This window comes from Polypterus senegalus, chromosome 4 (assembly GCF_016835505.1).
Source record: "Polypterus senegalus isolate Bchr_013 chromosome 4, ASM1683550v1, whole genome shotgun sequence".
NCBI classification, from domain to species: domain Eukaryota; kingdom Metazoa; phylum Chordata; class Cladistia; order Polypteriformes; family Polypteridae; genus Polypterus; species Polypterus senegalus.
Window position 1 is genome coordinate 250,753,286 of NC_053157.1, and position 72,089 is coordinate 250,825,374.

A 72,089-nucleotide genomic window follows, 5' to 3' on the forward strand; every position below is an offset into this window, starting at 1 on the left:
GTTATTTGGAACACATGCATTTCATGTCTGTTCCATTTCTACAGTAATCTGTGTAAACACATTGTTAAAACAGAAACGTTTTTTATATTCTAGTAGTAGATGACAAAATGTAGGCATAAACTATATAATGTATGAAGCCTGAAGCCAGACATGAAATGCATGTGTTCCAAATAACGATCTATTATTTCCACTCTAAAATCCACTTCACTCCCAGATACTCAATCAAGGCATGAGCTGAGAGAATTCGTGCACGTTCTAAGTTGGTGAGGGGATGGAATAGCCGGCTGCTAACTTTCTTTATCAGCACATTTAGAGGACAAAGATGCTGGTGGAGAGGTGTGAAGGATTTATGAAGTGATTTAAGGTGGGACAGAATTACGAGTTTTTTCGTAGGCTCTGGTAATTCTAGTGTTAAAATACGCGCCTCCTAGCCTTTTTACAGTCAGTTCCCTTTACGTCACACCATGGTACCTTTAGCAAGAACCCACAGGCGTAGTTTGGTGTGAAGAAGGAGCTGTTCAAAGGCTGAGGTGACCAGCAAGCTTAGTCTAGCTCAGTCGCCTACTCTCACTCGGCCTCCAATAAGGGCAGCACTTAGAAAAGTCAACTTTATAATATGGACAGCAAGAACGCCAAAGACTTATTGTGACAGTAAATAACAGTGGAATTCGTAAGCCTGGACAACCAGCCACTTTCAGTTCTGGAAGATGTCACCTTCAAGATCATTTAGATCCACGATTTCATCTGCCAGTGAGTGTTTTTTCACTGATTTATTTGTATAATTACTTAACCAGGCATTAGATGTTTTAAATAAAATTCCATTTATTAGCCTATATCTGTGTAGGTAGATTGGAGGAAAGGGATGAAGAGTTTTACTGAGTTGGTACATAAATATAAATCATTATCAAGTGGACATCTATTAGTTAGAAATTGTAATCAGCCCGGTTACTGGCTTGTTGGTTAGAATGGTATGAGCCTACTTTTAAAAACCAAACTAAAATAATACTAATTATGCATAATAAGTATTGGGTGTGAATAGTCTCTATACAGTTATGAATTCTAACAGATATTATTATCATAATGATTTTTTTACGCAAATTAAACAATGGTACAAGGACACATTTCACAGATGATTGCAAATCTCAAACACATATACTGCTTAGTGCCGTTGTCTCGATTACACAGAAGCACTCGGAGTGAAAGACGACAGCCAAGAGATCCAAAGAAACTCCCCATCAACAGAACTGCAGAATGCATGAAGAAATTGTCAATAAAGATAAAAACGATATTTGAGTCAGCAGCATCAGAGGTGAATCTTTCTCTCTGTGAACTTTATACCACAAGAGATACTGGGCCACTTGCTTTCTGGGGGACCAATAAAAATCGTCGTCCTACCTGTGCCCTCCTTATGAGTGAGGACAGCGAGAGTCTGTTCAGTACGGCAGCACACGTCGTGGATTACAGGAGGACCAGACTGTCCTCAGAACATGCAGAGATGCTAATATTCTTAGATGAGAACCTGAAGTTTTCACCAAGACTGTCTCGTTTTCTTCTTGTCGTAGTAGATGACTACAAAAATCTAACGGAACATTTTATTTGATAACAAATGTGGAGTATGATTAAGACATGCCTTTTGTTTTTCTTGGCTTGTTTTTGTTCCATTATGTGTGCATTATGGGTAAATGATCTTTATGTATGCTGTATGAAGTAGCACTTTATTATGGAATGTGAAGTTTATGCATGGCTAAAAATGCACTTATTATTGAAAAGAAAAGAAAAAGAAAAATAGCATTATTATTATTGACATCATCAGATCCTAATGGAATGGAATGGGTGATCAATATCGACTCTAAAGACTCCGATTGGAGCCTTTCTTCTCAATAATGTGTCTGAATTTGGATTTTATCTTCTTAATTTAATGTATGTGATGATATTTACATCATCTAGAACCTAATCTGGACTAAAAATAAACAAACAAATATATCCACTTGTGTTGGGGGGCACAGTGTTTAGCACATCTGCTTTATTGTTCAGGTGTCCTGGGGTCAAATCCTGCCCACAATTGTTCTACTTAGGGGCTCTGAATGGCGTTTCTGGTTATTCTGGTTCTTCCCCTCAACCCCAGAAACATGCAGGTCAAGTGGAGTGGTGACTCCAAACTGACCCGATGTGACTGTGGGAGACCGAAGGGCCCAAGAGCCTGTCCAAGTGAAGAGCTCACACCACTGCCAACTTGTCCAGGCCATGCTCCCCAAGCAAGTTCAGGCTGAGAGCAGAACACAAGATGCTGAAAGGAGACCCTGAGACCCCCTGAATGTCATCATGGCTGGTACAGGTAGCTCTTGTCACTGTTAACGTCAAAGTGCTTGAGATTACCTTTAGAAAGATGAGGCACATATTAGGTGGGCACTGGCTTGAGCAAATTCACTATGATTTAGAGCACAGGGGTGAGGATTTTATTCTTACTTATTTCCTTTTGTGGATATTTCTACCTTAATTAACTGCAAAACAATTGAAGAAATATACATGTCTAACAAATTATGACTTTTGATATTTTCATTGACAATAAGGCACTGTTGGCTTAACATACATCACAGCTTCAGTCAAAGCTTCATGATGTTCAAGTCATGCGCTCAACACTTTAGATTTTTCCTTATTCACCCAAGTTTTTCTAATTTATCATTTATTAAGTAACTTATTGTTTGTTATCATGCACCTGAGCAGGTGGTCTTTACCCAAGTTCAATTAGCTGTGTTTTCAACTCTCATTTAAATCTTCTAAAAACATCAAAGCACCCACTGTTAGAATTTATAAACACTCTCTTTCTTTTATATTTAATCACATTACTCACTTATTCCAACACTCCCAGGTGACTCTTCTCCTTCTCTCCCATTTCCCTCGGTGATTTTCTCTTCAGACTCTGATAACTCTGATTTCAGCCCTGCAGAATTCTCCTGGGTAGCCAGTCGTCCCGTATTAGTGGGCCAGGGCTGTAAAATGGATGGAGATTCTTCAAAGGGATCTTGCTTGAAAATATCCTCAGTTTCATGCTTTTGAAGTTCAAGGCCAACGGAGAAATCATTCAAATCTTCAGCTTTAATGGCAGCAGTCACCCACTTGCACTCCTCCTCCTCTTTAAAAACTGAAATTCTTTCTTCGTGATCCTCCAGCTTCACACACACATCCTCTGGTGTGAGCCGCTCACAGTCCTCTTCTTTAATGTCCGCCGTTCTTTCATCCACCCCATCTTCTTTGGCAGAGGCCATGTTCTGTGGGAAACTCTTCTCTGTCTTTAAGTGTCTGACCTTCTCTTCTCAGATTCTCTTCTCACTTGGACAGCCCTGAGCTGGAGGCCATTAGACACCTCAGTGAATGGCTGTGTGAAATGGGAAAGCCCTGTGAAAATAAAAGTGTAGAATTAACTTCATAAAGTCTGTAAAAATAATGAGCACACTTCACGGTCACAGTGACCTCCATGAGGTTTGATTCATAGACACATTTTTCTTGATTTCCTCCTCTGCCTCACAGTTTAAATTTACAAATCCAACAATTCAGATGTGATCAAAGTGCACTGCAGACCTTCATTAAAGAGGATTTGCATACATTTCAGTGCCACCAGGTAGATATGACAACACTTTATCTACACGGCACCATCATGTGTGGACACAGCAATGGCAGGTCTATTAAAGACGTCATATTTAGGGCTTTGTTGGATATCCTCATTGGATTTGAACTGCGCATCGGGAGCTTCATTCTGTTAAGTTGTTATATTCTATATCTTATATATGAGCTCCTATTTGTGGGATTATGGGACTGCATCCCGACTAGGAGAAGGACATTAGGGGTTTGAGGAGAGTGGGTTTGTAGGAGGTTACTCATGATGGTGTGTTTTATGGGAGAGAAGAATAAAAAGTGTGTGGCTAACATCAAAGGTGTTGTGTTCTTATTAAAGTTTAAGATTCGTAGTAGAGGATGGCTGCTAATTATAGAATCCTGCCTGCATTTGACAAGAGAAAGTCATACGAGAGCTGGAAAAATGAAGATTTAATATGGACAAGGGTTACTGAGTTTAGAAATAAAAAACACGCACTTGGGGTTGGACTGTCGCTTACAGGGAGAGCATTGAGATGTCAATTTGAGCAGAGGACCTGAACAAAGACGAAGGTGTGACTGTTCTGATAGAAAGGCTTGATGTCGTACAGCTCATATCAGCCGGTGTTTGGCCGAAATCCAAATCTTCGTGTTCTCGTGGACAGACCACCCACCCTAGAAGGCACCACTAGGAGTGTGTCAGTGGAGCACATATTCCAGCGCTGGACACTTCAAGAAGAGCATTTACTGAAGCTGAGTGTTAAGAGCGAATATGGAGAGCACTCCAGAGACAGGTTAATTCTGAAAATGATAAATCTGAGACAAAGTGGAAGACAAAGAGTGGACTGTGCAGAATGGAAGGGACCTGCAGATGTCACTGGACAGGATAGAGTTGTGAAATGTGTCAGACGTGGAGGTGCTCTTGGAAGGGACCACCATTCTAGACTACATAAAGTCAATGGTAAAGGTGACAATCAACAGACCACCAGCAGTGAGAGAGATGAAGAGAGAGATTTATCTAACACTACATCAGTAAATGAAGACACTGGAGATGAGAAGGAGACTCTAAACTCTTCAGTCCCAGTAGAAGATGTCGATGTTGAAGTTGAGCAAACTCACAGGTTAAGACGGAGACGCAACGTTTGTCTAAAAAAGGGGCAAACTGTGAGATATGTGGACAGAGATGGTCGCATACAGATAAAGTATTAGATTGGACTGGCAAAGCAGAACTTGGTATAATTTAGAGTTTACTGATCCTGACAGCACTGCAGACACAGAAGGTCTGTTGACACATCAAGTGTGGATAATCTGCAAGATGAACCAGAAACTAATGAACTGCAACTATGGGACTTGTGTGTGGAAATCACGGAGATATCAGCCGAGTCAGCAAAGCAGGAAGAGATAAGCAGCTTGGAAAGAAATGGAGCATCTGAGGAGGTGGAAAACCACAAGATGGATATGCCCTTTAAAAAGAGACTTCAGCAGGAATCGCACCTAAAGACCACCTAGTGGCACGAGGGTCTGAGGGGCAAGATAGGAGTGGGCTCAACAGGGATTCACCAACATTGGCATCAGAACCTGCTCACCAAGGTCTCTGAGGTGGCACTGCCACCTTAAACAATGAGGACAGACAGTTGAGCTCCAGCCCATAATAGTCGAGTCGCGGCTCTGCAGCTTTCACATTTTGTATTTTTATGGCTTCATGTGGTCCGACACAAACAGCCCGATTGGCTTGAGTCCTGTTCTTCATTTAACACGGCCATCTCTAGTAAGCTAAAGAATAACAGTACATAGAAATACTGAAAGTAGTTGTAAAGGATAAAATATGTCAAATAAAATAATACCGTTTCATATATCACAAAAATGTACTCGTAATTCCATGCAAGCTGTAGATTTTACCTCCAGCAGCACTAGCTTTTGTAATGTTTGTATTTTTTATTTCGCATTAAACAAAAAAGTCTCCCTGTTACAGTGAAACCGCACGAGCAAATTTTCTAATAAGAAAATACCAAAAATTAAATCATTTAAATCAGGAATGTCAAACATGCAGCCCGATCCTAGTTAGCACTAAACTTGTACAAAATGTTTACTATCGTTTGTGATTGAATCATTCTGTATTTTCGGCGTTACTTATTGGCTTTTCTTACTTCTGCCTTTTGACAAAATTGCATGTTCCCATGGCATTATGGTACCAGAGACATCATCTGGCTGGGCTGGGGAGACTGGCCACTGGGCAGAACTGACCATCACGAGTAGTAATAGGTCACATGTTTCACGTTTTGTCGCTCTAGTTTTATGTAACTGTGTGCTAGTATTGTAACGATCAGTTAGTGTAGACTACAACTGAAGATCTGAAGTGGATGCGAGAAGTTGGTGAGTTTTATTAACAAATTTTTATGATATTGAGTTTGTAAAATTAGTGTAGGTCAGGGGGCTTTTGCATATCGGCTTATTTTACAATATAAACTTTGAAGTAAACTTAGTAAAGTAAAATTAGATTTTTGAAGGATTTATTTTCCAACTTGAATCACTAAGCAATGAATTCAAGGAGCGTTTCATGATTTGAGTTCACACGAGCAGGACTTGGCGCTGTTTACGTCCCCATACTCTTCAAACGTTAAAAATGTGAATATCCAAATGGAGTTGATTGAACTGCAGTCAGATTCTATTCTGATGGTAAAATACAACGACGTTGGTGTGCCAGGCTTGTATGCTTACCTGCCACCCTTGTATGTGCAGATCCAGAAGTTGGCATCGAGAGTACTGCCTATGTTCGGAAGCACTTACCTTTGTGAGCCATTGTTTTCGTTAATAGAAAGCTACCAAAACCCCACATCGCTCAAGACTTACTGTCGAGCACATTTCATCCCACATAAAAGTTGCAGCTGCACAAGATTTCAAGCCTGATATTGACGAACTGGTTACTAACAAGAGATGCCAAGTGTCGGGACAAAAGAAATAGATCTCACACTGTAAGACTTCTATATAAGGACCTAACTAAGAGGCTAAGACTCCATTTGTATGCTGTTGTACGGAGATTGGACGAAAATAAACTACTTTTCTTTAAACTTGAAGTGTTACATTTTTTAAAGTTTTCAGTATTGTTAAGAAACCTACCGTAACTCTGTATAATAGTATTTGTTACAGTGTGGCCCACTGACGCACGTATGGCAGTCGAAGTGGCCCACCAATGGTAGTCAGTTTAACATGCCCGATTTAAATTTACAGTATTTCTAATAGGTCTCAGTATGAAACAGACTGATGTAAATGAAACCTGAACGCGCCCTGTAAAGTTTAACGCTCGACGCCACTTTAATAAGGTTTGCCGATGACGGCTTTAGAAGAAAAAGGAAAAAACGCAAAGAACACGCAGAGCTCGAGAAAAATCAGAAATGAACGACGGGGCCGTGAGGGAGCGAGCGGCTGAACAAGCGCGTGCCCGACGGACAGCATAGGTCGGAGCATGCGCAAAATTAAAAGGCGAAACGGCGCGGAAAAGTGCACGAGTGCGAAGAGAACAGAAGCAATCCCGAGTTAACGCGCCTCCGCCAGGTGAGATCTAGCATTACATTTCACGGGACACCGACCGGAAAATAAAGTAATTTGGCACCTGCTAAAAAGTGCGCGACCCCCGTCATCCACAGTAAACTCGTCAAGGAGCGATTTGCTGTGCCGCCGCCTCCTCCTCCACGTAGCGCTCAATCCCCAACAGTTAAAAGCGAACCACGCGGCATCACGCACATCCTCAACGTTAAAGCCGCTCAGCATGTCGCGATCTTCCACACTACTGACATTCTCACCCGTACGCGATCGCCATGTTCGACTTTGTTTCACCTTCCGCACCTTTGCTTGATCTTGTGGTCGTAAAGAAGTCTTAGCACGAGGGTCACATAACAGCAAACTAGTGGTGTTCTGCTGGATACTAATGTGTCGAGCTTTCGAAGCGCTGCTATGATGCTTGTTTGAAACGCACCTGTCACGTGATTTTGAGGCACGCTAGCGTCATGACGTCATTGATATCTGCGCAGTCAGCAGCCGATTGGTCAGCCCCTCATAGGCTGAACGATTTAGACAGATAGATAGCTAGATTATTAATCCCAAGGGGGAATCCACATAATCCAGCAGCAGTATATTGATACAAAAAACAATATTAAATTAAAGAGTAATAAAAATGTATGTAAAAGCAGACAATAACTTTGTATAATGTTAACGTTTACCCCTTGTGAAAAACATCCGACTTTGTCAGCGACATCCTTTCTTTGTGAATTCATCCTGTCAAAGGGGGGTAAATAAGTAGTCTTCTGAAGTGCAGCACAACAAAATAAATCATTGATGGAAATAGAATTCTTGAAAGACGAAGCTTTTGTCGTTTCTGTTTTCTTAAACCATCTTCAGTCCCACAATTCCCCGCAGTCACTGACACGTTTAACGTTCTCTGCTCCTCACCTGTCGTGTTACCCAAAGCGTCAACACGGAGTTTCATTCAAGGCTTTACCATCCGTCCTGTCATACACATAAAATAAGACACACATATCCTCTACATACATGTTCAATAATAATAATAATAATAATAATAATAATAATAATAATAATAATAATAATAATAATAAACTGGCAGGAATAAGAAAAAGCTCAACGATATAATATTTATGAGAAGAGCCCTCATGGTATCAGGGTGAGGAGGTGTCTTGTCTCCCGTTAAGTGAGCTCGTCTTCCGCCCCTCACTTACACTGGCACGCGTTACACTGGGGGGCAAATGCAATGGAGAATACCGACAATGTACACCTTCAGAAGTGCAATAAATCGACTGTACACTGAAGTATTCCATTGTCAAACGTAAAAATACAAAGGAGACAATTCCAGATAAACGATGAGTTTTGGTAATTATAACAAATGCAACATAACTATTATATGTATTGTTACTCTTTTATTTATTCACACTAAACGTTACATATGTACATTGGAAATGAATATGGGTAATATATTTATAATAATTTTGATTAAAATGCACTGTCAAAATATATTAATGAACAAACTGAGACACTTTGGCCTTTTATCACAAAGCGTGTGCGCTGTCATTTAGGACACAATGCATTGTTAACGTCACGCACTCTCCACTGACGCGATGTCACGAAAACAAAGAAACAGCGCAGTCCATGCAAACTCACAGACTCCTTGATTTCTGACCTCGTGATTAGTTGTCAATATCATATAAAAAAGTAATTTTAAGAAGATGACAAGTCTGCTACAGTCAGTTCAATAAACGCTCCGTTTAAAATGTTTGCATATACAGAATATAAAACAGAATCTCAATGAAGCGGGACTTGTGAGTCGTAACGAATATGTGACACTGAGAATGTATAATTCCTAATAATGGGAACAAGTATAAACTACGACTTCCTAAAACGGACACTGTAAACGTAGGCATTTCAATAACTAAGTTAGGAGGCTTGTGATTTATTTCAATATCGATTTAAGAGCTCAGTAAGCCACCTGTTGTACTAAACGGCCGCTCAAACAGCACTTAACAGTAAATCGTCTAACAACTCAATATAAGACAATGAAACAAAGAGGCCGCGCCGCCGACAATGAAGGCTCACGCTGTCCTGCTGCGTGTTTGGAAGGCGCTGATTGGCTGAAACTGTTTATAGCGAATTGTCCCAAGATGGAAGTGCCGTATAGCGAATATAAAAGAAAAGACACATTTAGGCATTCTGGACAGTCGTTTATGTGATGTTTATCTACAAAACAAATTCAGTACGACACCAGGGTCTCCAAACACTCAAATCTGAAGCTTATTACGTTTTTCAGTGAAACTCTTTACATACACAATATGTTTATGGGCGCGTGCCCCCTGGCCGACTACGACGTCTCACCCTCCTTTGAGAGCTCAATTCGCTCGCTGTCGGTCCGCCGTGGAATTTTTTGTTAAATGGAGGAATAGAAAAAAAAAAAAAAAAACTTTTCACAAGAGGAGGATCAACGACGCGACCCTCTGGGATCTTTACTGTGAGACAGTTACAATATCATTAAGCCACCTAATGGGGTAATTAACGAGTTCCGTACAACTGAACTACTACTGTTCTTAGATGGAGACAATATATTATGTTTGACATATGAACGTTTAATTAGTTTAACTGACACGAGAGTATCATTGTTGTATTCTCCTACTGAAGACGAAAAATTAATATTTATAGATGATATGACGTACGGTTTTGAAATAAAATTAAGCGTTGCATAAAAAGGTTGCACGATTTATGTAATCTTTTTATATATAAAGTTGATGTATGACAATTTGACACAATGTATCAGACAAAGGATATGACAGCAATCCACAATAGCAATAATGAATTGTTAGCAACTGAATTGTCATTTCAGGCCGTCACTTAACTATATCAACTGAAGTGTGTAGTGTCAATACAAATGACAAAATACAGTTAAGTGTCAAAGAGACTCTCACAAATATCGAGCTCAATGCCTTCGAGTGTGTTGAGACTTCACAAAGCCTCCTTTACCAGATCAGGTCTGCTCAGCGCTTTGACCGTCTTGACGGCTCATTAGCCAGTGCGCATGTCTGCTCGGTGTTTTGACGTTTTATTCATTGACCTCCGTTTGAAGTAAGGCATCAGCAGAGTTCAAAAACTCAACAGAATTGACAGAGAAATGAATGTTTTGTGGATAATCAAATACATTTTAAATGATTGTGCCCGATAATACTTAGTGACAAGAAGCAAAACTATAAATTTTACATCAGACAAATACCGACTTGTATAGAATACATAATGCTGCAGAGAAGAGCTCTAGTAATCTGGGGGACGACACCTCTCTCACTATAATTCTCACTTCTCATTAATATTTCTTCATCGCCTCGTGCAAGGTTTCCATGCAATGCTCATTTTTGATCAGAACCGTACGTCATATTCTGTACATCTACATATATTTCGTCTTCATTGTCAGAATACATTGATACTCTCATGTCAGTAGCACCACTTACATAAAAAACACACATGATATACAGTATATCCACTCTGCTCAGTGGCGCAGCGGTAGCCTTGCCTCCCCATAATAAGGCATACGTGGTTTCGGGTCCCACGTCCATTGAGTTTGAATTGTTACCCCGAAGAGTCTGATTTTCTTTTCTTTTTTTTTTTTCATTTAACAGTAAAGTCCACCGTGGACCGACAGCGAGCAAGGCGACCTACAAAGTAGGGTTTGATCGCCATAAGCGGCCAAGGGGCACACACGCCTATAAGATATATCACACGTAAATGGGCATCTTGTGTCATGTTTATAACAAAACAAGTTATTTGAGTGAGGATTTCAACTGTTATTGTGGTTGTTGATTGAGGGTTTAGTGGTTTAATTTTTTAAATATTAATTAAATTAATTAGGTGGAATGTGTTCTTACTTTGAGTGTTTGGGGGGCTACACTGTAAATGTGTCAGTGATTGCGCCTCTGTAACTGAAAGATTGCTTAGGAATGATACAGACAGGACAACTATCATATTTGTTTAAGGAAATGTTTTATTACTTATTATTATGCTGTGACTAAGACCACTTGTTACTGATCGCCTCTCCGGACCTTGAAGATGTGTTCACGAGGGAGGGATATTGCTCTTAAAGTCAGAGGCTTTTCTCGACAGGTCCTGCCGCTGATTGTGGATGTTTAATGGCGACCTCCGTAAAAATCGCTGAGTTTGATGTTTCTGTTTGAATGACAATTGTAATTCGTTGTGCAGCACGTGGATCACTTGATCCATGCACTGCTCACCTTGGAGTGTCCCGTGTGTGTCTGTGTGCCGGTGGCTGATCTGCGCCGCGTCTCGCAGCCTCTCTGATGTGCTCCGGATTGACACCTTTGAATGTTTGGTGCAGCAGAGCGAATTCAACTTTATCTGCCACAGTCAGTCAGTCTCCAACCCGCTATATCCTAACAGGGTCACTGCTAGAGTCAATACCAACCAACGCAAGGCAGGAACAAATCTCCGGGCGGGGCGCCAGTCCACCACAAGGCACACACCAGGGACAATTCAAGATCGTCTATGGGCGGAAACCGGGGCACCCGGAGGAAACCCACGCAAACACGGGGAGAACATGCAAACTCCACGCAGGGAGTACCTGGGAAGCGAACCCAGGTCTCCTTACTGGGGGGCAGCAGCACCTATACAGTGGATTTGTTATCACGTTATTCAATGATGGGATTCATGGACGTCAAATGGCAATGGATGGAAGATGGATTCATGTAAATACGCGAGCTGCCATCCGCAATTAGTCATCACAATGGCGATTCTGAGTGGGGATGATTCCCGAACAGATCTCTTATGCGATCCTTCCACAGTATCTCTCAAAATCATTTAGTTCAAATTGGTTATAAAGATTTAACTCCTGATCGTTTTATTAGTATTATTAATTTTAATGAGTCTTTAATTCGATCGAACTCGGGTCTGCACTACGGGCAGAATTTGAAAAGCAACGTTACTCAGTTGAGCCACAAACAACTGTGACGGCGTCTTTACTTCGTAGAGAACTCGTTACTTTTGTGCTCCACAAAATATTGTAAAGTATTAATAAATGAAAAATCTCAGCACTGACAAAAATGGAAATGGCAGGTTGTTACATTTAAAAAATGTATTCACTTTATATTACATGTTTTGATTATGTTCCACGTAACTCAATTATGTATAATTTATTGAATCTTGAAGGATGTACAATCACTCACTGGAAATTAACACACGCAAGCGCAATCATCGTCAGCGGAGGGGATAACCTGGCGGTAAAGTCACGTGACTTTCAAAGAAGCAAGAGGCTGTGCGTTTGAGTTATTGTCACCAGTTAAGAGCAAAGGGTTAGTGAAATAAAAATAATAGTAAAAAAAAACACACACACAGGAGAAATATTCAGATATTCATTTAAAACACTTAATCACACAGACTAACGTTACTCCGTTTTGTGTTTTTCCTTGTGTCCCAAATCAGTAAATGTACCATTAAGTTGCCTCGATTTACTCGCTTGGTACTTAAAAAAAAAAATCAAAACTTCTGACGGGTAAACTGCTTTTAGAATTGCATATATATGTATATATAGTGAAAGAACGTGCCAAGCAGCAATTTTTCCACTTTATATTTTATATATTTTTATATATTTTACTAATACTTAACATTTATTCTATACAGTTATATAAATATAAATAAATGTATTTTATAATAAAACGCTCTAAAGGTGTACTTTGTGTTGATATTTAGTTATACATTGGCCATGGCATTCTGGCACAGCCAAAGAAAGCAGTGCTCTTGTACAACTGTTGTACATTTCACCTTCTAAATACTAATCTTTTGTATTTTTTTTTTTTTGGTTTGTATTGTTTTTACTAAATAAAACTAGTTTTGGTGTAAGCAAACCGTTTATTTCTTATTAATAAGTTTGAACATGAACTATAAAATGATATTGGAACAAATATAACTGAAAACCTAAAACGTTTATAGCTAAGTAACTCGGTCAGGTGCGTTTTTAAAAAACGTTTTTAAAACAATTGTTAAAATAGTATGCAATTTTGAGATGAATCATGTTCATTTAATATAACATAATTAATTTAACAGAAAATGAAAAAAGTTTCATTCATTTTATATACAAATATCATGTTGTTTCAGGATATATCACTGTAGTGCATTAAGCATAATTAAATTACTTTTGATTAAAACAATGTTATTATGTACAACCGATGTACCTATGTTTTTATTTTAATCTGCCATACCATTTTTTTTTTCAGTGTACTTGACTGAATAATAGAGTCTGTTGACTTAAGGATTTCATATTTTCTTTCTCAAACGTGCTTACCTATATTACAGGCAAAGTACAGGGATAAACCTTATTTTCCGTCTACTCTGTTTTAATTAAATCAGAAGAAAGAAAACATTTAAGGATAAATAACAACAATGAAAAAAATGACATGTCAGATTAAAATAAAAAATATATATATGTATATCGGTTGCACATATTATTTTTATCATCCATCATCTAATCCGCTATATCCTAACTACAGGGTCACGGGGGTCTGCTGGGGCCGATCCCAGCCAACACCGGGCGCAAGGCAGGAAAAAAACCCCAAGCAGGGCGCCAGCCCAAAGCAGGGCACACACACACCAAGCACAATTTAGAATCGCCAGTCCACCTAACCCGCATGTCGTCTTTGGACTGTGGGAGGAAACCGGAGGCGAACCCGGGTCTCCTAACTGCGAGGCAGCAGCGCCACCATGCCACCCTGTTTTTATCAAAAATAATTTAATTATGCTTAATTCAGTAAATTATTATATTCTTAACGTGATATTTTTATAAAAAATGAATGAAAGTTTTTCATTCTCTGTTAAATTAATTATCCATCTATATAAAAGCGGTCGGGATTGTCCTTCCGTCCCGTGAGTGGAAAGCGTAGCGGTATTCCGCTTATCACAGACTTACTACTTGCAGCTTGCGGTACGAAGCGACATGATGTGAGCAGAGTTCTGGCGCTCCCATCGTTCCCTTGCTTTTGTGCGTGATGCGCTGGAAAAATAGACAAAATGATGTCTCTGGAAATAATTAATGTTGATGGAGTACAAATGCCTCACCGCGTAGTAAATATCAGGGGGGTTCAAAAGGGCGACCTCAATATAGAAAAAAAGTTAAAATTTCATCACAAAAATAACAGAAACCACGAGTATTAAAGTAATACCGCTCAAATGCAATATAACCAAATTAATGAGTTTGTCTAAAATATCAAATTGATCGACATATTGAATTGCCTTAAGAAGTGGTCAACTTAAAAGTCGGGTAAGCCTAGTGTTAAATAAACATGGCTTATAGCCCCGAGCAGCCATGATTCGAGGTAATTCTTGGTAGCGAAAACCAATCAAATCGCTTTCTGCTACCAAGATTCTACCAAGAATTGAAAGCTCGGGCCAATCGCAGCCCCTATCGGCTACCAAGAATTGGCCAATGATGGCTCACTCGGCTACCAAAAATTGGCGAATCACGGCTCGTGTTGCCTCTCCCAAAACTCGAAAAGGGCGGGCGAAACTCTTGTTAATGTATTCTGCAAAAGCTTGTTCGAGTCTGCACACAGACGCTTGCCGATTTCTGTTTCACTTTGAACTTTCTAAAAATGATACTCACTACTGTCGGTTTGTGCAGATATATTTACATTCAAGTATACGTTTTTTAATGATTTTTAAACATTCTTGGTGCAGTTTATTACATGTATTAAATATGTGTGCAAAACGTTTAAAGACAGATATAATAATCCATCCAGCCATCCATTTTCCAACCCGCTGAATCCTAACACAGGATCACGGGGGTCTGCTGGAGCCCAGATATTATAATAATGTATAAATAAAATAAACTGAATTGTATAATCATAGTTTAATTTTACGAATGAGCTTTAGAAATAAAAATATGAAGTGCTGTATAATTATACAAATCCAAATCATAAAAAAATGAAAAGTTTTTTTTTTTTCATGACTTCATCTTTGCCAATTTAAAAACTTTTTTTTTTTAATTTATTGTTTGGGTGAGTTAATTTTTACTGAAAAGATAGATGAACTGTGTACATATTTCCTACAAAAGACCCTAGGAAAGTCTTTCTGGTGTATAAACACCAATAGTCGAACCTCGGACGTACGTCAGCGCTAGAGACGAAGCCTTTAACGTTGCCTGATGAGCCCAGAATTAGAGCGAAACACTTGTCGCGTACTCTTCGCATTACTTGACAGTAAAAACGATTTTCAACCATTCTATGATCTGCTTCTCGCTACTGAAAGAGGGCACCGTGGCGGTTGTTAGCCGACTTGCTGACCAACCACAAACTTTACCTGGTAGGTAACCACCCAGACAATCAGATTGTGATTCAGACTACGAATGCCACAGTTATATTTAAAAATCATTCACAAGAGCAGCAGACAAACTCCGTCCGCTGTGCTACTGCATGTCCAGCACGACGGGCTCACCGTGTCCTTCGTTATGGTGTGTGTGTCACCAAGGAAGAGCTCATCCTCCAGAGCCACCAGTCATGTCTTCATTTAGATAAATGGCTCTTAAAGCAAAGAAAGATGAGGTGCGTCATTTACTACAAAAAGGAGAGAAAAAGAAACGCGCTCTTTGTTTATCTGTAACGTCAATCAAGTACATTTTCTGTACATCCCAGTACAACCACAGTAACCATCGAGCTACCAGTAAGACCTCCATTTGTATGTGAGTTCAGTACTTGGACGGGGAGGAAAGAAGAGGATTTGGTTTTCTAGTTTTTCTTGGTTCAGAAGTTAAACTCTGTATTCTGTAACAAAGTTACCCCTCAGAATTAATGATTTAGCAAATACGCCACGAGCTGAAAAAGAACGAGAAATAAACAAATGATATCCACTGTGAAATAAAACACTAGGACTGTGTCGAATAATTACAACTGTGTAGAATAATAAATAGCCTTAGCTTTTACTTTGTCACTGAACTTGGCTTCAACGTGCAGGTCTGTCATTTTGAGCGCAGATATACTGCAGCGTCGGCGCCGAGCACCGCAATGGACGGAGTCTCTGCTCTTCACGGGGATCTCTGAAGGGCTGCTTGGCTTTTACTGCACTAAACACCTGCGTACGGAAGGGTATTAGGGCCACGGAGAAGATAAAAAGAAAAATAAAAACAATAAGGACACACACAGTAAAGAAAAGAAACAAGTATATGTCGCGATTAGAGTCAACATGTCCACTATTTTGAACAGCGATCGCCACGCAGAATCCATTCACTTTATGATATTCCTGCTCTCTGAATATTTAGAATGCTAAGATAAATACTTGATATCATTTAATGATGAGATGAATTAAAGCGTGTATTAAACATGGGCAGGGGTGCACGGTGGTGTGGCGGTAGTGCTGCTCCCTCCTGGATCTCCAGGTGTACGTTCAGTGTAGAGACCCTTAATGGCAGGTGTGACGAGGCTCCATTAATCTGGGTGTATGACTGGGTATCGCAATGGTTTAACTGGAATATCGTGTAAATGTTGGCTTCGTGAACTGGTGGTCGGATCACGAACGCAGAATTCAATGGATGTTATTCTCAGTGGGATTTCTTTTTTGCAGGAGTGCTGTCTCTTTGAAACGTACCAATCTCCCCAGTTCTTATCCTTCCTTTTTCTTTCTCCATATAACCAATCACCACACGATAAACGACTTTGTGAAAGTAAAACCAGCTATAAACTTAGGACATGGAGTGCTCGGAAATCCTCGTTATTCGTGTTTAATTATGCCATCCATTCAGGGTTGTGCCCATCCCAGCAAGCATCGCGCGCGAGGCAGGAACAACTCCTGAATGGGGTGTCACCTCATCGCAGGGTGAACACGAGCAAAACATTTACACCAGGGGGCAATTTAGCAGAACAAAACCTCACATCCTACATGACATTGAAAGGAAACTGAAGCACGCCGAGCAAACCCACCAGAAAAACTCAAAACTCAAGGCTGGGAACACCCGGGAACCACCTTGCTTTGAGACAGCAGCGCAATCTCCACGCCGCCGTGCCCCCACATATTTAATACACACTTTAATTCATTTCATCATATAAATGATATCAAGTATTCATCTTAGCACTCTAAATGTTCAGAGATCAGGAATATCATGAAGTGAATGTGTTGTGTGTGCTGATCGCTACTTGCGCCTCCTCTCAGTGCAGAGGAAATAGAAGCTCGTAGCGATTAACAACTGGCTCGGTGAACACTTCATACAAAGCATCTGTAGTGCCGTGCGAGGAAAGAAAACACACCAGACGACGTCTTCATAATGCAGGCGAAAACTACTGACTGTTAACTGAACGACCTTAAACTTTATAGAACGGTCACCTCTACACTCATTGTTAAGGGGTTATGCTGCCATCTAGTGGCAGACACTAAAAACAGACTCTTAGACCTGAGGGCAGTTGACTGTAATGCACAGTTAGAATAAAGCAGACTGAGTTTGCTTGTGGAAAACGGCTCTGCGTGGTTTGTACACACAAACAGTGTGCTGACGTCGGGCAGTCTGGCTGTGCAGTGCGGAAGCGGCCAAGACAGGGGTCGCCAGAAAGGAGTTTGTGCTGCAGAGTCTCACAAGTGATGGGTGAGCCGGAGAGACAGAAGGAGGTGGGTTGAAATCGCGTGAAGAGAGACCCTGCACTTGTAACCTCTGTTTTAACGGATTTATTTCTTATGGATTTTATACCCACCTTTCACTGGTTTTAAGGATTTTTTTTGAGAACACTGCACATGTGGACACTTTTGATTTTACTTTAGCACTCGAGCACTTTCCACCATCCCCTGACTTCAATGAGATTTGTCCGCTCATCTCGATCATAACTATCGACGGTGTTGGTTCAACAGACTCCTATGTGTGAAGAGGGAGTCTGGAGGGGACGGCATCGTCACATATTACATACTGAAGTCCACATCAGATTCCATGTTAGTTCTCTATATTAGTCAAATTGTCCCTCCCATAATAAGTTCTCGTTTCCTCGTTATCAGAGTTGTGTGAATGATGTTGGTGAGGAGAATCGACTGACTGATGTTAATCCACTCAAATAATGACTTTTTGTTTTTTCTTTGTCTATGCCAGTAATTTATCAGATTATTTAGTAAAGACCCCACCTGTTAGACTCTCTTAAGGTAACTGAAGACCACTCAGTCTAAGAAACAGAATCATAGGATTCATTAAAAAACACAAGGATTGAAGAAATATGAAAACTTCTTAAAAATTGATGAGACAGGACACAAAGCAGACAGACAGACAGACAGACAGGTGACACACAGCAGGTGCTTGCCACTCTCGGCTCCTTCACAGGTGTCTTAGATTTTCTTGATTATTCAAGTCGTATTATATCAGGATTTGTGACACTTAATCAAGTCTGTTGAACAGGCTCGTCTACTCCTACACCCTATGATTAACACACACAGATCCGAGTCACACAATTGGGTATAAGTGATGCCCTGATGCCAATCCCTCTGTAATAGCCCACCTCAGACTCATTCCACTTAAGTACATAAGAGTGACTCTCCAGCCTGTCACTTCTCAGTGTCCCGCACTGGGACTCGCTGTCACCAGCACTAACAAATGTACAGATACAACAACATTTATATACATAGCACATTTTCATACAAAAAATGTAGCTCAAAGATGTCTCTGAGACACATGAAGGCTCTTATAACATTTGGTTTTATGCCAGTTACCAACCAAGGAGGTCTTACTTCTGTCGCACTTGCTCTTCTGTAGCCAGCAGACGCACCACATGCACTTCAGATCAGGTCATCCACCACAACCTAAGCTTATTCAGGCCTGGCCAGTACTTGGATTGGTGACCATCTAGGAAAAGCTTGGGTGTCTGCTAGAAGAGATGTTGGCGAGGCCAATAGGGGGCTTACCCGGTGGTCTGAATGTGGATCCCAATGCCCATGTGCAGTGACGAGGACACTGTGCTGTATAAATGGTGCTGTCCTTCAGATGAGGTGTAAAACTGAAGTCCTGACTCTCTGTAGTTATTAAAGATCTCTGCATATCCTCCATGAAGATATCTTGGCCAAATTGCCCTGCAAGGCTTCGTCATTGTGTCCCCCTAATCGCCCCCTCTCTCTCAATAGCTGACTGTTTCTCTCTCCACTTCACCATCTAATAGCTCATGTGTGGTGAGCATACTGGCACAAAATGTCTGCTGTCTCATCATCAGGTGGATGCTGCACATTAGTGGTGGTTGAAGTGGCTCCCCACTCACTGTGCAGAAGAGCTTTGAGTAGTGAGAAAAGCAATATAAAAATATAAAGAATTATTATTATTATTTAAGTGGAACCGCTTGGAGTTGATAACACCCTGGGCAAGAAAGCAGCAAATTCCAACATCCGTTGCCCTAATATTTACTTCAGTCACTCAAGAAAAAAAGACAAAGTATAGAAATGTCAAAGGAATATGGCATTTAATAATCTGGGATGAAATATAAGTGATCAGCGTGGACCTCAGCGTTATCATCTGCAGTGCACCTTTTGCAATGTACTTCATGTATGAATAAAATGCTGATCTTTGTGATGACATTACACTTTCAGAACATGCTAACTGATAAATAACAGACTTATTCAGTGCATTGTGATAGATTTGAAATCAAAAACACATGAACTTTAAAGTCTGCATGCCATGGCTGTCCTTAACAGTCCACTCAGGAGTGACTGACGGTTCTTTCCACCAATCAGCTTTCTTCTTTTGTTTTTAGTTGGTTACCTGCCTTTTCTATTACTGTCCTTTCTGATTTTGTCCTTGTCACCTCTGCCACAGAGCGTATTTCATCAATGTCACCTCTTCATTTTGTGGTTTCCACTTTTTATATTTTTATGTTTTCTTGCATGTCATGGTCAAAGTACCTTTTTTAGATAAGTCCTTGTAAGAGTCAAGCTATACTCACACATTTGAGAACATCAATGAAATGAAATGTAAAAAGAGTGTGGCCAAAAAATGAAACTTAAACTTACAAAATACAGAAAGTCCAAGCAGAGTGAACCAACAATGAGTAGTAAGGGGTGAAATGTGACCTTCAGTGGGGGGTACAGAAGGGGCCACTTCTGCTTTTTGGAGTTTTCTGTCAATTAAATGAAGCTGAATCTTTGTGTAGCTGACACTCTCTCAAAGCAGAGCTTTCTAATCATCCATCCTGCTGTTGGAGTTTATTGAGCTCCTGTGGCCTCCAGTCTCGACGTGAAGAAACGTTGTGTTGGGTATCGATATGAAGAAGGTGCTGAACTCAAACTTCCCCTTGAGATTAATAAAGTATCTATCTATCTAACTGAAACCTGAACCAACACATTCAGAGTATAGAGATTATTTGTATTTAGATCTTCTTAAATTCCCACTTTTGGACTCACCCTTGACACACAGCTGATGAATGTATTTGGTTTGTAAAAACTCATCATTTATAAATGATAACCTAAATTATTGTAAAAGTCTTATAAAGCCCCTCTACATTGGTCTGTCATGTGACGGCTCTCTTTTTAGTCTCCTGTCCTCCTCGACTGTCCCACCCCAGTATCTGATTGGACAGCACTGGCTGTCAGCTGACATCACTAAATGGCTTTTTCATTATCAGGGTTAAGAACGGCTGTCTGCACTCAGCCCAAGCGTCAGTCATCCGAAGTCATCCCAGAGACAGTACAAGTTCATGGCTACTCAGATAAGGCCCCATTTCTAAAGCTCCAAAACAAAAATATTCCTCTGGTTGTCAGTGGCACCTCCTGGTAGTTGGCACCGTACTGTGGATTGATTTGACTTCTACATTTTTTTTATTATTACATTGAACTTTTCAGTTGTATTTTGTGTTTAAAGTTGTTATCACTGCACAGTACTGTTGCAACCTCATTCAGTTGTCTGGTGTTTGTAGTGTTCACCATCTTATGTCACAGCACTGGTGCAGAGATGATCAGTCTCTGTGTGGCTAACGTACAGGCAGTACAGTTTCTGAGTCCTTCATGAAATCTTAAGTGTTGCTGATGACGGCTGATACAGGAGGACCACTTTCAACATTCATAACAGCTAAGAGGCTTATCACAAGTAGGCCAGTCATTTATGACCATGAAGGCCACTGCTGTCTGAAAAGCGTTAACCACATTTAGGACAACAATGAGGTTTTTTCTTGCACCTATAAGTTGTTGAAGAAGATTTTTGCTGTTTGTGAAATATCTGTTGTATTCCAGTGTGAATTCACATGTGGCTCTGAGGTGACCTTACATCTACGATCTGTTTGACACTTTCAGTGTTTTCTCCACTATTCTTATGTATTTATTAACTACTTTCAAATGGAGTTCTTCAAAGCATTCAGAAGGTTTTTTCTTCAATTGTTTTCATTGAGGAGCCAATGGAAAGATCATTTGTCATTTCTGGGACAGGCTTTACTCCAATATGACTTTGTGTGTGTCTCTGAAAACTTCTTCTGGAAGAGTACCCTTTACCACATTCAGAACAGGTGTACTGATTCTCTCCAGTGTGGATCGTTCTGTGGCACCTAAGTGTGCTTTGATGTGAGAATCATTTGCCACACTCTGGACAGCAATAGGGTTTCTCTCCATAGTGAATTCTCATGTGCTCTTTAAGAGTCCTGCTGTCTCAGAAAAGTTTGCAACAGTCAGAACAGTGTTGTTTCTTACCAGAATGAATTATTTTATGATTGTGAAGAGTACTGTTATATAAGAATCACATTCCACATTCAGTAAAACTGTAAGGCTTCTCTCCAGTATAACTTTTTTTTATGATAATACAGAGAATTGAGGTGTGAGAATTATTTGACACATTCCTAGCAATAGAGGTTTCTCTGCGGTGTGAAGTCTGATGTGACTCGGTAGGGTGCGTTATTGTGAGAACTGCTTATCACATTCAGGACAACAATAAGGTTTCTCACAAGTGTGAGTTCAGATGTGGGACTGAAGTACACTTAAGTCTAAGAATTGTTTCCTCCATTCAGAACAGCAAAAATATTTTTCTCCAGTATGGATTTTGGTGTGTCTTTGAAGACTTTTCTTGTATGCATAACATTTGCCGCATTCAGAACAGACTTACTGCATTTTCGCTTCCGTGTGAAAACACTTACTGTTGAAAAACCTATTTCCACATTGAGAACAGCAATATGACTTCTCTCCAGTATCAATTTCTGTGTGCCTTTGAAAACTGAGTTTGTCAGAAAATTGTTTGGCACATTTTGGACAACAATGAGGTTTTACTCATGTGTGGATTCTTCTGTGCTTCTGAAGATATCTTCTCATTGAGAATGACTTACCACACTCTGAACAACAATGAGGTTTTTCTCCTGTGTGGATTATTCTGTGCGTCTGAAGATGGCTTCTCATTGAGAATGACTTACCACACTCTGAACAGCAATGAGGTTTTTCTCCTGTGTGGATTCTTCTGTGCGTCTGAAGATTGCTTCTCATTGAGAAAGACTTACCACACTCTGAACAGCAATGAGGTTTTTCTCCTGTGTGGGTTATTCTGTGCGTCTGAAGATGGCTTCTCAATGAGAACGACTTACCACACTCTGAACAGCAATGAGGTTTTTCTCCTGTGTGGATTATTCTGTGTAACTTAAGATAGTTTCTGCATGAGAACGACTTACCACATTCTGAACAGCAATGAGGTTTTTCTGCTGTGTGGCTTCTTCTGTGTCTCTGAAGACTGCTTTTCGTAGAGAACGACTTACCACATTCCTGACAACAACATGTTTTTTCTCTGGTGTGAACCTTCATATGCTCATGAAGATCACTTTTATGTGTGAATTGTTTGTCACATTCCAAACATTTTTTTCCAGTATGAATTTGGACTTCTTTCTCCACTTGCTGTCGTTCAGTTTTTGTGGTTTCTGTCTGTGTTACTCCAGCAGTAGGGAGAGAACTGCACTGCAAAAAGGCTGCTGTCAGGTTTTCTGATCCTCTTGCTGATTTCTTCATACCTTTCTCTTTGTATTGAAAAGACAGCTGACCAAATGAAGGTGGAGAGAAGCTGCCATTCTTCTGAAAATCTGAAAGAACACAAACATTTTAACTATTGTTTTTTACCTGACACCTTTATCCAAGGTGACTTACAACATTTGAGACACAATTGGTTACATTTCTCTTGTTTATCCTGCTGGAGCACAGGCTGGTCACGTGACTTGCTCATGGTCACATGGTGTAAAAAGCTGAATTTGAACCTGCAACTTCAGGGTTTGATATCCAAACTCCTAACCACTACCTGCTTTTTAAAATAAATGAAACAGTACAAGTGAAGTGGTGTCACAATGGTTGGAGGTCCCTCCTCACACTGATGTGCCATTTATGGTCTGGCCACTCCATGTGTGGTCTTTTCATGTTCTGCTGCTGTCTGTTCAATTACTCCACATTTCTCTCATATGTTAAAGACAGGCCTCATCTGATCAACTGATGACAAATCAAAATCAGACAATTTTCACTCCAAATGACTTGACCGATGATCAGCGAATTAGCTGATCTTAAAATATGATCTTAATGATAAAAAGCATGCAAGACAAAGTTCCAACATTACCAAAATAGAGAAACATGTCCTCGCTGGTGTATCAGTTTTATTGCCATCCTACAAGAGATAACAAATTTGCGGTTTGTAATATATGTGCAAAAAGACATCAGTGATGGAGGATTATCTGCTAATACTTTCAACAATACAAACCTTATTCAGCATCTGAGAAGTCAACACAAAAGGGATTGGTGTGAAGAACAAGCTGTTCAAAGGCTGAGGTGACCATCAAGCTTAGTCTAGCTCAGTCGCTTACTCTCACTTGGCCTCCAATAATGACTAATTTATTTGTATAATTAATTTACCAGATATTAGATTTTGTGACTAAAATCTCTTTTATTAGCCTTTCAGTGAATGTGTAGGTAGTTGGGAGGAAAAGGATGCTGAGTTTTACCGAGCTGGTACATAAATATAAATTGTTATCAAGTGGACATAGATTAGTTAGAAATTGTAATCAGCCATCTTATTGGCTTGTTCGGTAGAATAGTATGAGCCTAGTTTTAATACCTAAATAAAATAATACTAATTACGCATAATAATCATTGAATCTAAATAGTCACTATACAGTGTGATGGACAGCTGGGTTCCATGCCCAGCTGGGAAGCCCCTGCTACATATGTTCCGGGGGAGCAACTTTGGACAGCTCAATACCTCCCCCGGGATGCTTAGTGGCAGCCTCCAGGCCGACGATGATTCCCCAGCCTCTCACCTGGTTCCATGGGAGATGGAGTCTTCCACAGCCTAGTTGGGAGCTGGGATAGCCGCTAGGGGGTGCTGCCAAGTCTCAAGAACCCAGCTGGATAAGTCATCAGCCCCCCCTGGAGGTGCAATTGTGACTAGGTGGTCAAGCACCTGGAACACTTCCGGGTGGGCTATAAAAAGGGGCCAGCCTCCACCACTCAAAGCCAAAATCGGAAGGAAGAGAACAAGGTTGCCTGGGAGCAGTGGTGGTGCAAGACGAAGAGTTGTTGCTATTGTTTAAAGTGCTTTGGGACTGTGTTGGGCCATTGGGACACGGGGAAGACGTGCCCCACGGCTGAAGAGAAAATAAAAGTCTGTGTGATTTTTACATGTGCCTCTGCGTCAGTCTGTGCTAGGTCGGGCGCCATATAGCGCCTTTATCACAACAGTAACGAATTCTGTAACAGATATTATTATCATTATGATTTTTTCCACAAATTAAACAATAATACAAGGACACGTATTTCACAGATGATTTCAAATCTCAAACACATAAACTGCTCAGTGCTGGTGTCTCGACCACACAGATGCACTCGGAGCGACAGACAACAGCTGAGAGGTCCAAAGAAAATCCCCGCCACCAGAGCTGCAGATTGCGCAAAGAAATTGTCAATAAAGATAAAAATGGTATTTGAGTCAGCAGCATCAAATGTGAATCTTTATCTCTGTGAACCTCATACCACAAGAGATGCTGGGCCACTGGCTTTGTGGAGGACCAATAAAAGTCATTGTCCTACCTGTGCCCTCCTTATACGAGTGGGGACAGCGAGGGTCTGTTCAGTACAGCAGCACATGTCATGGATGACAGGAGGACCAGACTGTCCTCAGAACATGCAGAGATGCTTATATTCCTAGATAAGAACCTGAAGTGTTCACCAAGACTGTTTCATTTTCTTCTTGTCGTAGTAGACGGCTACAAATATCTAATTGAACATTTTATTTGATTAGAAATATGGAGTAAGATTAAGACATGCCTTTGTTTTATTCGGCTTGCTTTTGTTCTATTATGTGTGCATTATGGGTAAATATCCTTTGTGTATGCTGTATGCAGTAGCACTTTATTATGGAATGTGAAGTTTACGCATGGCTAAAAATACATTTATTGTTAAAAAAAAGAAATACAGTATTGTTATTGGCTTCATCAAATCATAATGGAATAAAATGGGTGATCAATATCAGCACTATATTTGTCTGGAATCCCTACAGATTTTATTTTTTTCTCCAGCCGTCTGGAGATTTCTTTTTTTTTGTTTGTTTTTTCTGTCCAGCCTGGCCATCAGACCTTACTCTTATTCTATGTTAATTAATGTTGACTTATTTTCTTTTCTTACTGTGTCTTTTATTCTTCATTATGTAAAGCACTTTGAGCTACATTTTTGTATGAAAATGTGCTATATAAATAAATGTTGTTTTGTTGTTGTTGTAGAACCTAATCTGGACTAAAAATAAACATACAAATATATCCAATTGTGTTAGGGGGGCACAGTGTTTAACACAGCTGCTTTATTGTTCAGGTGTCCTGGGGTCAAATCCTACCCACAGTTGTTCTACACAGGGGCTCTGAATGGCATTTCCGGTTATTCAGGTTCTTCCTCTTATCTCCAAAAACATGCAGGTGAAGTGGAGTGGTGACTCCAAATTGACCTAATGTGACTGTGGGAGACTGAAGGGCCCAAGATCATCTCCAAGTGAAGATTTCACACCACGGCCAACTTGTCCAGGTCATGCTGCCCCAGCAAGTTAAGGCTGAGAGCAGAACACAAGATATTGAAAGAAGACCCTGAGACCACCTAAATGTCATCATGGCTCGTACATGTAGCTCTTGTCACTGTTAACATCAAAGTCCACGAGATTACCATTAGAAAGATGAGGCACATATTAGGTGGGCACTGGCTTGAGCAAATTCACTCTTATTTAGAGCACAGCGATGAGGATTTTATTCTTACTTATTTGTTTCTTTTTGTGGACATTTCTACCTTAACTGCCAAATAATTTAAGAAATATACATGTCTTAAACAAAATATGACTTTTGACATTTTCATTGAACGTACTAACATACATCACAGCTTCAGTGAAAGCTTCATGAAGATCAAGTCATGCGCTCTACACTTTAGATTTTTTCTTATTCACCCAAGTTTTCTAATTTATCATTTATTAGGTAACCTATTGTTTGTTATCATGCACCTGAACAGGTGGTCTTTATCCAGGTTTAATTAACCGTGTTTTCCATTCTCATTTCAATTATCTAAAAACATTAAATCACCCACCGTTAGAATTTAGAAACACTCTCTTTCTTTTATATTTAAACTAGCAAAATATGGAGGAATATTTCGGACAAAATGAAATAAATAAATAAATGCGTAAATAAATAAAAGTACTGTGAAATGTGAGCATAAATAAATAAATGTGTCATGAAATGACAGCCTTAATAAATAAATATGTCATGAAATGAGAGCATAAATAAATAAATGTGTCACGTAAATATGTTTTTCGTTGCTTATTTATTTATTTCATTTTGTCCGTAACATTCCTGCAAACCGTCATGAAATACGGCTTGAAATAAAACTGTCACTTTCACTCGTCAAAGTTGAGAGGGTGGGCTCCAACACGCCCTCTAGTTACTGATTGGTGAATCGACAGCACAAGAATGAATTAGAAAAATGCTTACTACTGCCGATGAAATGGATTCTGCCGAAGATATTACGTATTTCAGAGAGAGAACTGAAGATTTATCGGAAGAAATTACAATGTTGGCGGCCCTTTTAGACTCCGATATAGATGAAACTGTTTTTGAAATTATCGAAGAACAGGTGGAACGGACTCGACTGCACTCCAGTTCAGGTGACTCAGTTCCCTGCTCTGGACGTCCATCCTTTGACATTCCAGCTGAGTCAATAGAACACCTTCTGTTATGCGGTTTAAAAGTACAACAGATTGCAGATCTGTATGATGTATCAGAAGACGATCACAAGACGAATGAGCCAGTTTGATATACGGTAAACTGCAACGGCTGAATTAGTTTAGGTACTTTGACATGGAATGCCCAAAGCAGCTCCACCTAATATTTTGAACTGAACAACTTTACCACTGATCAGAGGTGTACAGTTGTTTGAAAAAGTAGCTGCGAATATGCAACTGACTTTCTACTCGTAAAACAAGGGTCAAATACTCAGTTCTAAAAGGGCCGCCAACATTGTAATTTCTTCCGATAGATCTTCAATTCTATCTCTGAAATACGTAATATCTTCGGCAGAATCCATTTAATCGGCAGTAGTAAGCATTTTTCTAGTTAATTTTGTGCTATCGATTCACCAATCAGTAACTAGAGGGCGTGTTAGAGCCCACCCTCTCAACTTTGATGAGTGAAAGTGACAGTTTTATTTCAAGCCATATTTCATGACGGTTTGCAGGAATGTTACGATAAATGAAATAAATAAATGAGCAACGAAAACATATTTCGTGACACATTTATTTATTTATGCTCTCATTTCATGACATATTTATTTATTAAGGCTGTCATTTCATGACACATTTATTTATTTATGCTCACATTTCACAGTACTTTTATTTATTTACGATTTATTTATTTATTTCATTTTGTCCAAATATTCCTCCATAGTAAAATACCAAGGCTTCGCATGGAGAAGTAGTGTGTTAAAGAAGCAATGAAAAAGAAAAGGAAACATTTTGAAAATAACGTAACATGATTGTCAATGTAATTGTTTTGTCACTGTTGTGAGTGATGAGTGTTGTTGTCATATATATATATATATATATATATATATTTACACATACACACACACATAAACATATATATACATATCTATACATATACACATACATATACATACACACATACATATATACACACAAATACATATATATATACATACATACACACACACATATATAAACATATATATACATATACATACATATCTACATATATACACACACAGCTATTTCAGTATCAGTGCAATACGCTGTTTGTTAAAACGGATGACTTCCGCTCTTACGTGCAAGTCTGTGTGGATATTATGAACTATCGATTTGTTCAAGTTCTATTTAAATTTTAAATAGAAGGAATTTTTATTTAGTCGACAGAAATATCTTTGGTAGGAATGGTAAAACAGACAGGAATATTATTGTGAATAAATCAACTCAAACCTTAAACAACTTATAATATTTTGCTCTCCATAAAAATATATCCTGTCTAAATTATACAAGTTAGAAATAAAGTAAACGTTAAAAGAACAAACATTCAAATTTCTTTACTCTTATGTAATTTTATATAAAAATAAACTTAGATTTTAAATATCCCAAAAGATTTTGCTCTCCATAAAAATATATCCTGTCAAAATTATACAAATTCAAATATGAACATGCTGCATAACAAAACCTGGAAATATAAATAAAATGTGTTCCTTTCAGCAATAACAAATCAAATCATTCAGTTGTCTTTGCTCATATGTCATTTTAGAGCTGGACGCCTGGCATCTTTTTTGGCACAGGTTCGTTTCTGTTTGGTGTGAGGTTCTGTGTTGTGGAGATTCTCAGGATGGATTGCAGGTGCTCATCAGTGAGGCGACTCCTGTGTGCTGTTTTGTTAGTCTTTATCACTGAGAAGAGCTTCTCACACAGATATGTGCTACCAAACATGCACAAGGTTCGAGCCGCATGTAGACGGACTTTTTGTTCTTCAAAGTCACCAAAGCGCCGTGCAAACTCAGTGCGCCAGTTTATCAGCAAAGTGCGATTTGGGAACACCGTAGTGACGACTTGGTTTAACATTACTTGGCAACAGGGAAAGTGGGGCAAGGTGCACTGGTGCATTTGTGTCTCCCATAAAAGCAGCTTCACTTGAAATCACTTTGTGATTGTGCACGGGTAAAACGTCCGCTGAAGTGTCAGATTCTTATTTAATTCTTCTGCTTTCTGTATCTTCTGCATTGCATTCATTCAGGTTACCCTGATGTTTTGTCTCATAGTGCCGCCTTAGATTAAATTCTGTAATTACAGCCACATTAGCTCCACAAATGAGACACACGGGTTCAGTAAACATATACTCAGCCTCCCATCGGTTTTAAAGGCTCTATTTTCAGAATCAACTTTTCTCTTCAGCATCGTGTGAGCTAGCTTCGCAATAACTTGCAGCATCATAAGTAGACTTGATTAACGCGTAAGTGTTCGGCAAGGCAGCTGAAGCGCTGCATTATGGGATCTGTAGTTTATTGTGTTACCAGCGCTTCATATACCCGGCATTAATAACAATAATACAGTATATAAAATGATCTCGGGCCGGATATAATTACACGCCGGCCGGATGTGGCCCTGCCCTTGAGTTTGACACATATGGACTAAATAGAACTTGAAAAGATATATTTTTTCAAATGTGATCGCAATTCAGATAGAGTTGACGCAAGACTACAGCCTGCATGCCTCAATAAGTCATCCTCCCTCGCTCTTACTTTTTACCGCTCATCTAATGAATACACTGAGTATGGCTTTACCAAAACAATCATTGATGGCTAATAAAGTATCCATTATTCGAGTATGTAGATCGGGATATATATATATATACATATATATATACCCGCGATCGCAGCGAGAAGTAGTGTGTTAAAAAGCTAGAAAAGAAAAGGGAACATTTTAAAAATAACGTAACATGACTGTCAATATACAGTATTTGTTTTGTGAGTGTTACTGAGTGTTGCTGTCATCAAGGATTTGATTATCATTATTTCTTTCAATCAGGTTCGTATTTGTAGGATGTGTTGTGTTCAAGTTACATTCCGTGTTTGTCAATCGCTGTAAAGATGACAGGTTTCATTCATCGATTCGCTTCTTACTGCATCAATAAACAGCTCGTCTTCTTCTTTATCTGAGACCTGACACACTGCATGCACGGGTTTTTTACACTGTCTTCCTTTAGGGACATTGACTTTTTCCAACGTGTGCTTTGTTTCCGCAGTAGTTGGATTTATGAATATGCTGTATCAGACGCTTCATATTTTTGCTGCCTTTTCAATTGTGTAATTCGGTTTTGTTCAGCCTTTGGAACTGTTGCTTTTATCTGTGCACTGCGCCAGTTCACGGAGCCACTCGTGTACATGCATCGAAGGTTCCCAGCTGTGCTGGTGCCATCTCGTGCTATGTCCATGGCTGTATTTAATGTTACCTTAGTCCTGGCACTTAAAACTTTCTCTCGCAGTTTCGCTGAGTTTGTGTCAAACACCACCCTGACCATCTCATCTTCCTCTCCATAAGCACAGTCCTTCACCCGTGAATATTTAGTGGCAGTTTGCTATTGGATTGCCGCTGACGGACGGCCTTATATGGGCAGGCACTAAATTACAAACGCCAGCGCAGCCTGTCTATGAACTTAATTTAAAGTGTAGGTTTACATCGTGCTTTGTTTCAAGTAGCAGAACTCATGAATATGGTTGTATATGTCACTCGCTCGCTTCTTATTGTTTCGCTGCCTTCTCAATTATATAATGCATGTTTTCTTCAGGCTTTTTGAGGTCTTCCTGGTTTTCTATGTACTGCGTGATTACGGGAGGCGTGATGATGTCACACGAAACTCCCCCCACGGCGTTGAAGCTCATCTCCATTACAGTAAATGGAGAAAAACTGCTTCCAGTTATGACCATTACGCGTAGAATTTCGATATAAAACCTGCCCAACTTTTGTAAGGAAGCTGTAAGGAATGAACCTGCCAAATTTCAGCCTTCCACCCACACGGGAAGTTGGAGAATTAGTGATGAGTCAGTGAGTGAGTCAGTGAGTCAGTGAGTGAGTGAGTGAGTGAGGGTTTTGCCTTTTATTAGTATAGATCACATTACTTACTTATTCCAACACTCTCAGGTGGCTCTTCACATTCTCTCCCATTTCCCTCGGTGATTTTCTCTTCAGATCCCGATAACTCTGAATTAGTGGACCAGGGCAGTAAACTGGATGGAGATTCTTCACAGGCATCTTGCTTAAAAATATCCTCAGTTTCATACTTTACAAGTTCAAGACCAACAGAGAAATCATTCAAATCCTCAGCTGTAATGGCAGCAGTCACCCCCTTGCACTCCTCCTCCTCTTTAAAAACTGAAATTCTTTCTTCGTGATCCTCCAGCTTCACACACACATCCTCTGGTGTGAGCCGCTCACAGTCCTCTTCTTTAATGTCCACCGTTCTTTCATCCACACCATCTTCTTTGGCAGAGGCCATAATCTGTGGGAAACTCTTCTCTCTAAGTGTCTGCCTGTTTCTTCTCAGATTCAATTCTCACATGGACAGCCCTGAGCTGGAGGCCATTAGACACCTCAGTGTATGGCCATGTGAACTGGGAAAGCCCTGTGAAAATAAAAGTGGTAGAATTAACTTCATAAAGTCAGTAAAAATAATGAGCACACTTCAGGGTCACAGTGCACACCATAAGGTTTGGGTCAAAGACACATTTTCCTTGATTTCCTCCTCTGCCTTACAGTTTAAAATTACAAATCAAACAATTCTGATGTGATCAAAGTGCAACGCAGATCTTCATTAAAGGGGATTTGCATACATTTCAGTGCCACCATTTAGATATGACAACACTTTATCTACACGGCACCATCATGTTTGGACACAGCAATGGCAGGTCTATTAAAGCCGTCATATTTAGGGCTTTGTTGGATATCTTCGCTGGACTTGAACTGCACATCGGGAGCTTCATTCTGTTAAGTTGTTATATTTTATATCTTATATATGTGCTCCTATTTGTGCATCCTTACAGGGAGTAGGACATTCGGAGTTTGAGGAGAGTGGGTTTGTAGGAGGTTACTCGTGACGGGTGTGTTTTATGGGAGAGAAGAATATAAAGTGTGTGGCTAACATCAAAGGTGTTGTGTTGTTATTTAAGTTTAACATTCATATTAGAGGATGGCTGCTAATTATAGAATCCTGCCTGCATTTGACAAGAGAAAGGTATACAAGAGCTGGAGAAATGAACATTTAATATGGACACGGGTTACTGAGCTTAAAAATAAAAAACACACTCTTGGGGTTGGATTGTCGCTTACAGGGACAGCATTGAGATGTCAATTTGAGCAGAAGACCTGAAAAAAGATGAAGGTGTGACTATTCTGATAGAAAGGCTTGATGTTGTGTTTAAATGAGAAAAAGGATTGTATCTGTGAGGTGTTTTCAGATTTTACAGAGTTAAAAGGGCGAGTGCAGTTTCTATGGTGGATTACATCATCGATTTGGAGCAAAGATACTCCTGATGGGTAATTCCACGTCAAATCATCACACATTTGGATCTCATCATCACAGATTTTAACACATGAAGGTATGATTTAGAGACTGAATGGGTGACTGTTACAAATCTTCCCAATATATTAAAATGATTGAATACTCTGTAGTTCTATCAGTAAGATACAATTTTGTAAGTTTTATTTTTGTTTTCAAGTGAATGCAACTCTTTGTAGAAATTCAATCGCACCTCTATCTGTTTGTGCGTGTCTTTCCTGTATGTTTTCTTATTAAAGACATGAGAATAAGCTATCTCCATGAGATAGAAATGTCAAAGCGAGCAGAATCAGATACCCCAAATGTCCACAAAACTAAGAAACACAAGCTTTACTGCAAAATTGAGAGTACAACAATATACCGGCAACTTTTATGAATCTGGACGATGACTTTTCTGCGTGTTTTGCCAGCACACCATAGACTGGACACGAGAAGATACTTGCAGTGACCGCATCAAATCTAAAACCATCTCAAGGACAAGGAAAAATTAAGATCAATAGGTGTTCACCTTCAGATAACAAGAGAGGAAACAACAAAATCATCAGATGCAATAAGCCAGTTTGTGGAGGACTTTATGGCCTGGTGTATGGTGTCGGACATACTGCTCGAAAAAATTATGAAGATGTGTCCTTTCTTTATTAAGCATTGTAAACAGGGAGGTGCGCTGCCAGAAACTGAGAGCAGCCTTCGTCAAACTCATTGGCCCGTGTCTTTGAAGAACATATGGAGGACGTTCTTCGAAAGACTCGTGGCAGTGATAGGTGAGTAAACATTCGGCTCAGGGCCCTCACAAGTGGATGTGCAGTTTGTGCACCACACAAGGGCACTAAGCTAGAGGGGGAACCAATAGGTGACAGAAAAAAGCCCACAACAAATAAAATGTAATAATTTTTCAAGCAACGCTTTTTCCTGTTGTGTGCATTATTGCTAGAACTGCGCAAAAATCAATGTTGTAGCAAAGATATTCTGAATTAGCTGGTTTACTGGAATCAATAAAACGACAGCACAAATGTTACTGTATACTGGTGTTTATTTCTGGGCGATTTAAAGGGGATTTCCCAGCAGATGCAGTTTTGTAATAACATTGGCTGACTCCATGGGTGGTGTTTATGAAGAAAGAAAGGAGGGTCAAGGCGCGCCTCTCAGAGCTATCGAGGGCCGCCATGTTGTATTGGTACCCTTTCTTGGAAATAGAATAATTAATTGTCAATGAGGCTGCAAAAATCTCACTTGAAACAGTTAATTTTTAGTATCATTCAATAAGTTTATAATTTATTTTCTTTGTCTATGAAATGCTGGAACATTTTATTTAAATATTTAAAACGATTAACTATTAACTTATATTGCTCAATATAAGATGGGAAAGCAAAAGACGCAATTAGACTCTTAAAATTACAAACAAAAGAAATATCTTGCTTTAAAAGAAACTTCAAATCATACAACAAAAGATATGGATACAAGATTTCAGGCCAACACATTCATTTCAAAGTTTACTCATTTTAAATGTATATGTTCTCTTTTTACGTGGCACAATATTTTGAGTAAAATTAATGTTGTTAGTAAAATGTTACAAAGTCCTGATTTAAACTGAAAAAACTGAAATGAAGCTCTTGAAATTTAAAAAAAGCTTAAACATACTTGAATGATTTCAGGACAGATGAATCATTTGAAGCGATAATAAAAAGTGCAGCACAAATTACAGAAGAAATAGACGATGAACCAACATTTTAGGATAATGTAAGAGAGCGAAGAAGAAAAAGAAGTTTTGATTACGAATCAAAAGATGAATACACTAGAGATACAAAATTAACTTTAAAACTTTTTTTAATTAATAACTGATTCAATAATAATAATTGATTCAGTGGAGGAGTTTAAGTATCTCGGGGTCTTATTCACGAGTGACGGAAGAATGGAACGTGAAATCGACAGGCGGATCGGTGCGGCATCCACAGTGATGCGGGCTCTATATCGGTCTGTCGTGGTGAAAAAGGAGCTGAGCTGTAAGGCAAAGCTCTCAATTTACCAGTCAATCTACGTTCCTACCCTCACCTATGGTCATGAGCTATGGGTAGTGACCAAAAGAACGAGATTGCGAATACAAGCAGCTGAAATGACTTTCCTCCGCAGGGTGTCTGGGCTTTCCCTTAAAGATAGGGTGAGAAGCTCAGTCATCCAGGAGGGGCTCAGAGTTGAGCTGCTGCTCCTCCGCATTGAGAGGAGTCAGATGAGGGGGCTTGGGCATTTGATCAGGATGCTTCCTGGACGCCTCCCTGGTGAGGTGTTCCGGACACGTCAAACCAGGAGGAGGCCCCGGGGAAGACCCTGGACACGATGGAGGGACTATGTCTCCCGTCTGGCCTGGGAACGCCTTGGGATTCTCCCTGAAGAGCTGGAGAGGGAAGTTTGGGCCTCTCTGCTCAAGCTGCTATCCCCGCTACCTGACCTCGGATAAGCGCAAGAGGATGGATGGATGGATAATTGATTCAGTCATAATGTTGATAATTGAATGATTTCAACTTTTAGATAAGTACAATGATACGTTTAAAGTTATATCGAAAATAAGTTTGTTCTCGAATTGGGATGAAATCCTAAAACATTGCAAGGATTTGCATCTAAAATGAAGAGATGATATAGACGGTCACTCTGTTTTCAAAGAATTAAAATCTTTACATTTTTTTCTGGATAAAAATATCACAGTGAAAGATGTACTGAATTTTATATACAACTAGCAAAATACCCGCGTTTCGCAGCGGAGAAGTAGTGTGTCTGAGACATCACACACTACATGCACGGGTTTACCTTTCCCAGTCCTGCAAAGTCAGTTCACGTGAGCCGCTCAGAGTACATGCATCAAAGCTTCTCAGCTGTGCTTGTGCTATCTCGTGCAATCTCGCGATGTCCACAGCTTTATTTGATGTTAGCCCAGACCCGGCACTTAAAAAGTTTCTGTCGCACTTTTGCTGAATTTGTGCCAAACACTATTCTATCCCTGGCCATCTCATCTTAATTTGCATAAGCACAGTCCTTCACCAGCAATTTTAACTTCGTTACAGCAATTTTACCTCTGTTACAAAGTGATCAAAAGTCTCGTTTATACCCTGCGTCATCTGATTAAACTTGTATCTTGTGAATATCGTATTCGTCGTAGGCATGACAAACGCCAGTGGCGGCCTGTCTATGAACTTAATTTAAACTTAAGATTTACACCGTGCATTGTTTCCGCAGTAGCTGCACTTATGAATATGCTTGTATGTGTCACTCGCTTCATATTCTTTTGCTGCCTTCTCAATTGTGTAATGCGTTTTTTGAACTGATCACTACCCAAATTCGGTACTCGTGAATCTAATATGTTTAACAGGCATTCCCGGTGTTAAGTTGTGGATTTGTTTGTGAATATTTAGCGGCAGCGTGTCTATGAACGTAATTTAAACTTAAGCTTTACACCTTGCTTTCCTATTAATATGTGTACAAAGTCTTGTTCAGCGTCGAGGTTTGTTCGGTTCCTACTGCATCAATAAGCAGCTCATCTTCCTCTTTATCTGAGACATCACACAGTGCATGCACGGGTTTACCTTTCCCAGTCCTGCAAAGTCAGTTCACATGAGCCGCTCTGAGTACATGCATCGAAGGTTCTCAGCTGTGCTTGTGCTATGTCGTGCATTCTTGCAATGTCCATGGCTTTATTTAATGTTAGTTAAGACCCGGCACTTAAAAGTTTCTCTCGCACTTTTGCTGAGTTTGTGCCAAACACAAGTCTATCCCTGACCATCTCATCTTCGTTTGCTTAAGCACAGTCCTTCACACGCGAATATTTCACGGCAGCGTGTCTATTGGATAGTTGCTGACGGACGGCCTTATATTTGCAGGCACTCAATTACATGTGAAGCGTGACGATGAGGGACGCAACTCCGCCTCACACGGCGACTGAGCTGCAGGCTATGGCCATATATATGTACCTAAGTAGGTTCTAGTAATGATCGTTACGCATAGAATTTTGAAATGAAACCTGCCTAACTTTTGTAAGTAAGCTGTAAGGAATGAGCCTGCCAAATTTCAGCCTTCCACCTACACAGGAATTTGGAGAATTAGTGATGAGTGAGTGAGGGCTTTGCCATTTATTAGTATAAATAATTATTTAATTGATTCATTTCCAAATGCAGCTATCTCACTAAGAATTTATTTGTCACTGCCGGTTACAGTAGCATCTGCAGAAAGAAGTTTTTCTAAATTAAAAATTATAAAAAATTACTTACAATCATCAATGAGCCAAGAACGTTTGTGGAATTTGTCAATAATTGCAATAGAAAATTAAGAATTATATAAATTAGACAAGAGTAATATCATCGAAAAGGTTTGTCAGTGCAAAGGCTAGAAAAGTGCCATAATAAATTTTTGCAATTATTTTATTATATTGTTAAAATGTGTTTTTGGAATTTTTTCTTAAAATATTGTGTCATATGTATCAAGAGTTCTTCATTGTTTTCATTTAAGATACAGGATTTATTATTATATTTGATTGAAGGTTTTGTTGCCTTGGTATTGATTGAATATGAAGATTGAATTGTAAAACAGTAAAGTAGTTTGGAAAACTAGTAGGAATTCTTATGAAGGATACCAAATCAGTTTCCACACAAAGACATCTTACATATCAGCAACGGCCCTGAGTCGACTGTGTGGTAATTATTTTATAGGCAGTTCTAATGGTATGGGATGTATTTACTGTAAACCATGTGACCAATTAAATTATATTTAACTGGTATTAACCAGAGGTGTGACCAGAACATCATGTGTGGGTGGGCATTTGGCTTGACTGGGGGGACAAAAAATATCCATCCATCCCCATTTTTGTAGGGGGTCAAATAATAATAACAACATCATTTTATATAACACTAGCAGAATACCCGCGCTTCGCAGCGGAGAAGTAGTGTGTTAAAGAAGTTATGAAAAAGAAAAGCAAACATTTTAAAAATAACGTAAGATGATTGTTAATGTAATTGTTTTGTCATTGATATGAGTGTTGCTGGCATATATTATATATATGTATATATATATATATATATATATATATATATAAATATATATATACACACACACACACATAAATATATATACATATACATATATATACACATACTGTATATATACACACACATATATATACATACTGTATATACAACATATACATATCTACATATATACTGTATATACACATATATATACAAATCTACATATATATATCTCCATATATATATATTAGGGGTGGGACTCGATTAAAAAAATTAATCCAATTAATTAGAGGCTGTGTAAGAAATAATCTTGATTAATCGTATGTAATCGACACGTAAATTTGCCCCAAATCGCAAATGTTTTTTTTTTTAAAACGGTTTTAGTGGGCTTACAGAATCAAATAATAGACATGGACATGAATATTGTAATCTGAAGCTGTTTTAATTTCTGAAAAAAAAAGCCTTTAAACTGCATTTGAATTCAAAACAGAAACAAAAATATCATCCCTGGTTAAAATTGGGCAGACTTAAAAATAAAGTGGTAGTTTAAGTACTTTAAGTACATTTTCAGAATAGTATTGTCTTTAAATAATAATAACCAAAATTTCACCATAAAGTGCAGTTTTTCTTCTTAAAAAAATAAGTCAGAAACATAAAAGGTAATTTGACCAGCTTACTCTTTAAACTCTGAGTAACATTAGCCAAAATTATTTTGTACATTAGGCTAAAACAGTGTGATCATTGAACATTTTGTAATTAGATGTATTTAGAATTACTAACGGTCACGGAAGTCCAATGATCCCCAGTAAGAGCCACAAAGTCCGCTTTCTGTAATGCATCTAATTTTGCTTGCTTTTCAGTGTGCACAAAACCATGCTTTTATCAAGGCTTCGCTCGGGAAGTCGAAATGATCAGTCGAAATGATCAGTCGTATGAATGCGCTTTATTCCGACTCTAACATTTTTGTAGCTGTGATGTGTGCATCAGTGTAATGGATGTACCAGGAAATCATGCATTGACAAAAGTTCCCGTTTGCTTGGAATTGAAAGTGTGATTAAATGCGTTATTTTTTATATATATTTATTTTCATACGTCCCAAACCAAGGAGATCGAAGGTAAAATGAATCGGTAGCGCATTACATAGTCAGTACACCCCTCTCGAATCGAACCTCGAATGTCGGCGTTAGAGGCTAAGACTCTACAATTAGCACAGCGTGTGGCTTGTCTATGCTAAAGTATGTATTGTAGATCGGGTATATATATACATTTATATATATACCCGTGTATCATGAGTGGAGAAGTAGAAGTTATGAAAAAGAAAAGGGAACATTTTAAAAATAACGTAACATGATTGTCAATATACAGTAATTGTTTGGTGAGTGTTATTGAATGTTGCTGTCATCAAGGATTTGATTATCATTATTTCTTTCAATCAGGCTCGTATTTGTAGGATGTGTTCAAGTTACATTCCGTGTTTGTCAATCGTTGTAAAGATAAGAGGTTTCATTCATCGATTAGTTCCTTACTGCAACAATAAACAGCTCGTCTTCCTTTTTATCTGAGACCTGACAAACTGCATGCACATTTTTTTTTTTTTACACTGTCTTCCTTTAGCAGGACATTCACTTTTTCCACCGTGTGCTTTGTTTCCGCAGTAGCTGCACTTATGAATATGATTGTATGTATAAGACGCTTCATATTTTTTTGCTGCCTTCTCAATTGTGTAATTCGGTTTTTGTTCAGCACTCTTTGGAACTGTTGCTTTTGTCTGTGCACTGCGTCAGTTCACGTGAGCCGCTTGGTGTTCTTTCATCGAAGGTTCCCAGCTGTACTGGTGCCATCTCGTGTAATGTCAGCTAAGACCCGGCACTTAAAACTTTCTCTCGCAGTTTCAATGAGTTTGTGCCAAACACCACCCTGACCATCTCATCTTCCTCTGCATAAGCACAGTCCTTCACACGTGAATATTTACCGGCAGTGTTTGTATTGGATTGCCGCTGATGGACGGCCTTATATGGGCAGGCACTAAATTACAAACGCTAGTGGTAGTCTATGAACTTAATTTAATATAAACTTACGGTTCACGCCGTGCTTTGTTTCCACAGTAGCTGTACTTATGAATATGCTTGTATGCATCATTTGCTTCATAATGTTTTTCTGCCTTCTCAATTGTGAAATGGCGTTTTGTGCTCATCGCTGTTTGGAGTTCTTCCTTGTGCTCTACGTACTTACGTAGGAGGCGTGATGATGTCACACGAAACTCCGCCCCCCGCGGCCATCTCCAACTCAAGACTCCATTACATTATATGGGGAAAAATAGCTTCCAGTTATGACCCTTATTCGTAGAATTTCGAAATGAAACCTGCCCAACTTTTGTAAGTAAGCTGTAAGGAATAAGCCTGCCAAATTTCAGCCTTCTACCTTCACGGGAAGTTGGAGAATTAGTGATGAGTCAGTGAGTGAGGGCTTTGCCTTTTATTAGTATAGATATAAAAGCAAAAATTGTTGTGTAAATCATAACCTATTGTTCAATAAAATTAACAGAGGCAATAGAACATGTATTATTTTTTTTTGTGAACAAATATAGAACTACATCTACAAGGTAAATATCAATAAAGTGAAATGTATACAACATATGAGAGCAAGAACAGAAACATGGCTCATTGTAGTCATTAGGAAGGCTATAGGATATCAGTTTCCAGTGTTTAACCTGGATATTATCTACAGGACCAGTCTGCGGTTACTCTTGGCAAATTCTGAAATAAATTAATTCATGTCTAGATGTTCTGTGATGTTTTTCTCATGTGCCAGAATGACTAAATTTCTTTTCCTTGAATGCAGCATTGTTCGGCGGAGTGGAGTGAGAATGCGGTTCAAAGTAGAGAAAGAGCTTTCGCATGCAGCTGAAGACACACCAATGATGAGTGCTGTGACATATAGCGAATGCAACATAGGGAAGGCCTCTTTGTACTGCTGAATGCATTTGCATGCTTCAGAGAGATTAGCATCAGCAAGCAGTTTATTGATCAACATTGCTTTTGCCACAGCCATTTCACTTTGCAAGCTCATGTTGTTTTGCTCTGTGCCTGCAAGTGCCTGAAGAGGTTTCAGGAGAAAATGATCAAGAAATAATTCTGATTTTGGCAGGAGAAGCAATGTGGCCCTCAATAATTCAACATTTCTCTGAGAGAATCTTGTCTCCATTTCCACAATAGCTCTATCAAGTATGCTGAACATAGCCCTTTTAAAAGTCTGATTAGGAGCAATTTGTTCATCAGAGTCACCATGCCCAAGCGTAGACACAACAATACTATCATCAAGCTGCTTTTGAGCGAATTGGTATGCCTACTTTCACACTGAAAGAAATGCTCCTCCCAGAATGAGTAGCATCTCATCTCCTTCAATGTGGCCAGTGAAGCTGTCACCACCTCCCCAGCAGTACACAAATCCACTGCATGTGCCTGTAGAATTGCATTGGCTGGTTTCAGCACACCAAGCAAATGAAGGAGGAATTTTCCTGTATTGAAGAAATTCTGCTTTTTTCATTGGATCAAAAGATCACATGCCTCTATGCAAATGTCAAAAGGGGCAGTGTCAGCCTCTGCTACCTCTGAGAGAAGCCCCCTTATAGCTTCCTCATTGTTGACAATGGACTTTGTGACATCATAATGAATGTTCCATCATATTTCTAGAAGTCTTTTCAGTGTGGGTGTATTGTATGTGTGTGAAACATAATGTCTAATGAATTTGACCAGTCAAAGAACATCTTAGCCAGAGGTTCTGATTCCATTGCATGTGTCACTGCTAAATGGAGCTGCTGGTTGTAGCAGTGTACATATGGAATGTACTTGTAACAAAGCCTGGACACCACCCCTTGCCCCAGACATGACAGAAGCACCATCAAAACACTGACACACTAAATTGTCTGGGCTGTAACCTAGATGTGACTGAATTTGGTTACAAATATATTCAGCATGACGCTGATTCAGTTCAATTAAGCCAATCAGGAGTTCTTCAGGGATGGAGATCTGGACAAATCTAATCACTACAGACACATTCTCAATGTTACAGCGATCCCTGGTACCATCACTTTTAATGCAAAGTCCAGGAGAGTCAGCTTTTTCATATTTGGTCCTGATATCTTTTACCACCATTTTGGCTAGAGCCTCAATTATTTCATTTTGAATTACATTGGATGTGTATTTTGCGTGTCTGGGATGTATTTTACAATTTCTGCAAGTTTGGCATCTTTTTTCATTGTGTAAGGAAAAGTCCATCCTCACCACCTTCGTGATTGTGACCACGCAGAGCCAGTTCATAATTGACTTCAAGGAACTGAATGCCACCCAATGCTTTTCACATAATATCTATTCTGTTCTATCTGGGCTGGACCCAGTAGTTGAACTATGCTTTCACCCGTCTCTGCCCGGCGCCGATACTCTTGCCCTGCAGACATGGCTCTGACGTGCGGGATACTAGACGCGTGTTTGTGGAAGCCGACGCCTTCTCTTTCTAGAGCTTTTTTCCTCGCGGTCCGAATTGAAAACACTAAATTTGCGGCAGGCAAAGCAAAAGCTGGCATCACGGACAACAGAATATTCAAGCCGTGGTCGAGACCGATACCAGCTTGCACTAAAACATATGAGTGTCTTTCCAAATGCGCGCTTGGGATAATTAATTAAAATGGGCTGGGATGGGCTATCTATATTTAAGTCAGGCAGACCGGTCAACAGGTTCAAAACGTGCTGCAAAGTGAACTTTGAAAATAAAATGTTATTCTTCTCCAGAATATTCATTGAACAGACAGAGCATTTCGCAGGGTGGGCACGGCTAGTCTCTGAGGGGCTAGTGCCCACCCCAGCAATGGTCACGCCTCCGGTATTAACAGTCTTTGACATAGAAAACTGTAGTAAGTGAACGGCACAGTTTGTTAACGGGTTTCGTTTTGAAAATTAACAACGACTTTCCCAATCGCCCCTAATTTCCAAAGCCCTGCACTCGCAGTAAATGCCGTCTGTCAGTTTGCCCCCCTTATTAGTGAACACTTTGGCCCATTCTCAGCCCCCAATGACTGACCTCCTGCTCACCAATTTAAACAATGAGGACAGTCCGTTGAGCTCCAGCCCATAACAGTCGAGTCGCGGCTCTGCAGCTTTCACATTTTGTATTTTGATGCTTCATGTGGTCCGACACAAACAGCCCGATTGTCTTGAGTCCTGTTCTTCATTTAACACGGCCATCTCTAGTAAGCTAAAGTATCAAAGTGTAAAGAAATACTGAAAGTAGTTGTAAAGGACAAAATACATTAAATAAAACAATACCGTCTCAAATATCACTAAAATGTACTCATAAAGCCATGTCAGCTGTAGATTTTACTGTATCCCTCCAGCAGTACTAGCTTGTGTAATGTTTGTATTTTTTATTTCCCATTAAACAAATCAAAGTCTCCCTGTTACAGTGAAACCGTACGAGCATCTTTCATGATAAGAAAAAAAATGAAATAATTTAAATTATTTCTAATAGATCGCAATATGAGACAAACTGCTGGAAATCAAACCTGAACGCGCCCTGTAAAGTTACATCGCTCGACGCCACTTTAACAAAGTTTGCCGATGACGGCTTTAGAGGAAAAAAGGGAAAAAAACACAAAGAACACGCAGAGCTCGAGAAAAATCAGAAATGAAGGACGGGGGCGAACGGCTGAACAAGCGCGTGCCCGACGGAGAGCATAGTGCGGAGCATGCGCGAAATCAAAAGAACAAACGGCGCGGTTATGTGCACGAGCGTGAAGAAAGAAGAAGCAATCCCGAGTTAACGCGCCTCCGCCAAGTCAGATGTAGCATTACATTTCACGGGCCAGCGACCGGAAAATACATTAACGGAGCACTAGCAAAAAAAGTGCGCGACCCCCGTCATCCACAATAACCTCGTGAAGATGCGATTTGTTGTGCCACCGCCTCCTCCACCACGTAGCGCTCAATCCCCAAGCGAACCACGCGGCCTCAGACACCTCCTCAAATTTAAAGCCTCTCAGCATATCGTGGTCTTCCTCACTGCTGGCATTCCCACCCGTACGCGATCCCCACGTTCGACTTTGTCTCACCTTCCGCACTTTTGCTTGATCTTCTGGCCGCGAAAAAGTCTGAGCACGAGGGTCTCATAAGTGCAAACAGAGAGGAACTGCAGCACGCGGTAGATCCAGTAGCTAGTACGTCATTCATGAAACGCCCACGACACGCCCACTAAATCTTTCACAAGACGCCCATTGCAAGGATGAACTGCCCGCTTCTTGTAAGGCAGAATCACTGAGCAATTGATGTTGCTTGGGACAAACAGAAATTTCTTTTAGTCTCAGACTTATGCTATCGAAGCTTTTTAAAGTAACTTAACTAATTTCTAAGCACCTTGCCAAAAAAATATTAAAATAAAATTAACATTTAGAGATATCTTCAAATATATTCTATGATATCTGGAAATGAATTTTAAATATCTCAGACTGAATTATAGATATCTAAAAATACATCTATTTTTTGAAATGATATGCTCCACGTTTTCAGATATCTTAAAATAACTTCCTGCGCATTTTCAGATATCTTAAATAACCTGTGAGATATCTCAACATCACTTCCTGTAAAATTTCTTACTCTTTCAGTGGAACTTCCTGCCTATTTTAAGATATCTCGAAATGCACAGGAAGTGATTTTGAGATATCATGAATTGTATTTCAGATATCTACGAACAGACAGGAAGATATTTTGAGATATCTTAAAATGTAATAAAATGAATTTCTTTTTTTAATAATACCTCCGCCCATTAAAGCTAACAGAGGGTGCTGTGCGGCGCAAGTTTTATTTAAGTAGCGTTGTGTGTTTGAATATTCGTAATAAAGCTTAAAATATCCAGGCTTTAGTTTTTATCGTCTTATTCAAAGTTTATGTAAAGTATTTGCATTACAAAGTGTAAAAGAAAGCTTTACACAAATTGTCGTTGATCGTGCAGATCGCTGCAGTATTCTGTTCAGAAAAGGAAACTCACGTTTATATTAATGTCGTACAAAACCGCAAGTTTGTAATTACGGGATCGTCATAAAATACAAGGTAAGCTTTTACGATCGGGTGCGTGTCTAATACCAAAAAATGTCTCTGTTTTTGTTTTTTTTTTTTTAAATAAAGTGGTACGTGTATTGAAGTTTTAATCGAAACATGAATGTACATATGAAGCAGCCTGAAACATTACTTCATAACGCCGCAACTCGAACGGTAAGACATATTTTTGATCAAAAGCAACAATTAAATCTCTTTACTATTTGACGTTAAGAAAATTAAGCGTTGCGTCAAAATGTTGCACGTTTTATTTAATCTTTTTCTATAAAGTTGATATTTGACAATATATCTTTGACACAATGTATCAGACAAAGGCATTGCACAATAACAATAATGAATTGTCGTTTCAGGCCGGCACTTAACTATCACCTGAAGTGTGTGGTGTCAATACAAATTAAAAAAATATAACTTGAGAGTTAAGTTTCAGAGAGACTCTCACAAATATCGAGCTCAATGCCTTCGAGTGTGTTGAGGCTTCACAAAGCCTCCTTTAACTGCTCAGGTCTGCTCAGCACTTCGACCGCCTTGACGGTTCATTAGCCAGTGCGCATGTCTGCTCGGTGTTTCCATTCTTTATTCATGAGCTCCGTTTGAAGTACATGAGGCATCAGCAGAGTTCAAAAACTCGACAGAATAGACAGAGAAATGAATGATTCTGGATGATCAATAGACTGTAAAAAATAAATCTTGCAAGTGTGAAAAATAATAACAGAAAATAGGTAACTATACGCAAAATAATCATTACTTTTATTAATAAAAATGGGTTTTACCCTTTTTATTGATTATTTTATTCTAATTCAATAACAATTATGTTAACTTATTATTTTTCCTAAAATGTAAACATTTTTTATATCTGATTTTAAGTAAAAAAAAAATATATATAAAAAAAAACTACACTGCGAATTGAACACATTTAAGTTAAGTTAAATTTAATGACGCTGCACTTCGTCTCACATCGATTTCTTGGTCTTTACAACAACGCATTCAGCTGTAATTTTTATCCATAATAAGAGCTGTTTTACTACGAATATGTAAGTATAAAGCATATTAATTCTGTAATTGAATAATAACAAGTACTTCATTTCGTATAGTTACAGGCGTAAGCAGTTGTTGTTTTCACGAAACCTTTCCCTTCATTGTCCTAATCAATACGACCTGTAAACAACATAAAAAGATGTCTGCCTAACCGTCACAGTATTATTTGACCTCTTATTTAATTCGTGTTCCGCGCAGGTCATGTATTTTCTGTCTAATTTTTAACACTGTGATTTATTTAGCGATGTTTGATTTCAAGATTTTCGCTATCGCATACTGAAAAGTAGTGGAAAAGACGGCCATTCATTTAACGGATATACTGGCGTAAATGCAGGACGTGTGAAGAGCGCCATCTGCCGCGGGATTTCGCTCACTTCCCTCTCTACGTTTCCTTCCCGTTTACCTCTCATTCCTGGGTCATTATTTGATTCAGATATACTTTTTGTGACAGTTTAATAATAAAAAATAAAATAAAAATTAGTAAACATTATTCTTAGACATTTGATTTAATTTTCGAATGTTTACCTTTGAAAATATAACTCCGTTGTTGTGACAATCTGGGTGTGTTCAAATAAATAAAGATATATGGAATTTCAGCAGTGTGTTTCTTCGTGCCGGTCTCAAGCCTGGATAAATAGGGAGGGTTGTGACAGGAAGGGCATCCTTTGTAAAATTTTACTGAATCAATATGTGGACAACAATTTTGGATGATCCGCTATAGGCAAACCCTAATGGAGCAGCCGAAAGAAGAAGAAGAAGAAGAAGAAGAAGAAGAAGAAGAAGAAGATATGGAATTTTAGCATTTATTTGTTATATAGTCACTACGGTCCAGTGTTGCATTATTACTCTTTTTTTTTTGAGTAATTCATATGAAAATCAGAGTAAAATACAGTAAAACTATTTTTGACACTACTTATATTTAATCAAACTCATTTATTTTAGGTAAATTGGAGTAAATTAATAAATTAAGTTTACTCAATACAGCAGTATATTAAATCCACTCAAAAATATTGCTTGTAATTTGTTGCCTTATTTTTTCAAGTACTTTTAACACATTCTTTTTTACAGTGAATGATTGTGCCCGATAATACTTAGTGAAAAGAAATAAAACTAGAAATTATATACTTAATACAAATACCGATTTGTAGAATGCATAATTCTGCAAAGAGCTTTAGTAATACGGGTGACGACACTCCTCTCACTGTAATACTCACTTCTTATAAATATCCGCTCCTCACCTAGTGCAAAGTTTTCATGCAACGCTCAACGTACGTCATATAGTATACATCAATATATAATTGTTTTGTCATCATTACATACATAAATGATATTCATCCTCTCTGCTGAAAACAGTAGCGGTAGCATTGACGCCCCAATAACAAGACATGCGTGTGTTCGGGTCCCACGTCCATCGAGTGTGAATTGTGAGTCTGACCCTGTGTTCGGATTCAGCGGGTTGGAAAATGGATGGATGGATGAATATATACATATCCTATATATCCATCTATATATATCCTATATATCCATCCAAAATGTTATTCTTATCCATCCATCCATTTTCATATATATATATATATATATATATATATATATATATATATATATATATATATATATATATATAGGCATTTTTCTTTGCAAGGCATTTCTTGAAGTTGGTAAGATTTTAATTATTTACATTTCATTTCAGTTTTTTTTAATGTGCGCAGTTTTGTTAAGATGTTAATAACTTACATTCCATATACGTTACGATAATGTGAACAGCTTGTTAAGATGTTTGTGTACTGCAGCTTAAATCGCAGGCATGTATATAGTAAGTAAGTATTTTTGTTATTAATGTGTCCACAACTCTCCAAAGAACTGTTTGAGTTATAGCGTGAAAGTATGTGATTATGGTATGTATTACAGTAACTGTTAGTCTCCTCGTAATCAAAACCTATTGAATGTCTTTTTTTTTTTCCTCTGTTCAAACGCCATTTTTCGAGCACTTGTAATCAAAGTTTACACAATTTGCAACTGAATTTATAAATTACATAGAGCGTTTAATTATCTGAAGACACGGAGACGTGCAGTTGCTCGTGTAAGTTTAAAAAATCTTTAACAAAGATCGGCGTACTTTTTAAAATACCTGTGTGCATAATATCGTCAGTTTCAATATAAAGGTACTTCCTGGTAAAACAAAGATTCAGAATAAGTAACATATGATGCTACAAAAATGTAATTGCAAGATAGAAGACGGGGAACCTTTAAACAAGACTACAAGCCGTATCGTTTCCGTGTTAAGTTGTTGAACTGATATTTTATGTAATATATTTTTCTGATTAATGGCACATATAAATATGGTTATTTCGAAGAGGTATAGATTATTTTCTATCAGAATTTTTAATATATTCTCTTAGTATACTATTTCGTATGGATTGCAGGTGGCAGTCTGTATTAACAGATAATTGGTATACTAGCTTATAAAGCAGATATATCTCTGAGTTATGTAATTATGCCATTATGGTAAAGAAATTATTTGGAAATCACAAGTAAAATTAATTTTGTCATTTGTTTACTATTTTTAGACAAACACATTATACATTCATGCATAATACAGTAAAAATGGTGTGTGTGTGTGTGTGTGTGTGTGTGTTTAAATTTATGACAGGTAATCACCAGTAAATATATATTTTTAGCACTTGATACTACTCCATGTCTAAAATTATGTACTTACTTTTAATCATTAACGCTGCTGCATTTGCAATTCTTGTAGGTGTGAAATAAGGTGGTATTGTAAATACTGCAGATCTGCTTAAGCACTACTGACGTCTTCATAGCAGTTCATGGTCAGATTTGTGCAGTAGAAGAAGCAAAGCAATCATGTTTTAAGGAGCCAGGCTCTTAGTCTGGTTATTATTGTTGACAGACCAGCTTAAAATATAAAATGGCCAATTACAGGACAACATTAAGGTCCCTTGGATGCCCTGAGTTGAATTCATTAAAGAAGAAGCAGTGCTAGGAAAAGTCTTCAGCAAGAAATGTTAAAAAACCCAAGAAGGCTGAAGTGAATTGTCTTCCATCTTATCCAGCTGGGGAAACAAAACAAAGTCTTGAAAAAGAAAGAGAGGGGCTTTGAGGTGAGGAAGAAAGAGCATCGCAGTGTTAACAGCCAAAAAATGACCAAAACATTTTCTCTCCAGAGGGCAGGGAACTGTGAATGAATTTCCAAGGATTAATGATTTCATCATTAATGATTTCATCATTTCAATCATTTCAGGTACTGAAAACATATTAAAATAATTTATCTTCTAAATTATTTTGAACTAGCCAACCCGCGGCGTAGCATACGCTGCATAATCAGGCCGCTTTTTAAATGATTTTTAAGCACAGAGGAAAAAATAAACATTTGAAAAATCCACAATTTAATAAACCACCAAGAAAGGTATTCGCAACAATGCACACTACGAACCAACATACAATTGTCCGTGACTGAAAACCGGAGGCGCTCGTTCAGTACGCACTGCCCGCTTATGTGCCCGCCCCCAACTCCCTACCTGTGTACAGTCCACACGCACCTGTGAGTCACGTTGACTGTTAATTTTCCAAACACCGCCTCAGTCGGTTTCCACGTTGATTTTTCATTGTTCTTTGCGGTTCCGGCTGCTTTTTTAGATATAATCCACCAAGTCACCCGACCATGGGGGGCTTTACAAAGGGCAGGGACGTAATCAGTGCGAGCGTATGACCCGCACGTACTGGGATTTCTCGTTCGTGGGGAACAATTGGAAGCCACGGTCTCCATCACGAATGGGGTTCAACGGCTTACCCACGCCGGGTAGACACACATTGATCCATATAGCGCGCGTGCAGTACCGGACATACAAGTGCATCACAGACCTGTTAATGCTCAATCTCACGTGGCTGAAAGCCACTTGTCCCTCTAAGAATTTGGACGCCGACCGCTGTTGGGTCGTGTAACTATTTGGCAGGCGGGAGTCTTGTTCGTTTTCGGAAATAACCAGCCAAATCGCTCCACCAACTAAGAACGGCCATGCACCACCACCCACAGAATCGAGAAAGAGCTATCAATCTGTCAATCCTGTCCGTGTCCGAGCCGGGTGAGGTTTCCTGTGTTGAGTAAAATGAAGCGAAAGGCTTCACACCTGGTGGTGCCCTTCCGTCAATTCCTTTAAGTTTCAGCTTTGTAACCATACTCCCCCCTGAACCCAAAGACTTTGGTTAACCGGTTGGCTGCCAGGCGGGTCATGGGAATGATGCCGCCGGATCGCCTGTTGCGGGGCCTGCATTGGTGAAGCAGGTGAGACGGTAATGAAACAGAGGCACAGGGCTTATTGGTTTTTAAAGACTGCTTCCTTCATTGGGTTTTAACCAATGCACGGAACGAACCAACACACAATCGTCTGTGCGGTGCTCAGGGTGGAATGGGAGGAGAGGAGAAGAACATCCACTCCGCTTCCTCCGTCATGCTAGTCTGCTGATTTCTTGTTCAGTATACACTGCCTGCTCATGTGCCCACCTCCAACTCATCACTTGAGTCGTTGTCATCTTCGTACAGTCCAGATGCACCTGTGACTCACGTAGACTTTTCATTGCTCTGTGCGGTTTTGGCTGCCTTTCTATATATAATCCACCAAGACACCCGACCACGGTGGGAGGGGGGTGTGTACAAAGTGCAGGAGTATCTAAGAAGATGCATGTTTGTCGCGAATGCGAATTGCTGTATGTAGCGTGTAAAACAGTTTGCTGTAGTGCACGCGTCGCGTCGTAATCAAGACTCGTTTTTAAAGACTGCTCACTTCATTGTGTTTTAACCTCAGTTGTAAAGGAATGTTTTAAGGATCCCATGGGATACCCCTCACAAATCGTTTTACACGCCGCATATGGCGATTCACCTCTGCGTGAAACATGCCTCTATGAACAGTCAACGTGGGTTGGAGCTGCATATGACCTCTACGACAGACGAATATAAATGACGCCGGTTTTTCTGTGTCGTCGCGTCCGAGTTGGTGGGCGTGGCTCTGTGAGTTGTCGTCTTATCCAATGGTCTTGGAGTTGGTGGGCGTGGCTCCTTCCTGCATGCGCCATAGGTGTCTCACTTGTCGGCGGCTTAGTGAATCCACGCCCTTTCCGGCGTGCTTTCCATGGTTGTCTTGCCTTAGTGAATTATATATATAGATAGATTGTTATAGTTTCTTTTTTTCTATGTAATATGGTGCAGTTTTAGAGCTTGTAAAAAACACCTGTTTGTCATCATTTCAGAATGGTTTGTGTTTCATATATGCAGATCAGCGAAGAAGTCTTAAGAATCACAACAGTCCATCTGGTTGCAAAGTTTGCCTTCCCTGGATAAATTCACACCATTGCTGATAAGCGTTTTCCATAATAAGGGAGGTGCTGTACATAAAGAAATCCAAATGATGCTAGATGTCTTATTTGGGGTATGAATAATAAGTACATTTTTGTAGAGATAAATATTGAATAACCTGGTTTGGTTGTTTTTTCACAATGCCTCTTAATACTGATTTAAACAGGTAAATACTCTCCACTGCTGATTGGTAAAGTACCCTGGTGAAAATGTGGAGGATCTTCTCAAAGAGTATGTGGTAAGTGGATCAGTTTTCATTTTTTTCTTCTGTTTGTGGAGATAAAGCCTGTTTCTCAATATTGCTTTGACTGAGTGGAGTTAATAAAAGCTCTATGATGACAACTCGAAGAAACTAATAAATAAAATATATACTATATACGAGTACTGTGGTGGGCTGGCACCCTGACCAGGGTTTGTTTCCTGCCTTGTGCCCTGTGTTGTCTGGGATTGGCTCCAGCAGACCCCGTGACCCTGTAGGTAGGATATAGCGGGTTGGATAATGGATGGATATACTAGTATAATATGTTGGTAACACTATATTCTTTCACTCGGTAGTTTATATTACTTTAATTTTTCTTTGCTTTGACAGTATATTGCCCTGTTGCTTGTCAAAAATAACACACATGGATGCTGTTGCATAAAACATTGAAAACCCAAGAAATAGCCAAGTCAAATCTAGAAAAGCAATTGATCTCATTTGTTGGGTGATGCCCTCTGGATGTCATCCATCTTGACCATACAACATTAGTAATCTGAGATTTTATCATGAACACTTTGATATTGTCTGGTACTATCCAGAATCAGTTTCTATTAAATTGTATTGCATCATGATTTGTTTTGTTTTAAAACCTGAGATTAAAATTCTTCTTAGCCAGCTCTACCAGTGTAGGACATAAGGAAGAGTTAAAGTGTTTATTTTTTGGTGGAGTATTCCTTTGAAATGTAGATGTATTTGTTATTGATATTAATTATAGCATTTGATTTTGTTTAGGATGTTGAAGCTGACAGTATTCAGTCTGACTGGAGTCAGTATGCTCTCAAAGTATTCATGGCAAAGCATGAAGGAGCTCCTGATGCAGGACCAGCAGATGTTGCTGTGATTGTTGAAGGAATTGAAGCTCTAAATAATCTTGGTAACTCTGCCAAAGCATGTGCCATGTTAGTAGGTGTGAGATATTCACTTAATCTAAGTTACCCTGAAGAGATAAAATATACCGTACTTTTGAAGTATTCCAAAAATTGTTTTTGGAATTGGATGGTCTGAAACTTAACTCAAAGGTTCTTTCTTTAAAAAACAGGTTAATGTGCTAATGTTAATGCTTTATTTTTTGCACCCACTTTATTTAGTGTAATATTAGAAGAGCAAATTGTTTTATATGTATGTATATATGACCATATATCAGACAAAAAAGTATTGTTTTTTCCACTTAGCTACCAATATAGAGGCCCTACTTTACACAAGATTTTGTTAAGGTTATTAAGTTTACAGCTTCACAGTTAAGCTTCTTTTGTAAAAGTTACATACTGTGACCAGCAAACATTTAGAAGAAAATGAACAATTTGGATTGTAAAGTAAATTTCAATGTTAATGAGCCCAAGATGGCTGTAGGCTTTTGTGAAGAGAAAATAAAGGTAAAATAAAATCTACATTGTAATTACTGTTGTTTGTAAAGAAAAAAAATTGTAATAATGTTTTATACATTAAAATACAAAAAACTATACTCTTGTGCTCTTTGTGCTTTTTTCCATTTTTATGACTTCTGCTTGAAAAGCTAAGAATATTGAGTTATGCTTACTAAAAAAAATGATGGCAATCAATTGCATAAACCTTTTTTAAGTTTATTCCAATTAAAATCTTGTGTTACTGAGGCATAAACCATTTGAGTAGGGTTGAATTATGAACATTAGTTGCTTCAACTTAAAAAAGTAAATATTTTGTAAAAGAAAATGTTAGTTAATCCAAAAAGTTCATATCACATTTTTATTTTCACTCAACTCAAAAACCAATGTTAAATTTACATTAAATACCATTGTAGGATTTACTTAAAAGTAGTGTTAGTTAAAAGAACTTAAAAAGGTGAATGCAATCGATTGCCATAATTTTTTTTTTCTGGCATCCCAAAAAATGTATCCATCACTTACAACTTCTTCAAAATTCTGCTTACCAGGATAACCTGCTGTTCTAAATCCACTGAACATATCACACGTATTCTCTCTCAACTTCACTGGCTCCCTGTTAACTACCGACTACAATACTAAATACCGCTCTGAACATTTCAAGCTCCCCACAACCTCACTGATCTTCTCCAGACTTCACTCCTTTCACTCACTCAGATCCTCATCTGCAGCTCGACTTTATGTACCACACGTCAGACTCAGTGCTATGGGAGCTCGAGCGTCTCTCATTGTGCTCCTCAACTCAGGAATTCTCTTCCCTCTCATATTCGTCAGCTCGATACAAAAACACATTTTAAAACTGCCCTCAAAACGTATCTTTTCAAACTGGCAAACCAATTGTGAATTTTGCACTGTTACTGCCAGTTATCTTTGTTTGTTTGCTAATTATTGCTTTTTGATTTATCATTTTCTTTATTTTTACTTTACTAGTGTTGTTTAATTTCATCGTAAGGTGACTTTGAGTGCTAAGAAAGGCTCCTATTAAATTAAAAATAAAGAGCACAACTGCACACACTTCCATAACTCCTGTCTGTTCCACCAGAGAGACACCAGTTGTGGGTCCAGCAAGAGGAGGAAGACTCATGGAAGGACTGACAGAAGCTGATGGACGTGAAGAGATGTGTGCTGAGGTCACCACAGGGAGAGAGAACGCTCAGTCCACGAGAAAGAGACGATGACAGGACTTTGACTTTGGTAACAAGCATCTGGTGAACAGAGTGTATCTGTGGACAGCTGGACAATCCATTGTTAGGGTAGCACAGCCTGCAAACTGCACTCGGCACCACTAAAGGTTCTATCCTCTACTTTGTTTTTAAATGGAATTTCAGAGTGTGGACTGTGAGTTTTTCTTTTTACAAAAAGGGTTTTCATTTCTGATATTGTTAGACTCTTATGTTGTTTTATCTTTTTGGTGTACTTTATATTGTAATAAAAAAGGTACTGTAGCTACAGGTGCGCAAGGCAGGATGAAGCATGCGTGAAACGAGTGCCGAAAGAAATTTATCAGTCCAAAAGTTGATTTTAAAAGATTTAGTGAAAATTCAAGCAAATAGTCCATAAAAGAATGAAGAAAAAAGGTGGAGTGGCGGACGGCTGGCAGCTCATCCAGGCCGGGATGCCCCTGTGATGGAAGGATGGGGTAGTGCAGCTTTTCCAAGTCACTGCCAAAACACTAGATGGCCGCTTCCTTGGGATCTGGCAGTGCCTCGGATTCCTGCAGGGCATTCTGGATCTTGAAGTTTGGTTACACAGCCCTGTTGGGTGCTGCAGGTGCTGCCAGGGGGAGCTGCAAAAGGACAGAAGGACTCGTACCAGATTTATAGCCCAGGAGTACTCCCAATTCACAAGGACGTGAGTCCTGAAGAATTTCCGCACTGAAGATAAATATAATTCTCCATCTGACCCGGAAATGTCAACGAGTCACGTGGACGGAAGAAGCACTTCCGGGTCGACGACTAAATAAAGGACTGATGGGGACCCAGTAAGGGAGCCGGAGTTGGGAGGAGTGTGACAAAGCTTGCTGGGAGGTGCAGGAGAGAATTATTGTGTTTAATTATTTATTGTATTGTCTGTTTATTGTGGCTGGAGTGCTTTGGAGGCACTGCAAAGGAAAAGAAGAAATAAAAAGATCTTCTTATTGCTTTTACCCTGTGTCTACGTTGGTCTGTTGGTGTTCACGGGGTAACAGCACCCCCAAGCGTTTGACAGTTATTACTGTGGAAGAACATTATGAATACAGACACCCCCCAATGGAATGGCCTGATTTTAAGCAATAAAACACAGGCAAGAGAAAGCGTCAATCGTTATTCTTAATTTAAATCTCCGAAGAGGTAACAAGTGTATTACATGTTAGCCACATGTCACTTACATGCTACAAAGAAAAAAGTGTCCTCTGTGCTCTATTTATACAATCCAGTGATTAGGGTCACTACTCTTTAAAAGGAGTTCATTACATATACAGAAAACTTTTAACACGATTGGTTACACCTACTTGATAACATGACATGGCAGATGTTGATACCTTAGATGACCACAACTTGATTGATAGTCCTGTTTGTTTAGGATGTACGTGACTTTTTGAATGTATATCTTTCATTCTTATTTTTATAAAAGGAGATGTGTGAACTTCGCCACATACATCTTGTTTTTCAAAAAGTAAAGAACAATGGCCTCATTCATTTCATGATCCAGCTTTGGTACAAAAAACAAGAAACTGTATACTATAGAAGAATGGTTATGCCAAACATATAACATTTCTTATAAGGGGTTATATATGTAACAAGAAATACATTTTATCATAGTGAATAATAAAATAACAGCGTCAGCTTTTAAGCACAAGCTCAGAAGGATATGAGACTCGGACACATGCCAGGTGCACACGTAGAGAGCATGGTTCAAGTTTACTCTTACATTACACACATAGAATAAAAGGCAAAAATAAAATGTGAAAAAAATCTTCTATAAACTTAGCCATTCTTGTCAAATGTCAGTTGTTTCCATACTTACAAATGCTTCACTTCATCTTTAGTACGTTCTAACATAAGGCACTACACGTTTAATAGAGCACGTTAACGGTGATACTGTTGAGCACGTAAGGCGCAGTTTAAAACTGTGTGCCCTCAACACCTTACACATGGCAAGGCAGGTCATTAACTGAGACTATTCAAAAGTTACAGGGGCGAGAAATAGGGAGTATATACCAATTCAGTTCTACTTGTGGGGGTTATAAGACCCCCCCCCCATAGGCAATACACTAATATTTAATAGAACTTAAGTAACTAGCAAATTGCTCTTAATAATAATAATTATTAATATTTTATTATTTGCATTTATACAGCACTTTTCTCACTATACAACCGGCCCCTACTTGTTTATGCTAAGAGCAGAGATCAATTATTTGAACATTACTTAATAAGAGCCTTAACTATTAATGAACTTAAACCAAACTTACAAAACTGAAATGTAAACTTACACTTAAATGTGGAAACACAAACACAACTTGAGCATAAAACTGTTCAGATTAGTCATTTCAATGAATTGCTGCTTGCTGGAGCAGACACAGTTTGTTCACAGCTCTGTCCAGTGTGCTGTGTTGGTCTGCGCACAAACTCCTCTGACTGCTCCTTCTGCATTTAGTAGTAAAGTCACGTCTGGTAACAATGGGCATTACTGTCACACATGAAACTGCGTATGTCACCAGTCAGAGACAACACAACAGGTGGCATTCGCAACGCAGCCAGAAGAAGTCGCCACTGCCAGTCAATAATCTGTTAGACAAACATGGTAGGAGATCAAAATGCATTATCGTCAGAGCACTGGGCTAAAGACAACAGAAAAATAAATGAACAGGTGATAATAACAGAGGAGACTGGAATATACAGAGGACTGTGAAGAATGAAACATGACGTCATTTACACAGAAATCAAACTCAGACACATTTCGTGTTTTGGTCGAATCTTTAGGATTAGCGGTAATTGATTCTACTTGCGCACTCACAGTCTATGGAGAGAAACGCTTAGACGACGACATTAGTCAGCCTGACCAGAATGAAGTCAAAAAGCTGAGGAACTCAAACATTTCAAGCAGCAGAGCTTTCATATTTGGAGGTGGCAAGTTGTGCATTCCACCAGGTTGGGTGCAGGCGCTGATTACAGTGAGCTGTCTCACCCATCATACAGGTTTGTTACGGTGACTGTAGTGAAAATCTTCAGACCACTGCCAGAGAACCTTCTAGAGTGACGTAAAGAGAGGATCCCTTCAGTGCTCCTGAACTGGGACAACTCAAGTCAAAAAAAGGGCCGACTCTCTGGGTAGGCAGCCAAAGCAGACCTGATGTAACATTTGATGTCTTCATCTCAGCATCCAGCACAAAACCTGCTGATGTGCCAACAATCCATGAAGCCAAATAAGTCACTCGCAAGATGAATTCTGGGAAAGTGGCCTTTAAGTTTCAACACCTCGAAGAGAGAAGTCATTGAGATTCAGTGTTTAAAGTGGTAGTTTGGCTTTCCTGTGGTGGTTGCCAGTTGCTTTCTTTATGCTTTTCAGCTCTCAGTCCAAACACAGTCACTCCTGCCAAAGCTCCTTCACACACAATGCCTTTCAAAGCCCCAACCCAAGGCCATCTGATAAGCTGAAGCTCTCCAACTGGGTGGTCTTCCTGTCTTGCGGAGAGTCACTTGCCAAACCGGTTTGAAGCAGTTCAACCCTCTTGGCCATCAAAATCCTCAGTCAGTCCTAAAGACTGTGGGGGGGTGTGGTGAGGGGGTCTTTAAACATGAAAGTTCCCACCAGTGAAACACTAATATCACATTGCTGTGTCTAACTTACAAATAAAGACATAAAAATATTTATCAACTTACATACAAACGTTCACAACACAACAACCTTCAAGCCAAGTCGAGAAGACGAGAATAAAAAATAAATAAATAAATAAAAAGGTGCTTCAGTCAGCGCTATCTATTTGGCGTATTTTAACATACATTTCAATAAACTGAGGGAAAACAATTCTTAACAGGAAGTGACGTCATTGGGATGTAAAGAATTGGTTCACTTAAAAGTGCCTGCCATTTGGATCAACGCTTCTTCACATATTCCTCATAACTGCATTGCTTCTCAAACACGTTTTACTTAAAGAAAATACATTTCAAAAGTCTCTTATACTTCAAAGTCATGTGGCTAAGTAATCTACTCTCATTTTAAAAGAATTTTTTCAAATAAACTTTCAAAATTTAAAGTGACAAAAGATTTTCCCAATCGCCCCTAATTTCCAAAGCCCTGCACTCGCAGTAAATGCCGTCTGCCGGTCTGCTCCATTATTTGTGAACACTGTGGCCCATTCTCAGCCCCCAGGACTGACCCACTGCTACACCAATTTAAACAATGAGGACAGTCAGTTGAGCTCCAGCCCATAATAGTCGAGTCGTGGCTCTACTGAGCTCTGCAGCTTTCACATTTTGTATTTTGATGCTTCATGTGGTCCGACACAAACAGCCTGATTGGCTCGAGTCCTGTTCTTCATTTAACACGGCCATATCTAGTAAGCTAAAGTATCAAAGTGTACAGAAATACTGAAAGTAGTCGTAAAGGATAAAAGACATTAAATAAAACAATACCGTCTCAAATATCACAAGAATATACTCGCAATGCTAAGCCAGCTGTAGATTTTACTGTATGTTACTCCCTCCAGCAGTACTAGCTTGTGTAACGTTTGTATTTTTTTTTTATTTCCCATTATACAAATCAAAGTCTCCCTGTTACAGTGAAACCGCACGAGCAAATTTTCTGATAAGAAAAAAAAATGAAATCAAACTGCTGGAAATGAAACCTGAACGCGCCCTGTACATTTACATCGTGCGACGCCACTTTAATAAAGTTTACCGATGACGGCTTTGGAGGTGAAAGGAAAAAAACACAAAGAACACGCAGAGCTCGAGAAAAATCAGAAATGAACAACAAGGCCGTGCGGGAGCGAGCGGCTGAACATGCGCGTGCCCGGCGGACAGCACAGATCGGAGCATGCGCGAAATCAAAAAGAGAAACGGCGCGGGAAGCAATCCGGAGTTAACGCGCCTCAGCCATGTCAGATGTAGTACAGTATTACATTTCACAGGACACCAACCGGAAAATAAATTAACGCATCAGCAGCGAAACGTGCACGACCCCCGTCAGGTGCAATTTGCTGTGCCGCCGCCACCTCCTCCTCCACCTCCACGTAGCACTCAATCCCCAACACTGAAAAGCGAACGACGCGGCCTCAGGCACCTCCTCAAATTTAAAGCCGCTCAGCATGTCGCGATCTTCCTCACTGCCGGCATTCCCACCCGTACGCGATCCCCACGATCGACTTTGTCTCACCTTCCGCACCTTTGCTTGATTTTGTGGTTGTGAAGAAGTCGGAGCACGAGGGTCTCATAAAAGCAAACAGAGAGTAACTGCAGCACGCGGTAGATACAGTAGCTACTACGTCATTCACGAAACGCCCACAACGTCTTTCGCGTTACGCCCATTGAAAGGATGAACTGCCCGCTTATTTTAGTGCAGCATCACTGAAGCGACGGCCGCTGTAAGAATGACAGCAATTGATGTTACTTGGGACCAGCAGAAATGTCTTTTAGTCTCAGACTTATGCTAAGTATTTTAAATTAACCTAACTAATGTCTAAGCACCTTGCCAAAAAAAGTTACTGTTTCTATGGAAAAACAAATTAACATTTAGAGATATCCATCCATTATCCATCCCGCTATAACCTAACACAGGGTCACGGGGGTCTGCAATGTAATTCGAGATATCTTGAAATAATTTCCTGTGTATTTTGAGATATCTCAAATACATTTCAACATATCTTAAAATACATCTGCAGGCATTTTGAGATATCTGAAATACATTTTGAGATATCTTAAATTAGCTTTCTGCACATTTCAAGATACCTCAACATCATTTCCTATAGTTTTTCTTATTCTTTCAGTGGAACTTCCTGTCTATTTTAAGATATCTGGAAATGCACCGGAAGTGATTTTGAGATATCGTGTCCACACATTGATGAGCATATTTTGCGTATGGCAGCACGTATGATAACAATCCAGCGTCTCTTCTACCCCATGTCGATCATATCAGAGAGGCTAAGAAACGCTTCACCAAAGCCGACTTGTATCTGCGCACGACACTCCTCATTAAACGTTTTTACTACTCAGTGATTCCCAGATCTGTAGCTGATTTGTATTATTGATTTCTAAAAAGCAATGTGAGTAAAAGCGAGCTCTGCATAACTAATCACAACTGTCTTTAAAACAGAATCAGTGCAATCGACAGCGTCTTCTGCAATTTAGGGAAAGCCTCGGGATTTCTGTGTCAATGAGACAAAAATGTTGTAAAGAAACTTTGCGAATTCATCCAGAGCTGGACATAAAGATCACTCAAGTACTGACAAGAAGGAGCAGCTGGATAAGCACATCTGGTGTCAAACTTTCAAAAAAGCATCTGACTTTGTCAGCAACATCCTTTCCTTGTGAATTCATCTTATCAAAGGGGGGTAAATAAGTAGTCTTCTGAAGTGCAGCACAACAAAGTAAATGATTGATGTAAACAGAATTCTTGAAAGACTAAATCTTTTGTCGTTTCTTTTTCTTAAACCATCTTCAGTCCCACAATCCCCCGCAGTCACTGACACGTTTAACGTTCTCTGCTCCTCACCTGTCGTGTTACCCAAAGCATCAACACGGAGTTTCATTCAAGGCTTTACCGTCCGTCCTGTCACACACATAAAATAAGACACACATTTCCTCTACATACGTGTTCAATAATAATAATAATAATAATAATAATAATAATAATAATAATAATAATAATAATAATAAACTGGCAGGAATAAGAAAAAGCTCAAGATGGTAATAATATGCCGCCCCTCACTTACACAGGCACGCGTTACACTCGGGGGCAAATGCAATGGAGAATACCAACAATGTACACCTTCAGAAGTGCAATAAATCGACTGTACACTGAAGCATTCCATTGTCAAACGTAAAAATACAAAGGAGAACATTTCAGATAAACGATGAGTTTTGTTAATTATAAACAATGCATCATAACTATTATATCATTTAGTACACAATGCATTGTTAACGTCACGCACTTTCTGACGCGATGTCACGAAAACAAAGAAACAGCGCAGTCCATGCAAACTCACAGCCTCCTTGATTTCTGACCTCATGATTAGTTGTCAATATCATATAAAGTCATTTTAAGAAGATGACAAGTCTGCTCTGTTCAATAAACGCTCCGATTAGAATGTTTGCATATACAGAATATTAAACAGAATCTCAATGAAGTTTTAACGAATAATATGTGACACTGAGAAATTATAATTCATAATAAAAACTATGACTTCCTAAAACGGACACTGTAAACTTAGGCGTTTCAATAATTAATTTAGTAGGCTTGTGTAAGTAAGCCACTTATTGTACTAAACCAGGGGTCTCTAAAGTACGGCCCGCAGAAGAAATGTGCAGAAATGCACCAACTGGACTAATTTTTCAATGAGAATCCGCAAAAAAACAAAACAAAACACATGAGGTATTGATAGATTTCAAATGCATTGATTAAAATTGTATTCAAAATATATTGATTTTCCATATCATGTTAATTTTCTTCAAAACCGTACGTCATATAGTATACATCTATAAATATAATTTTTTCGTCTTCATTAGGAGAACACAACGATGATACTCTCGTGTCAATGAAACCATTTTTATCGTGCATATGTCAAACAACATATTTTTACATCCGCCACAGTAAGAACAGTATTAGTTCAGTTGTGTGGAGCTCGTTAATTACCCCATTAGGTGACTCAATGGGATCGCAAGTCTCTCTCAGCAGAGGGTTGCGTCGTTGATCCTCCTGGCTGATTTTTTTTATTTTTTTTTTTCTATTCCTCCATTTAACAAAAAAAATCCCACCGCGGACCGACAGCGAGCGAATCGAGCTATGAAGGAAGGGTTGGGCTGCCGTAGTCGACCAGGGGGCACCCACCCCTAATTATATTGTGAGTTTCACTGTAAAAAGTAATAAGCGCATATTTGAGTGTTCGGAGACCCTGGTGTCGTACTGATTTTGTATTGTAGATAAACATCACATAAACTACTGTCCAGTATGCCTAAATGTGTCTTTTCGTTTCTGATCGCTATACGGCACTTCCATCTTGGGACAATTCGCTATTAACAGTTTCAGCCAATCAGCGCCTTCCAGACACGCAGCAGGACAGCGTGAGCCTTCATTGTCGGCGGCGCGGCCTCTTCGTTTCATTGTCTTATATTGAGTTGTTAGACTATTTACTGTTGAGTGCTGTTTGAGAGGCCGTTTAGTACAGGGATCTCCAAACTTTTCGCCACACGGGCCACATTCAGCACTTTTTTCAGCGGACTAAAATAAAAGATAAATAACTCTAGATATATGAGTTTTATTGAAAGCAGAAATTTTTATAAACTAATTATAGATTATGTGAGATTAAAGTGTGGTATAAAATGACGACGAACACTTCCAGCAAATTCTTATATACTCATCACAAATTATAATGAAACCATTAATGCGAATGAGGAACTGTTTTTGTGTTTTAAAAATCTTATTAAACTGAGGTTCACATTTTGAAATGCTAATTACAAGCAGCGACTTCAAATGTTCATCAGATAAATTTGCCCTATATTTTAACTCTATATGTTTCATTCGGGAAAACGTTTGTTCGTAAAGATATGTTGTCCCAAAAATGGAGATACATTTTCAAGCAAATTTCTTCAAATTTGGAAACTGCTCAGAGTTCAAAAGTTTATAAAAATCGATCAAGTTTCTTTCCTTCTATTTATCTTTAATATGTTCATTGATCTGAAGTTCAATAATTTCCATTTGAATTTGACTTGGGACATTAAACATTATACATAAATTTCCTTGGCATTGGCATCCAAATCAGCAAATCACAAATTGTTGTTTAAGGTCTGAAATAACTAAATTTGCGAACGAGAAAGGAAATTCCGCTTCACCCTTGTTATGCAGTTCTGCACAGTATGGCATGTGAGCAAAGTTATAGTCTTTCACCAGACCTTCCAGAAGTATCAACTTTGCCCTGAATGCCTTTATATGAGTTAATAAATCACAAATTAAGTTATTTTCACTCTGCAACTTTACATTCAAATTGTTCATGTGATTTACTCGATCTGCAGAAAATGCCAATTTCCAAAGCCCCTCGGTATCTGTGGTTCATAATAGTTTTTCTCTGTAAGAAATATATCAGTTTCATTCCTGAGATGAAAGATGCTTTCCATGGCTAAGCTATCGGACTGCAGTTTAAAATGTCAAGTCAACACTTGGAATCACAATCCTCGAGAAAAGACCGAAACTGCCGATGATGAAGTGCATGAGAGCAAATGAAGTTTACCATCGAAATAACAGGTTTGAAGACACAGCTCATATCAACGTATTGTCCACAGAGTGACTGTTGGTGGATAACACAGTGAAGAAACATTGGGTTTGATATTCCTGCATCCTCACAAGCTTTTGTGATTTGTCCAACCAAAGCCATCTTCATACCAGACATGTTTTGTCCTCCATCAGCTGTCACGCACTGCAGGCGATTCCAGTCCAAATTATATTCTGTTTGTGATTTTTGAATTTCTTTGAAGATCTTCTATAGTGCCCTGCATGCTGTGAAGTGACGCTAATTCCTGTGTGACATTAAGTTCATCATCGACGCCACGAACAAATACTACGAGTTGCGAGGTCTTACAGACATTAGTTGATTCATCAGTGCAACAGAGAATCCCGACTTAAACATTGGGCTTTGCCTACAACTTGCTCGATATGCTATTTCCCTTATTTTCGACCAGACAAGCAATATTTACCGCAGGACTTATCATTTGAAAAAGATCAAGTTTTTCTGCATAACTCAGCCACAGCTTCCATCACACATTCTTTGATGATATTGCCATCGGTGAATTGTTTTCCTCTTTTAGCCAAAACACAAGCAGCCTTGTAGCTTACTAAGGTTAAGGCTTCAGTTGGCTTTCGTAAATAAGTCTTGCTGAGAACGCAGACAACGACATCATGACTCAGATTGATCTGAACGCTCCTTTTCTTTAAATTGTGATAACGTTGAAGCAGGTTTTATTTCATAATGGTGGTGTATTTTGTATTCTTTCAAAACAGCAACTTTACAAATGAGACCTACGGCTTTATCCTTTGACTTTGATTGTATGAAGAAGTATTTCATGTCCCATTCTTCATTAAACACACGACATTCATGATCAAGTTTTCTTTTCTTGTTCCCATCCATGTTAAAACTATAAAAGAGAATAAATTTAGAAATAATTATGAAATTATTAAAATCACGAGAATTCCATACAACCAAATATGTGAATAAGCAAATACGCACCTTTAAATATAAATGTATGCGATTACAGATTGAGTATCACACTGCACCACCGCAAGTATTCTTATGGACAATTAACGTAACGACTAGTAATGAACTTCCAGATTCAATTTAAAGATCAGTGACAGCGTCAGAGCGACCTACAGCACTGTGAATTAACATCTCGATCGGGCTGAACAAGTATGAAGAAGTACAGCGAAGTATACAATTACGATTTAGTATTAAATAAATTTATGAATAATATAAACTGTCACATACTTGGGGGTTAATGCACCCCTGGACACCAAATACATTTTTGCTGCATGTTTTAAGAACACCTCACAATTCACAAAGAAAAAAACGAAATTTTAATGGGTCACATATTTTTCTTCATGCAAAGAGCATCACAATTACTGCAACACTCAACATTTTACATCCTGCCAATGAACTTTATAAACTATTTTAAAACTACTGCAACAATCTGTTTTGACATGTGCAAAGTGCAAATGACGCCATTGCTGAAAATCAGTAAATCACCGAGCCCACTGCGCTTGAACTGGCTGCACACAAACACTCAGAGGTAAGCGCTGATGCTGGCAGGCCAGTCTAGTGCAGCGGCTCAATCAGGGACAGTGAGGCTGCTGTGCTGCAGGGGGTGCCAGTGGGCATGAGCTGGCTGCTCAACGAATACACGGCACTGACGGATCAGCTCCGTCGTGCTGGCAAATGGCACTGGGAAGCAACTATAGTCGGCAGTTTAAGGGTTAATAAGTGCCATGCACATGGGAATGACACTATACAAATGAAATGTATTATTATTATTATTATGATTATTATTATTATTATTATTATTATTATTATTATTATTATTATCCTTGAGTTCTTAAGGAGGTTAGTAAGTACAGATATAAACTCCTGATGCATATTTTAGGATGTAACTGTGCACTGGGGAAATTCCAAAGGACTGGAAAAAGTCAAATCTTACCCTGTTATATAAAAAGGGTAACCAGGGAGATCCAAGAGCCTAATGAACATCACAGGAAAATGAATGAAAGCAAATATTAAGGATAAGAATGAGAAACACAAGGCAAGTGCCAGAGTTTTACTGAACAGACAGCATGCGGTCAGAAGAGGAGGTCGTGTTTTACTAACAAGCTGGAATTCTATAAGGATGCAATAAGAAGATGTGACTGGAGTGGAGCAGATGAGATTGTTTATCAGGCCTTTAGAAAGCATTTGATGAGGTGCCACATGAGAGGGTGGGCATTAAATTAAAAGAAGTGGCAGTTCAGGGTGATGTGTGCAGATGGGTGCACAATTGGCACAAACACAGGAAGCAGAGGGTGATGGTGCAAGAACCCTCATCAGAATTGGCCAATGTTAAGAATGGAGACCAGCAGGGGGTAGTGTTACAGCCGCTTCTATTTTTAATACATATAAATGATTGAGATAGGAATATAAGGAACACACTAGTTAAGTTTGCAGATGATACCAAGATAGGAGGATAGGCAGACAATTGAGAATCCGTTGAATGATCACAGAGGGGCTTGGACAGAAGACAGGGTGGGCTGATTTCTGGCAGATGAAATTTAATGTCTGTGACTTTTCAGCAGAATATTTCTGGCACAAGATAAAAACTCAGTCATCTGATGTCAGAATTTGATGTTTGTTCTGAACACACAACCTGTGAAAGGTGACCACCTGACAGTCACGGCTTGTGATTTATTTGTATTTTCTTTTCCATCTCTCAGCACCATCTGACGTGAACATGAGATCCTGTTACTGCTGAAACATGGCGGAGGTCTTACACTGTGCTCTTTATGGAGTCCCTTACTATGGTATATGCATGTCACATTCATGAAGTAGCCAATCTGCAATGAGCTAAGTAAATAAATGACATTAAATCTCGTCTGTCCTTCAGTAATTTGAGCAGGGTGGTCCGTGCCATAGAGGCTGTAAACCACGTCAGACATCGGGCCCCACTGTTCTCTTTGGCTGCTGAGACAGTTTTGAGATTTTCTGTGGTCAGTAGCAGCAGCTTCAGGGACAGGCTACTTAACATCGGGCCACACTTACAAATCCAGGAGTGTCTCTTGTGTTTATAACCTGATGTTGTATGTAATGTATGGTTTTACGTTCATTGTCTGTTGTTTGTAGTCTTCTTCTCACCATTTGTTTAATAAGATTACATCACGTTAATGTGACTCACAGTAATCAACCACATAAAAAGTAATCCCACATCTCTTTTCAATTCAGCTCTATCATCCTTAACATCTCATCAGGAGAGCCGTGAAGTCGGATGACCCAACATGCAATCATCACTTAAAGATACTGAAGCATCTGAAGGGCTAACAAGAACTCAACATTCTTAAGTAAGGACAACGTGAATCCACTTGCACTGAATTCTAAAGAAGCTTCTAGATGTTCCTTGGATGGTGATTTCTATTTCATCTAACTCTAAGTCGTCCTCTTCACACTTTATTCTTACAGGTAGATTGAGATTTTACCTGTTAAATAAGATAAAGTGACGAGTGAGCAGTGGGGTGTCAGACATCTCAGCAGGTTTGGAATTCCACTCCCAATAGCACAGTAAGCATTCAGGAGTAACAACAGTTCACACCATGCACTCCATCTCCATGAAGGAGCCCTGGTCCAGGCTTACCAGTTGTCTACTACAGTACAGGCCAGTGACCTCCTCGTCCGGGCTCGAGGGGCTTGATCAGCTGGGGGTCTCCTGCAGACGTGGCCTACAAGGAGGACTGACCTGTCCAAGCCACCCTCCACAAGTCCAACATCAAACAGGACTTGCGTTGTGCTGGCCTCATTTTAAAATTAGGATTTGGTTACTTAGACAGTCAGCCCCTTTTATTAAATTTACATTATTTAAGTTTGATTGTTCAGATGAATATCAGGTTAGCTAAGCAGTGCAGTTCTGTAACACCCGCTGGCCCCTTCAGCTCCTGTGATGCTCGACCGCCTGCTGGTGTCTTTCCATGGAATTATTCAGCTTTACTTTTCCTGTCTGTGTTCCCCTCTTTTCATCTCTTTGCCTCTGCTTACACCGTTTGGACTTCTTCCTATTCATGAGCACTCGTGCTGCCCTTTTACACTCTAATTCGGTCTTATGAGACGACTCACTGACTGAATATTATCTGCCGCTAGTTCTTTACTCATTCAGGAGCAGACGTTGTGTTTTAGTGAACTCTCACACCGCAGTGACACACAACACTTCACTCGTCATCAACTTCAACATGAAGTCAGCCTGTCAGTCTGAGTCTCCTCTCTCTTTGTGATTCTCCTCTCTCATTTATTTATATATATTATTAAAGAGAGCAGCGGCCACAGTGCGGACCCTGAGGGACACCACTTTTAATGTCATTAACTCTGAAAAGGTGTCCTGCACATTAACCCTTTGTGAACAGAATTTAAACCAATTGGGCCCACTGCTCGCTGTCACACTTGTACCCAAACAGTCCCCAGAATGATGTTAACTTTTAATGTCTTTTAGATGAAAGCGTCTCCTAAGAGAGAAAATGTAAATGTAGAAAAACTAAACTATATCTGGCACAATAAAATCAAATACAATTTAATGAATATTTAAATAATTATTTTAAAAATTAAAAAAAGGATTAAGAAATGCTTAAACAAAATACAAAGGCAGGCATAAAAAAGCAAAAGCCTCAAGTGACCAAAATCCAACAAACCTAAACCAGAGTGGGAGACCAAAAGGACCACCAAACATCAAAACGTAAAGCAGTGCCCACCAGACAGGACAGAGCCCAGTGCGGGAGCGGCTCTTTCATCTGCAGCTTCTTCTTAAATACCCCTGGGGGCGGAGCTCCAACTGCAGTGTCACGTAGTCCCGCCCCCATGGGCTCAACATGGAGCACACATAATAAAAAATGAGGCAAAACAAAACCAACAAAATATATAAACCTGAGACATAGAAGCAAAATATTCATCAACACACCATGCATTAGAACATTAGAACACTCTAGACGAGAACAGGCCATTCAGCCCAACAAAGCTCACCAGTCCTATCCACTTGTTTCCTCCAAAAAAACATCAAGTCGAGTTTTGAAAGTCCCTAACTTACTACCACACTATTTGGTAGCTTATTCCAAGTGTCTATCGTTCTTTGTATAAAGAAAAACTTCCTAATGTTTGTGTGAAATTTACCCTTAACAAGTTTCCAACTGTGTCCCCGTGTTCTTGATGAACTCATTTTAAAATCACCATCTCGATCCACTGTACTAATTCCCTTTATAATTTTAAACACTTCAATCATGTCTCCTCTTAATCTTCTTTTGTTTAAGCTGTAAAGGCTCAGCTTTTTTTAATTTTTCCTCCTAATTCAACCCCTGTAGCCCTGAATCAGCCTAGTCTCTCTTCTCTGGACCTTTTCAAGTGCTGCTATGTCCTTTTTGAAGCCTGGAGACCAAAACTGCACACAGTACTCAAGATGAGGCCTCACCAGTGCATTATAAAGGTTGAGCATAACCTACTTGGACTTGTACTCCACACATCAAGGCACTATATAATCTGACATTCTGTTAGCCTTCTTAATGGCTTCTGAACACTGTCGGAAGTTGATGGCATAGAGTCCACTATGACTCCTAAATCCTTCTCATAAGGTGTACTCTCGATTTCCGACCGCCCATTGTGTATTCAAACCTAATATTTTTACTCCCTATGTGTAATACTTTACATTTACTGACATTACATTTCATCTGCCACAAATCTGCCCAAGCCTGTATGCTATCCAAGTCCTTCTGTAATGATATAACGGATTCCAAATTATCTGCTAATCCACCTATCTTGGTATCATCTGCAAACTTAACCAGCTTGTTACTTATATTCCTATCTAAATCATTTATATATATTAAAAATAGCAGCAGCCCTAGCACTGCCCCCTGCTGGTCACCACTCTTAACATCGGCCAGTTCTGATGAGGTTCCTCGCACCATCACCCTCTGCTTCCTGTGTCTGAGCCAAATCTGCACCCATCTAAAAACATCACCCTGAACTTCCACTTCTTTTAACTTGATGCCCAACCTCTCATGTGGTACCTTATCAAATGCTTTCTGAAAGTCCAGATAAATAATATCGTAAGCTCCACTTTGATCGTATCCTTTTGTTGCCTCCTCAGAGAATTCCAGAATGTTAGTAAAACACGAGCTCCCTTTTCTGACCCCACGCTGACTGTTCAGAATAACTCCTGTCCTTGCCATGTGTTGCTCAATCTTAACCTTAATAATTCCTTCCATTAATTTTCCTGTGATGTTTCATGTTAAGCTTACTGGCCTATAGTTGCTTGGATCTGCCCTGTCACCCTTTTTATATAATGGGATTATATTTGCAATTTTCCAGTCCTTCTGAATCTCTCCAGTGCACAGTGACTTCCTAAAAATATGTGTCAAGGGTTTATATCTGTACTCACTAGCCTCCTTAAGAACACGAGGATAAATATTATCTGGCCTGGTGATTTGTTTGATTTCATCTTATTTAATCTGAGCAGCACTTCTCCCTCTACAATTTCCAAATCCCTCTGAGGTTATCCACTTGCTCACTTGTAAACACCTCAGAAAAATGTAAGTTTAGGGCATCTGCTATTTCACTGTGTCTTTTAATTCCCCATTTACTATTCCTGATGAACTTGACCTCCTCCTTGTCTGTTCTTTTTCCACTAAATACTGAAAAAATCTCTTAGGGTTGTCTTTCTCCTTATCTGTCTTTTAGCCTCCCTGATATCCTTCTTAATGTTTGCCCTCATGTTCTCATATGCTCTACAATTCACTTTGCAGTCATTAGTCTTATATGCCTTATAAAGCAGTTTTTTTTCCTTTGCAACTTCTTTTTTAAATCTTTATTAATCCACCATGGAGTTTTTTTTAGTTTCCAATTAATTCCAAATTTAGGTCTGTACCTGTCCTGCATTTAGGTATGTATCTGTCCATACAACAATAAAACCAATACCATTTAAAAAGGAATTACAAACACAAAGAGGACCCGCGCTTGTGGGGACATCAAGTGACTGGTGAAGGATACTGGTCAGTGGTCACATGGTGTCAGATGGCTGATTGTTACACTGCAGTGAAGACCAAGCCAAAACCCTGGATAAAGGGGCTCAGTGAAGGAGGTGTTGAACCTGTGCAGGAGGGTCATTGTGTGTGAGACGCTATAAAATGACAGAGAGCCAGCAGGCCAGTCCAGATACACACCTATTCTGGGGCTGTAGGGGGCACTAATTACAATCTGTTTGTCATTGTGACACACACAGTACCGGGACTGAGAGCACCACAAACTCCAGGACTTTTCATTTTTTCCAAGGAGGCACTTCCTGCCCTCTCCTTTCCTGCTCAGTCCTTTATATGCAACTCCAACCTTCATGAAGTCTCCAATGCACTTCACCTCCCAGTAACAGCGAGTCCCAGTCAGAGCCTCTTTGCACAGAACTTGTATCCAGTAGTCAAATCTGTCAGGATGATCAGGATATTCATTCAATGCCCTGCCACATGTCACCTTCTTGTTTTCTTCAGACAGACGGAGGTCTCTGTGTGCTGTGTTGATGTCCAGTGTGAGGGGACAGAAGTCTGAAAGGAGAGAAAAGAAAATGAGTAAGGAAATCTGTGAGTGTATAACGGGACTGGGGGCGGAGCACAACACAGACAATTAACAAGAACCAATCAGGAGCTGCAGTGATGAGACACTAATAGTAAAGAGCTCATCTTATTGCATAGAATCTGTGGGGATTTAAAATAAAATTCTGGAATCACAATAAATCCCTTTTATTTGTCAATACTTAATGTGCAGGAATCTGACTTGGTAGATTTGGAGTTTCTTATAACGGAACTCCCTGTGTTACTACAGATAACGCTGCTCTCAGTGCCGGGTAAGGTCCTTGCTAGGGTTGTCCTCAATATGATCCGTGATTACTTGCTCACCTACCAGCAACTGGAACAGTCTGGTTTTACGCCTCTGAAGTCTGCCTTCGACCGCATCCTGGCACTGAAGGTTCTCATGGAGCGCAAATGCGAATATCAGTGGAGTTTCATTGCAGCCTTTGTCAATTTTCGTAAAGTGTTTAACTCAGTTGTTCGAGATGCCCTGTGGGACATCCTGAGGGTTCATGGGATCCCCTCGAGGTTGCTGGATATCATGGCCGGCTTGTACACTGGTCCTGTGAGTGCTGGGCAGAGTGGAGGCAGAACCTCTGTATTTTTCCCCAGTAAATTCTGGGGTCCGTCAGTGGTATGTTCTGCTTCTACTCTGTTCAATGCTTGTATGGACTGGGTGTTAGACAAGGTAGTGGGGTCCAGTGGCTGTGGGACATCTGTTGGTGAAGAAAGATTCATGGATCTTGACTTTGCTGACGATGTTGTGATCTTCTCGGAGTCAATGGACGCTCTGATCGGGGCACTCGAGAGACTGAGTGAGGAGTCTGAGTGTCTGGGCTTGCGATTGTAATGAAAAACAAAATGCAGGCCTTTAATGACATCTTGGACACAGCCATCAGCAGTGTGTCTGTTTGCGGAGAGTGTGTTGACTTTGTTGAGAGGTTTACTTACCTTGACAGTGACATTCATGTGACTCTGGTGACTCTTCCTATGAAGTCAGTAAATGGATTGGGAGAGCATGGGGTCATGAGGTTGCTGGAAAGGGGTGTGTGGTGCTCCCTATATCTATGCAAAACGACGAAGGTCCAAATCTTTAGAGTCCTGTTGCTTCCTGTCTTGCTATATGGTTGCAAGACATGGATGCTATCCAGTGACCTGAGAAGGAGACTGGACTCCTTTGGTACTGTGTCTCTCCGGAAAATCCATGGGTACCGTTGGTTTGACTTCATGTCGAATGAGC

General features: G+C 39.4%; 1 protein-coding gene across 1 annotated transcript; it reads right to left on the minus strand.

Moving 5' to 3' along the window:
* Positions 1-21,753: 21,753 nt before the first annotated feature.
* LOC120528491 (gastrula zinc finger protein XlCGF7.1-like) lies at positions 21,754-31,440 on the minus strand. The gene is made up of 2 exons (XM_039752670.1): positions 31,220-31,440; positions 21,754-23,120 (listed from the first exon to the last, which is right to left on the minus strand). The coding sequence occupies exon 2, from the start codon at positions 23,047-23,049 to the stop codon at positions 22,327-22,329; it is 723 nt and encodes a 240-aa protein (XP_039608604.1). The 5' UTR covers positions 23,050-23,120; positions 31,220-31,440; the 3' UTR covers positions 21,754-22,326.
* Positions 31,441-72,089: the final 40,649 nt, after the last annotated feature.

Excerpts from the sequence above, each read along its gene's own strand:
- LOC120528491 (XM_039752670.1), bottom strand. The coding sequence starts at position 23,049 with ATGAAGAAATCAGCAAGAGGATCAGAAAACCTGACAGCAGCCTTTTTG.